General features: G+C 45.1%; 2 protein-coding genes across 2 annotated transcripts; one reads left to right on the top strand and one right to left on the bottom strand.

Annotated features, from left to right (window-relative positions):
- Positions 1 to 6,458: 6,458 nt before the first annotated feature.
- Positions 6,459 to 24,940, top strand: LOC109778912 (protein CTR9 homolog). The gene is made up of 24 exons (XM_020337496.4): positions 6,459 to 6,704; positions 7,273 to 7,339; positions 7,492 to 7,683; positions 8,535 to 8,635; positions 9,748 to 9,834; positions 9,913 to 10,029; positions 10,120 to 10,183; positions 10,264 to 10,478; positions 10,624 to 10,708; positions 12,939 to 13,039; positions 13,131 to 13,223; positions 15,260 to 15,328; positions 16,598 to 16,690; positions 16,774 to 17,028; positions 18,095 to 18,175; positions 18,243 to 18,404; positions 18,778 to 18,873; positions 20,200 to 20,301; positions 20,383 to 20,490; positions 20,579 to 20,803; positions 22,917 to 23,183; positions 23,275 to 23,346; positions 24,062 to 24,352; positions 24,559 to 24,940. The coding sequence occupies exons 1-24, from the start codon at positions 6,564 to 6,566 to the stop codon at positions 24,676 to 24,678; spliced, it is 3,204 nt and encodes a 1,067-aa protein (XP_020193085.1). The 5' UTR covers positions 6,459 to 6,563; the 3' UTR covers positions 24,679 to 24,940.
- Positions 24,941 to 27,450: 2,510 nt separating this feature from the next.
- LOC109778902 (uncharacterized) lies at positions 27,451 to 41,258 on the bottom strand. Its single transcript, XM_020337487.4, has 7 exons — positions 40,871 to 41,258; positions 30,967 to 31,119; positions 30,799 to 30,862; positions 30,642 to 30,725; positions 30,420 to 30,541; positions 29,984 to 30,060; positions 27,451 to 29,136 (listed from the first exon to the last, which is right to left on the bottom strand). Exons 1-7 carry the CDS (start codon positions 41,017 to 41,019, stop codon positions 27,830 to 27,832), a joined length of 1,956 nt encoding a protein of 651 aa, XP_020193076.1. The 5' UTR covers positions 41,020 to 41,258; the 3' UTR covers positions 27,451 to 27,829.
- Positions 41,259 to 60,948: the final 19,690 nt, after the last annotated feature.

The raw sequence follows: 60,948 nt of genomic DNA, 5'->3' as shown, positions 1-60,948 counted from the left end.
CATCATCTTGTGCCTTTGATCTCCAGCTCCAAAGTACCGTCATGATGTCCATCCTCACCGGCATGACACCATGATCTCCATCATCTTGATCTCTATCAACGTGTCGTCACATGGTCGTCTCGCCAACTATTGCTTTTTGAAACTATTGCTATCACATAGCGATAAAGTAAAGCAATTACATGGCACTTGCATCTTATGCAATAAAGAGACAACCATAAGGCTCCTGCCAGTTGCCGATAACTTTACAAAACATGATCATCTCATATAACAATTTATATCTCATCACGTCTTGACCATATCACATCACAACATGCCCTACAAAAACAAGTTAGACGTCCTCTACTTTGTTGTTGCAAGTTTTACGTGGCTACTACGGGCTTCTAGCAAGAACCGTTATTACCTACACATCAAAACCACAACAATTTTTCGTCAAGTGTGCTGTTTTAACCTTCAACAAGGACCGGGCGTAGTCAAACTCGATTCAACTAAAGTTGGAGAAACAGACACCCGCGAGCCACCTGTGTGCAAAGCACGTCGGTAGAACCAATCTCATGAACGTGGTCATGTAATGTCGGTCCGGGCTGCTTCATCCAACAATACCGCCGAATCAAAGTAAGAGGTTGCTGGTAAGCAGTATGACTATTATCAGCCACAACTCTTTGTGTTCTACTCGTGCATATAACATCTACGCAAAGACCTGGCTCTGATACCACTACTGGGGAACGTAGTATTTCAAAAAAGTTCCTACGATCACGCAAGATCTCTCTAGAAGAAGCATAGCAACGAGCGGGGAGAGTGTGTCCACGTACCCTCGTAGACCGAAAGCGGAAGCGTTTAGTAACGCGGTTGATGTAGTCGAACGTCTTCGCGGTCCAACCGATCCAAGCACCGAACGTACGACACCTTCGCGTTCAGCACACGTTCAGCTCGATGACGTCCCTCGAGCTCTTGATCCAGTTGAGGCCGAGGGAGAGTTTCGTCAGCACGACGGCGTGGCGACGGTGATGATGAAGTTACCAGCACAGGGCTTCGCCTAAGCACTACGACGATATGACTGAGGTGTGTAACTGTGGAGGGGGGCACCGCACACGGCTAAGAGATTGTCTGTTGTGCTATTGGGGTGCCCCCTGGCCACATATATAAAGGAGGGAGGGAGAGAGGAGGCCAGCCAGGTTGGGCGCGCCAAGGGGGGAGTCCTACTTGGACTCCTAGTCCAAGTAGGATTCGCCCCCTCCCTTTTCCTTTCTTCCACCGGAGGGAAAGGGAAGGGAGAGAGAGGGGGGAGGAAAGAGGGGGGACGGCCCCTTCCCCTAGTCCAATTCGGTTTGGGCAAGGGGAGGGTGCGCCCCTCTCTTGTGGCCCTTTCTCCTCTCCTCCAATAAGGCCCACTAGGCCCAATACTTCTCCCGGGGGGTTCCGGTAACCTCCCGGTACTCCGGAAAAATGCCCGAACCACTCGGAACCATTCTGATATCCAAATGCAACCTTCAATATATGAATCTTTATGTCTCGACCATTTCGACACTCCTCGTCATGTCCGCGATCTCATCCGGGACTCCGAACAAACTTCGGTCATCAAATCACATAACTCATAATACAAATCGTCATCGAACGTTAAGCGTGCGGACCCTACGGGTTTGAGAACTATGTAGACATGACCGAGACACCTCTCCGGTAAATAACCAATAGCGGAACCTGGATGCTCATATTGGCTCCCACATATTCTACGAAGATCTTTATCGGTCAAACCGCATAACAACATACGTTGTTCCCTTTGTCATCGGTATGTTACTTGCCCGAGATTCGATCGTCGGACCATACCTAGTTCAATCTCGTTACCGGCAAGTCTCTTTACTCGTTCCGTAATGCATCATCCCGCAACTAACTCATTAGTCACATTGCTTGCAAGGCTTATAGTGATGTGCATTACCGAGAGGGCCCGGAGATACCTCTCTGATACTCGGAGTGACAAATCCCAATCTCGATCTATGCCAACCCAACAAACACCTTCAGAGACACCTGTAGAGCATCTTTATAATCACCCAGTTACGTTGTGACGTTTGATAGCACACAAGGTGTTCCTCCGGTATCCGGGAGTTGCATAATCTCATAGTCAGAGGAACATGTATAAGTCATGAAGAAAGCAATAACAATAAAACTCAACGATCATAATGCTAAGCTAACGGATGGGTCTTGTCCATCACATCATTCTCTAATGATGTGATCCCGTTCATCAAATGACAACACATGTCTATGGTCAGGAAACTTAACAATCTTTGATTAACGAGCTAGTCTAGTAGAGGCATACTAGGGACACTTTGTTTTGTCTATGTATTCACACATGTATCAAGTTTCCGGTTAATACAATTCTAGCATGAATAATAAACATTTATCATGATATAAGGAAATATAAATAACAACTTTATTATTGCCTCTAGGGCATATTTCCTTCATGACCACTACACTCAAAAACACACGTGAAGAACACAAATGCTCCCTCTCTCTTGCTTCCCCACGAAATCCTAGATCCCGAGTTGATCTTTGTGAGTTTGAGAGAGTTGTTCCAATCAAAAGGAAGATCCACTCCCTCTCCTTCTCGTGACCGAAGCAAAACATGATTTGAGCAAGTCTTGAGCTTTTCCCCTTGGATCTTGTTACTCTTGGAGGTTGGAGACTCCTAGGCGGTAGGAGTACTTCGGCGAGGAATCGTTCATTGTGATTACCCCCGAAAAGTTTGTGAGGGTTTGGAGACCACCCCAAGGTCTACCACTAGTGGTTGAGAATCGCCTTCATGGTGATATCTCAAAGAGAGAATATGGTGAGCCTTCGTGGCGTTGGTGTGCCTTCGTGGTAACATCCACCTCTCTAAACGGTGACATAGCTTCCCTCCAAGGAAGTGAACATCAGCATACATCCTCGTCTCTTGAAGTTGTGGTTATTCCTAACCCTAGCTCCCTACTTGTGGTTACTTGTCTCTTAGCTTGTACTTACATTATATTGTGCTTGCTTGTTTAAATACTTGTTGTTTTCACACTCTTGTCTAGCATTAGTATCACCTTTGCAATTGTTAGGCTCACTCTCATATTCCGCATTATTGCCTAAAATTGCTAAGCAACAACTAAAATTCGGAATTATACCTATTCACCCCCTTCTAGGTCCATCTCGATGCTTGCAATGGTTCTCCCCGCCTAGCCCCCGTTCCGGTGGTGCATCTAGCATCGTCGGTGGGCGTGTGGAGGTGTGTCTCCAGTGGATCTGCTTCTGGTGGATTTGCTCAGATCTGTTCGTCGTTCATCTACGTTTTTGTCTTCAGGTTGGATCCTTCCGATCTACGTTATTCATCGGGGGCGGTTGCTGTTCTAGTGCGCTGGTCCTATGTGGCCTTAGCACGACGACTTACCGACTGTCTACTACAACAAGTTTTGCTCGACTCTGGTGAGGGAGGGGCGATGACGGCGGCGCGCCTTCGGCTCGCTTCAGTGTTTGTAGTCGTCGCCAGGTGGTCTATGAATCTGGATGTAATTTTTATTATTTCTGGTGTTCGTTGTACTACCATGATTGAAGATGAATAGATTGGATGTTTTCCCGCAAAAAAACCCAGACCTTCAATTAATTGGGGATGAATAAGGTCTCCATTTGAGGATGAACTCCACTTCTGTCTTTCTTTTTCATCTGGACTTGAGTTGGATCCATTAACCTGCCGAGTGAAATTCATTCGAGGAGTGTTGTTGACTCAGGCATTGACAAGACGCAGACGGTTGAGATGCTACAACCTTTATTTGTAATTACCAACTAAAAACTAAATGCACACGGCAATCTTTGCTCTCTCTCGAATGACCTATCATGTACTTTTCATGTTGATTCAATTCTTCCTCTATAATCCATTTTCTTAAAGTGTAATCATGTCTTTTAGGAACTCATGGATTATAAGTTGCTAAGTTGTATGTTGTTGTTGGTTTATAAGATTAACAAAATCAAAAAGAGGACGTGACAGGCTAGACATGGCAACCTGTCCAAACTTTTATCTTTTTTCTATGCTATCTTCTAAATACTTAATTTCATGATTACTAGCTCACTATGCTTGGACCAGAGAAATAAGTAAGCTGGTGTCACTTGCTTTGAAAACCTCTCTTATAGAGTCGTCTAAGTATTGGGGTCATTGTAATCTTTATAAGTGAGAGTATAGTTTGGCATTTTGATAGCTTATTAACCACTCCTTCCGTCTTAAAATAAGTGTCTCAACCTTAATACAACTTTGTAAAGTTAGTACAACGTTAAGACAATTTTTGGATAGAGGAGTATTTGGTTTACCGCGATGGTAAAAGACCATGACATTCCTCATTAGATGGTTTTATAGGAAGTCACTAATTTAGCAGGTGTGAATAAACAGATTATATGTGTTGGGGGAAAATAAATAGGCGAACGATAGGCGCCGGCGGACCGGCCGAAATTTGGGCCGGTCCCGCGCATGCGTTGGATTAGATCAATAATACCCGTCAGATCTTATCCCCACATTATCCTCTAAGCAAAAAACGCTTCATCCTCGTGCCTCCTTCCACGTCTCACGCGCCCGTTGACCAGTAGCTCGCGGCCATGGCGAAGACTGCGCTCGCCGCCGCCCGCGCCTGCCGGCCATCGGTGACATCCGCGCTTGTCCCCTCCGCCGCCCGCGCTCGCTGGCCGTCCGCGCTTGTCTCGCCGCCATCGTCGACGCTTGAATGGTTCCAGCAAAGACAGATGCTGGTCGTAGCAATTTTTGCAGTGGATGCAGCTCCGCCTCGCCATTGTTGCCGACGCTTGATTGGTTCGAGCAAAAAAACACATGTTCTTCGTAGCAAAAATTTGTTGTGGATGCAGCTCCGCGTCGTTGTTGTCGCCGGCGCTCGACTGGTTCCAGCAAAAAGACATGCCGGTCCTCGTCGCCGGTCCCCACCCTGGCCGGCCGTCCTCGTCGTTGGTTCCCACCCTCGCCGGTCGTCCTCCTCGCTGCCTCGACCCATGCATGCAACAGCTGCACCTACGGTTTTCAGCTCTCAGCGGCTCCGGTTGTAGCTCCGCCGCCCCTCGCCGTTGATGCTCGCTGAACGGAATTGCGTCGACGACTCCCACCAGCCAATCACGCCGTTGAATGGATGTAGCAAAAAACTTCGCCGGTCGTAGCAAAACCCGACTACGGTTGCAGCAAAATCGCCGTCGCCGACGTCGGGAGGTCGCAACTCTGCCTTGATGGATGTAGCAAAAAATTTCGCTGGTAGTACCAACAGCCAATTACGGTTGCAACAAAATTTGATGTCATCGCACGTCGCAGCTAAGCTGTGAAGCATGTAGCAAACAATGATGTCGGTAGTTGCAAAAACCGACAACGGTTGCAGCTAATGTCGTTGCCGCCGACCCGGGTCGCAGCTAATCCGTACATGGTTGTAGCAAAAAACTCGCCGGTGGTAGCTTTTTTCATAGCCGGTTGCAGTAAAAAAATGTTGTCGCCACCGCCGGGGTTGCGGCATCATCGTGAAGGATGTAGCAAATGACGTTGCCGGTGGTAACAATTGTAGACATCAGTAGTAGCAAAAACTGATGACGGTTGCATCAAAAACTATGTCGTCGCCGTCCTGGGTCATGCCCTCGCCGTATTTGGTTGTAGCAAATTCTGCCACGGGTCGAAGCTCCTTCGTCACCTGGTTCCGGCATCTCACATCAACGGTCGCAACAACCCCCCTCGCGATGCTAGTTTAATCAGTTTCACTCCAGCCGCGCACCATAGCCGCCTGAGCTCATCGTTGTAGCGACCATGGCTGCACACAGCGTTTTCCTGCCCAGCATCGGCAACGAATGGAGCAGGGATGCACAAGGGCTCGTGTGCCTGGGATGGAGCAACTTTGGTGAGGGTCCTCTAGGGTGGGCGGAGCTTGGGCCGGCGAGGGCCATGGCGGAGGAGCAGGAGTTGCTTGCGGGAGAGCGCGAGGAAGACAAAGAAAAGTGACTGGATGGATAAGGATTTGGTTATGGGCCCTAAAAAAAGGGTTGGTTGGGCCTATGCGCAAGAGTGGGCGACACATGATCCTGAGGATCGCCAGGCTGGCGTGAGGCCGGCCGAGCGCTTTGGCCGGTGCACCGGTTTTAAACGTTTTCCAATAAATAAACAATCCTACATGGCTAATCAACAAAGTATGAGGCGGTCAACAAAAGTCTTTTTTTTTAACCTCGGTCAACAAAAGTCCAACTCCGTGAACAAGGGTCAATCCTTTTTCAAATTTCAAGAACATTTTCTAAAACAGTACATGTTCCTTTTGGTTTTCCGTAAGATTATTTGTCGTTTTTATTTAAAACTAATTAATAATACTCTTAAATCCGAAATAAAAAGGTTAATTTAACCGATGATGAAAAATCGGGATTTGGGCCGGGCCATTACATCGCACCGCTATTCCCGTAAAAAAAAACGCGCGGCAGTAAATGGGCCGCTGCCCAACCTCCCGTGGGCGTTTGCTCCTCCTCTCCTGTCATATACGATTTTCTCTCCCCTGGGCGGCGGCGAAGGGAAGGGAAGAGAGGGGAGCGACGGCGGGATGGCGAGCGTGTACATACCGGTGCAGGGGACGGAGGAGGAGGTGCGGGTGGCGCTGGACCACCTCCCCGCCGACGCCTCCGACATCCTCGACATCCTCAAGGCCGAGCAAGCTCCGCTCCACCTCTGGCTCATCATCGCGGTAGGTCCCCTCCGCTCTCAGGAGCCCAAGCTTCCCTCGCAACCTCACTTAGGTCTAGGTCTAGGTCTTCGGCGGCGCGGATAGAGCAACTTCTACGGCTAGGGTTCTGGCGGAGTCTCGCTCCCGCTGAGGCGACCCTTTTCAGCTTCAAGGCGGGCTTTCTGAGGGTTTGACCGATTTTGGTAGAATTTCTCCAAATGCAAGTGCGCGTGCGCGCGCGCCTGTCATTCCGTCCTCTGCTTTGCCCTGGTTGTTCGGCCGGAACTATTTCGGCTAGGGGTGATGCTGGTGACGTTTTGGTACTGAGGATACCTTCCTGATACGTTCGGACGGATAATTTGAGTGGAAGATCTGAAGAAGAGCTTCTTGCTGAGCCAGAGTTTCATGCTCGAAATCTCGGTCCTTACACACGTGACTTGCGTTTAATCCAAGCTCTAGTTTCATGGTGAAACTTGTTATGCTTGCAGATACCCTGTCTCGTAATTTTATAGGTAGTTTTCTTGTGAAATCGAACTATCCGGATTGGTACCTGTTTTTTCTAATTTACTTCTGAAAATTATTGTCACAGAGAGAATACTTCAAGCAAGGGAAGCTCGAACAGTTCCGGCAGATTTTAGAGGAAGGATCTGGCCCAGGTTATTTTTTTTATAGTTCTTTTCCTGTACTGTAATTTATTATCTGAACAATAATATCACCTTTGATTATACCACACCAGTTCAATTTCTCATTGTTACTTTAAATTTCTGCATAAGTCCGCTGTTGTTGAACCATTCCCTCTCCTCTGCAGAAATCGATGATTATTATGCTGATGTGAAGTATGAGCGGATAGCCATCCTTAATGCTTTGGGTGCTTTTCATACTTTCTTGGGAAAGGCTGAGAAAGCACCACAGAAGGAAGTGCATTTCAAAGATGCGACTCAGTACTACAATAGGGCGTCGAGGATAGATGAAACTGAACCTTCTACATGGATTGGAAGAGGTTATACCACTTCAGAACATTTCAGGGCTCTCAGATATGTTGTGGTTTATAGTTTCATGACTCTTATGTGCATCTCTTTATAGCACACTTTCATCTTTGGTTATGGTTGCGTAGCACTTCATTAACTTAAGTGTAGCATCATCTTAGATGAAGTGACCGTTTGAATTTTTGTTGTTGATAGTTTGATATTTCTGTTTAATGTTGAATGATTTGTTGTATCTGTTTGTAGCTTCTCTATCATAGAAACTCAACTTCAGAATCAGAGACATGCTACAAGACATTATATAGCTCTGCCTATCTAGTTTGTGATAAACAGAAAGAATGAGTGTTTTTGTGTTCATTAGTTCACCAGAACATTGTAAATTTGAATAACACAAGATCAGCAATGTGTTTGTGAATTTTTTATAGAATATACCTAAACTGTGATGCCATGGGCCCAGTGAGGCCTGGTAGTGTTGCGGCTAGTCCCAAGTGGCTAGTTGAATTTCTGTTACAAATAGCTTGTAATGCTCAGGAATGATCCAAACCCACATGGTTAACCTCTTCAGATGAAGCATGGATGAAAGCCTAAGTGCTGCTTGGTTGGATGTTCTTTGGGTGTTATAGTCATGCAGTTTTGTTCATTTTTACATCCTTGGTTTTATTTGTTGCACCTGCTATGTATTATGTAAGTGTTGTTTTCTCATACTGGTTTATTAGACTTAGACAAGATCATGCAACTGCTCTCTAGAACCTAGGAGTACTGGACTAAAGGGGGGCACTTTATCTACCAGCAAAGTGCTCTGTCATGTTGCTGTTCTGACTAGAGGAGTATGGTTTTTAACATTTTAATTGTTGACGTTGCTGTCTAGGTCAACTCTGCGTGGCCAAGGGTGAGTTGCAAATGGCATCTGACTCATTCAAGATTGTTTTGGATGAGGATGGGGATAATTTCCCAGCCCTTCTTGGTCAGGTAATTTTCTTCAGGTTTCTGTAATGCTTGTTTCAAACATAAGTATATAATGTGTACTTCTGCATGACCGCAGTTTGCTTTTAGTATTAAAATACCAGATTGTAAGGGCCCGTTTGGATTCTCTCTATTAAAATACTAGATTGTAAGGGCCTGTTCGGATTCTCTCCAGCTCTGCGCTCCGTTGACTCCATGGGTGAAGCCGGACAGAACGGCCCAGCTCCACGGAGCCGAGATCTAGGATCTGAGCTGACCCCTAGTACGAAACAGTGGAGCTGCTATTTTCTGGATCCTTAGAGCGCGTTCAGTGGAATTGCAGGAAATTACAAAAGTTTGCCACCACTAAGTGAAAAATACCGATTCATTTTAAGCCTCTCCTCATCCGGGTTCTCCACGACCTTCTCGCTGCCCAATTCTCACCTGCAGAGTCTGCCGCTCATGGACAGTAATGACACGGAGCTCGCACACAGGGGATAGCTGTAGACGATGATTCGTTTTATGCTTCTCTCCTCGAGTTCCTCAATGACCTTCTTGCCGTCCCACTCTCGCCTGCCCTGTTCGACGAGCCATTCAATGCACAGGCTTCTAGCATCTCATCGTCTCCATACAGTTCATTTGCCTTCCACTATGAGTGTGCTCGCGTGTGTGGGAGAGAAGAGAGGGACCACATGTGAGAAGAAGAGGCCTACCAAGGGTGTTTATGCAAAATGTTCTTTCATTCAGCTATTTCGGATGGGACCTGTGTCAAGGTGGTGGAGGTTAACGTGCCACGTCAGCAGGTCAAACATGGTCTGAGCTGTTAGGATCTGTGATGAACAACATACAGATTTTTGGGATCTGAATCTGCACTTTTGAAGTTGTAGGACTAACTTGACACCCCTCAAATAGTTATAGGATCTCTCATGTATATTATACTAATGAAACTGCAACCTTCATATGCTTGCTCTTTTACTAGAACAACTTAATCTTATGCTTTGATGCTTATCATATGATCGATAAAGATGTAATAATTTATCTTAGGGACTAACTAAAAGAAGCCTGTGTTAATCATTATTTTTTTGACATATTTCCTATCAGTTGTTCTAATCTTCAAGTCGCAAATATTGTCAGTGCAGGCTTCTGTTTATTTCCTGATGGGTGACACGGAACAACAACACAAGAAAGCTTTGGAATGTTATAAGAACTCACTAGAACTCTATAAGGTTGGAGACAGCTCAAGTTCTTTTGACAATTCCATGATATTTTGCAGTATATGTTATAAATTTCAATCATCTTTCTAGAGAGCTCTGCGGGGATATGCAGATTGTCCTGCTGCTGTAAGGCTTGGTATAGCTTTTTGTCGATACAAACTTGGTCAGCTAGACAGGGCCCGACAAGCTTTTGATCGAGTCTTACAGGCAAGATTTTTTATCTGTCTCTTGTTTCATGTAGAATAATTGTCCCTTAAGTTGAATTCATGCTTTTATTCACTTACAATTACTTCACAGTTGGACCCTGAAAACTTTGATGCGCTAGTAGCACTCGCGATCATGGATTTGCAAACAAATGAAGGTAAATGCTCTTTACAGACAAGAAATTTCCTTCTCACCTTTTTTTCTCATTATTTTCTAAGTATTGCAACTTTGCCATAGCTGGTGAAATTCGCAGTGGGATGGAGAAAATGAGAAGAGCCTTTGAAATTTATCCTTATTGCACTTTGGCACTCAACCACCTGGCCAACCATTATTTCTTTACTGGCCAGCATTTTGTGGTTGAGCAACTGAGTGAGACTGCTCTGTCTTCAAGCAGTCATGGACTACTGAAATCACAATCCTACTATAACTTAGCCAGATCATACCATAGTAAGGTGATGTACCCCATTCGTATACCCATTGAATTAGTTGGGTATTATTTCACTTGTTCTCTGTGCTGACACTTTGGATTTCCGTGTTGAGAGTCTAGTTTACAACCCTGAACATGTGATGTATTTTTGACAATTTATCTGAATTCAGGGTGATTTTGAGACTGCTGGACGGTATTATATGGCATCTGTCAAAGAAGTCAATAAACCGCAAGACTTTGTGTTGCCATTTGTTGGTGAGTTTCTTGTTCTCATTCACTTTTTTCTTTTTTATTTATTTCATGACATTGTTCTGGTATGCAGTTTTTAGCATTTATGTACCTCCATGTTTCAAGTAGATGAAGTAGTAGTTAAATACTCGCACAATGCTATGGTCAGAAATCACCCAAATCCCTGCAAGTTAACTCCGCTGTTGTTGGGCTAATAATTTAGGGATATTTTTAATAAGGTGGAAGGGAAGGGGGAGGTGGAGAGGGAGAGGTGTATAGTAAGTAGATTGCTCCAGCAAAAAATGCTGATATTCTGGTAAAAGCCACTTAAAATATCGAAATGTTGTTTCTTAAAGATAGTACAAATGGTGAGTCAGGACAGTTTATATTTTTAGTGTGACTCATAATCAGCAGTAGCACTGCATTTCTCATCAACAAGCATACCTAATTAATCTCTAATGTCTAAGGCCACACTGATTTGCTAGTTCTGTCTTCTGGTGTACTCCCTCCGTTCCTAAATATAAGTCTTTTTTAGAGATTTCAATATGCACTATATACAGATGTATATAGACGTAGTTTAGAGTGTAGATTGACTCATTTTGCTTTGTATGTAGTGCATATTGGAATCTCTAAAAAGACTTATATTTAGGAACGGAGGGAGTATATGCTAATGTGCTTAGTGTCTTGCAATTAGTTCTCTGTTAGAGCACATATCGTAGTTTTTAAGACCGAACCACATAGCATAGTTATTAAGAGTAAGGGAGGCAGGGAGGGAGTGAGAGGGGGGAGGGCTTTGCATCGTCTTCTCTCTTTCATTATGCAGTTCTTTTCTGTGTGTTTCAAAGATGTTATACTCTGTACTAGGTTAGGTTCTGTGCTTTGGTTTAATCTGCTAGTGGCTGTAAGTTATTATGCTGTCATACTAAGTAAGTGTTGTGATTGAATTTGGTGTTATCTTAAGTTAGGGTCGTATCTATGAAGTCACCTCGCCATATGCTTTAAGAAGTGTTATAAATTTATGTAGGGGGTCGGTTGCCATAAAATGCATTATGCGTAAAAACTATACCACATAGATATTTAGCTTAAAAAGGTCAGTTGCTGCTTGTGTGGTTTGTCCCTCTATTGTTGCCAGTTATCAGTGCATAGGCGTGCATCCAGCATCAACTGATAAACTACGTGCTTTGTTTCCTAAAGATAGTACAAATGGTACAACCGTAAACTGCCTAGGGGCAGGAATGTAAATGCACATTGCCGCTGTAAGTAGGGAGGCGCCCCTCATTTGTGCTTGGACTCTTGCAAGAAAGATCAATATATTATCTGCACTTGCTATTCTGTCTGCAACGAGCGTCGAGATTATTGCACATGCTGGTGTCATACGCATATCATAGTCTCGATCTCTTGATCCGCTCCCCATGCACTCTGTTTGGTGATGTAGCCGAACCAAGGTGCCACAAGTTCGTTGTTCGGTGAGTATTCACCATAGTCGCTGCATATCACGGGAACTGAACGAGAAGTGATGTCGTGAGCAACATCCGATGTCACTGACAATCGTCCGAGCACATGCCTTCATTATTGTCCGACAGTCGGCCTTGTGTGTGTATGAGAACATCAAGTTGAGAGCCATGCCGCCTAAAGGAAAGGAATACAACAAGAAGTTTATTGCTCCAATATATGTACGACAAGTGAGATAAGCATCTCTGCCTGAGGCATCAAACTACTTAGTGATTGAACGGAATATGCAATCACTGATTGGGGAGTGGGTAAATCGGAGATGTAGAATGGATCACATCCCACATTGATGGGACTTATGTTTGTGATTCGAAGGAGAATCTAATATATGTGAGGTCTCTTAAACTCGTTAGTTGTGAGCCATCTCTCCAAGATGAACTCATCAGTTACTTGCGAAGGGCAAACAATCATGGATAGCATAGTAACTATGGTGGTTATGAATTGATAGAATCGTCAAGGTAAAGCAAGCAGTGTGAGGTCTGATAAAAATTCTGGCAAGTTGGCCAGAGGAAACCCATGTCATTTATAGTAGGTACTCATATCTCATCATCAGTTATGTGCCTGTTGTCTTCCTATTGATTTGCTAGTTATAAATGAAATAGTGCCATCTATTTAAAATACATGATATACTTGTCTCTTAATCGATATTTCAGGTGATACTTGGGCATATCCGTATTTTTTAATTCCATTTTAGAATATTTTATTGTGTATTTTGTTGCTGTTTTGTGACACTCGTGATCTGAACCAGGCCTTGGTCAAATACAATTAAAATTCGGTGACTTCAAACGTTCCTTAGCTAGCTTCGAGAAAGTGCTGGAGGTACACCCCGAAAATTGTGAAAGTTTGAAGGTAAGACGTGTTTCTAATCAAATGCTTCTATTCATTGTTCCAAAGCATTCCATTTGATTATGAATGAAATGATTTATGTTGCTTGTGCTAGGCTATTGGGAACATCTATGCAAACTTGGGTGAGAATGACAAAGCCATAGAAACCTTTAAGAAGGTTACACGGATTGATCCAAAAGATCACCAGGTAGTCATTCGTCTCTTTCTCCTTTTTAGTGAATAATTTGTAAACCACAAATTCATCGATTTTGTACAAATTGTATCACTGTCGCCTGTTACAAAAACACTACACTAACTGAACTTGTATTCACTTGGATGTTGCGATATTGATGATTAAGGATCAGGAATGCCAATCTTGGATGCATGTGTGAACTAGGATGTCTGGACCTAGGAAACTTCATTGATAGTTGGGCACGCTAAATTATAGATTCCACACACACACACACCTTTTATTGCAGCTCTAGAAGAGTGTACAACAATTCCTCTAAAGATGTCCTGTTGTTCGATGATTAGATGAAAATATGGAATTTATTATAGCAGCAGTTATTACCAGGTCATGCAAATTTGTAGATATTGTTTCATTGATGTTGAGGAATACTGCAAGAGTCACACTTTTTATTTGCTGTAGAAAAGGGGTATACATTCATTCTATTTGGTTTCCAAACATAAAATGTACAATATTTGTACATCAGTTACTCCCTTGTTTCACTGTATCTCTTCATGGCCTTAGGATTCTCTGTTTCAAGTGAGCGAATCAAGAGTGTAGTTACGGCAATTTTTTCCAGTCTCTGCCCTACTTATGTGCTCTAGAAGAGTGTACAACAATGATGTATTTCTTCAAGCACTGGCTTGAAATGCCTATAAAAAAATGGAAATTGCAAGGTTGTCCTGTCCCTGGTACTGATACATGTGTGGATTGAATCGTAAGTTCGTAACCACGTCTTTGACGAAAGAAACCTGTTAGAACCATAATTCCCTCTGTTTTTCTTCCCCTTGTTGAGAAGTAAAAGGTGCGATTAGTGTGAAGAAATTATTTGCACTGTATTAGGATATTAAGCAGAAATAGAAGTTTGTCTCTTTCTGTCTAGTGCTTGTTTGCAAGAAATTCACGCGTCTTCTTGCACTCAGATTCCAATGTATCGCATGAAACAGATGCATGCTCATGCTGAGTTTCTGGTTATAACCATCACAAACAAAACCCTCACTTGATATTCACTTGAGATCCCCGTTGTACTTGCCAGACAAGAACATAACTGATGGACTCAACAAATTTAACATCGCAGCTACTAATGGTGATCTTACAGCACAATATCAATGTACAACTGGAGTGTGGTATATGGTGTTTGGTTAGGCTTATTGGAGGTGGCTTTTTTGGCTTATAAGCCAAAAGCCAAACTGCCACTTATTTATGTGCTTTTAGCTTATACTATCATGCGACAATATTGAATCAAATGCCATAATTAGCCAGTCTAACAACCAGTTTGCCGAACGACCTACAATATTCCCACAACAGACAGGCCACAGCCGCTTTTCCACAACAGACAGCCCACAACCATAAGCTGGTTTCCCACAGCCTAACCAAACACCCCCATAATGCATCACATGAGCAACATCTAACACAAATTCTTGTTTTTCGGTTTATTACGACAACAAAACATGCATCACAGGATCAGCAGCAGATATATAACAGCACACAGCGATCATATACATAACATAGCAGCAGCCAGCGATGCACACAATAGCAAAAAAACGGGGAGGAGCTCGGCCGCGCGGCGGTGGGACGAGGAACCCTAGCTTTTCGAGTTCTTTCTGTGTCCAAGTTCAGTTAATGCAATAGAGCAGAGAGAGATGGAGAGGCACTGTGTGCAGTGGCATCTGTGCTGTAAATAAGCCAAATATTAGTGGCAAAGACATAACGCTTCGTTTTTAAGTGAAGAAGCTCGGGAAGGCCAGCTTTTTTCAACGGAAACCCCCTACGAAGCTGAAACAAACACAGCCTAAAGCATCGCACGAAAGGTTAACTGGAGTCAAGTGATCTAAACTTCTGCTCCTTTTTGATATTTGACCATGTACTTATGTGAAGTTTGGACGCTTATTTAATAATCCCATCTTCCTGTACTACCTCTGTTGCATTATTCAATACATGGTTTGGTCATATATCTGATATTGTAGTTCCAATGTTTGTTTTTTGCATATAATCTTGTTGATTAATCCACTATGCAGGCATTTGTTGAACTCGGTGAATTGTTGGTAGAATCTGATTGGGCTGCTGCCATGGAATACTTAAAGACAGTAAGGCTCTTCAACTAGCTATATGTTTATTGTGTTGACCAATGCCACGTTGGAGTTCTTAAAATGCTGTTTTCCCCCTTCTATCAAACTTGTGTAGTGTTTCCGAATTAGGATTAATCACTGAACTTTGTTTCTTAGAATCTTATAATCCACAAATGTATGATTAATATAAAAAACAAACGTTAACACTACAGAAGGTGGATTCATTTAATTATAGGCTTCATCACTCTATCAGCTTAGGTTCTTCTTCCTCTAGATTACCAGTGTATTGGCTGTGATAAAACCGGTTTTCTCCTACAAGTTGAGTTGTTCTATTGTGCTGCATCACCTGCTCTCTAGGGTGGATTCTGGCAGGATTGGCACATGAAGTTATATGTGCTTCTCTTCGAACTTTGAAATTGGTTTGCAGCATGAAAAACCATATACTTGGTTGTGTGGGCTGGTGATTATAGGTTATCTAAAGTGGATTATTTGACCATGATTTGCATATTGGTGATGCTAGGTTAGCTAAGGCTGGCATTCTGGCTATGATCTTATTGGCGTGGCAAATGTTTGCTGCATTATTGCTGCATGTTAACTACTTTGTTGATCAAATGCATGCGTATTTTACCTGATTATTAAAAGGAAAGCATATTTTACTCCCCAGAAGCATTGGGTTTGTCTACTTAGCTTCCTAAACTCCTTTTGGACTCACATAATCCCCTGAACTCCTAATACTGGGCCACTTCATCTGGCATATCCTAGTTTTGCTACCGTCCACCACAAATGGATGCTGCTATCATATTCTACATATCCTCCCGCCGTCTTCCTTTTACATGGCTCGGGTGGAGAGGGGGTAGGAAGAAGACGTGGAGATTTGATGATGTCAGTATTCATTTTGTGCTTAAAAGTGGCGGAACCAGGTGTTATGGCAGCCCATGTGGCAATATCACCGTCCACACTATCAATCCGGCTAAGCAAAACCAGGTTTGACTGGTAATTGAACTGGTACTGAAACATGGGCTTGTCAATTTGATCAATAGAAAGTTTGGCAGATTAAAGACGATTAAACTTGACACCATTTGATACTTCAAGGGAGCTCATAATCTACTTTTTATAAGATGTAATCTTATCTAGCATTTCCCAGGCACATCCAAGTTTGACAGGTTACTGAATGGGTACTAAAACACGAGGGTGTTAAGTCGATCAATAGAAAGCTTAGGGGATTAATACTATTAAATGGACTGGATGTTCTCCTTGTAATACATAATCTTATCTAGCATTTCTCAGGCATGTACTCTCCTAAGGAAGGCAGGAGAGAAAATACCGGTTGAATTGCTCAATGGAATTGGACTTCTTTATTTTGAGAAGGCAGAGTTTGAGGTTTGTTTACTGTTATACATATAACATTGTATTTACATTTTCATGTATACACCTGACAGTACCTCTTTTGTTCATGCTTTCAGTTGGCTGAGCAAAGTTTTAAGGAAGCTCTAGGAGACGGTATCTGGGTTTCAATTATGGATGGGACTGCTGGTAGTTCCATAGCAAACTGGAGTGTGCAGTACAGGGATCAGAGTTTTTTTCACCAACTTGAAGAAAACGTATCTCTTGAATTACCCTGCGATAAAGTCACCACATTGTTTAACTATGCAAGATTATTGGAAGAGCTTCATGATACTGTGAAAGCCAGCCTCCTTTACCGTCTCATTATTTTCAAGGTACTGTGGTGTCATCCCCAAAACCCTTCCTGAGTGTCCGCTCTCTCTGTCTCTCATTTACTTATTTTACAGTATAAATGTAACTGGGGATGAAAGCATGCTTTGAAAGAACATGAAAACAGTGAAATTGTAACCTTCACTTTTTCTTACTTAGTGTTCCTGGTGTTTATTGCAGCTGCAATCTGCACACAATTTTGTCTGTCATTTTCTGATGTTTAGAGTCATTTGCCTGCGCGCACATGCCTTCATGTGTGACTTTGTTTTTGCAGCTTCTCTAAAACTTGCAGTCAGTTACCTTTAGTTTCATTTGTATTGGTCTTCTCTTGATATAGTTGAGATACCATTGCCATGTTTACCCCGTCCACCACAGATGTATTAGTTACATTGTTTTGCCAGTCATTTTGTGAGAATTTAATCTTTTCTATCAGGATATTATGCATATATTCCTCAGTCAGTAACCACGATTCTTTTTTGTGTAGTTCCCATTCTTTTTTCAGTTAATACTATGTTCTTACTTCTGTTTGCCCTTAGTGTCAAAGCTTGTCGAGGGCCTTACGAACATTTTTTGTTTGATGTTGTTTACATTGTCTAGAAAAAGTTCATCTTCAAAAGCTGTCTTGCGCAATTTGTTTAAAAAAATCTGTCGTCCACATCACGTCATATCGATGCTTTCTTCTTCTAAGACAAAATGACATGCAGTCAGGTGCGTGCTCAAGGAAAAATAGATGAAGTCTACATGAAAGAAAAGCTCTTAATATTATGTTTTTGATAGAAGTTGGCCCCCAAATAACTATCACAAGTACAGACCCTGAGGAAGTGAAGTTCCTGATCTGTATAAGTATCATTATGGGAAAACTTCCCTACTAAATGTTGAAGTGACAAGTATTGGTGATTTATTTTGGAGTTGCTGTATTGGTTATTGGTTTCCTATAGACTTCTAAAATAGATCTCTGTAGCATTATTCTGTGATGCAGGATTCTCTGTGCAACAATGAAGACACTCTTTTGTATTTGTACTACACTTGTATTATATTCTAATTCCCTGTTTTCTTTAATAATAATAACAGTACCCAGACTACATTGATGCCTATCTGAGGTTAGGGTCTATTGCAAAAGAAAAAAACAATATTCAACTGAGCATTGAGCTGGTAAGTACTGATGCTTACATTTGTTGTTCTTCTTAACTGAGAATAATAATGGTTTATTTGTTTCTAGATAGGTGATGCTCTAAAGATAAATAGTAAGTATCCAAATGCACTGTCTATGCTTGGAAGTCTTGAACTTCAGAGTGATGAAACCTGGCTCACTGCGAAGGAACATTTCCGTGATGCTAAAGATGCTACTGACGGAAAAGACCCATACTCATGGCTTCAGCTGGTATGTGAGCCTACTTCACTCTAGTAGTTTTTTGAATGGCCGTGGTAGAATTTAATAAGTAAATCCCTTCCATCCTGAGTTATCTGTTTACAGTTTACAATTACTGTTGAATTAATATAGCTTGTAATGACAGTGCGTCATATTTTCCTTTTATGAATTGGCTGCTGCCTGCTGGCAGGATAAAATGCGTCAAGTAATTTAGACCATTAGTGTATCACCAAATTTAGTGATACGTTAGGCTTACATATATAACTCGTCCCCTTGTATTTCCAACAGTTCTACAATAGCTGGTCATTGTAATACAGAATTTTCACTGTAAATGACTGTTACTTAATTCTTCTCCGACTGATCAATTGCATATGTGTTGTTACAGGGCAACTGGAACTACTTTGCTGCCAATCGCCCTGAGAAAAAGGCCCCGAAATTCGAGGCCACTCATCGGGAGAAAGCAAAGGAACTTTTTTTGAATGTATGATATGTTACACCAGCTATTATTCCCAGTTATCTTCTCAAATTCATCAGGTCTTTGGAGGTTTTCATGCAATAGATTCTGTTCCTTCATATTTGTTACTCCCTCCGTCCCATAATATAAGACCATATTACATCTGATTTGTGAGCAAATCGGATGTAATAAGGTCTTATACTATGGGACAGAGGGAGTACAGAAATATACCCCACAAACTGTTCTTCAGCAGCTGTCTTTTGTTTCGGTAATTGTGTGTAGGCATGTATTATACATGTACATTTATATTCACCATTTATGTTGATGCTCAGAATGGCTTGTCTTGATTGGATATCTCAGGAACATCTTCCGTAATTTATGTTCCCTGAAGTTCATCTGTGATCATTGCTTATTGTTTAAGATAGAACCGACTATTCTTGGGCCTGATGTCAGCTTGTAGTTTCTACTGTTGATAAGCTTTTTGTTTGTTTGTTTAGTAGTATTTCAGGCTAACAAAGAGTTAGCAGGCAAATTGTTCTGTGATCCTCTGCACAAGAATCAAAAGCTACATTTAATCTATTTTAAACTTCAGTAATTATATTTCTAGCACGATTTCTCATGTTCTTTATTACATTAATGCCATCTTTTTAAAAGTGTAGCAAATGCTTAGTTTTTTATTTCTGTTAGTTTTCTAGTAAAACAATTGTCTAGTTTTAACTCCTGTCTCCATATTTAATGTATTTTGGAGATTAAATCACTGAATTAGGCAATCATATTTGTTTTAAAGAGTAAACAACTCTCCGGTTGGGACGAAACACTTTGTACATGATCATTGATCAAGTCATGATATTTACTGCGTAAAGTCAAAAGCTTAGGAATTTGAATGCCATAATTTGTAGTGCGAGTGATATTTGTAGTAGGACATCAGGACATCTAGCAAGCTCTTTATTGATTTGCAATGTTACACTTTCGTCATGTTTGCCTCAAATCTCACAGTTGTATTTCTACAGAAATATAATGGCATGATATTTAATAAGTCAAGTTGAAAACTTAGGAAGTTGGTTGGTACATTTGTGAGTTTGAGTTCCAGAGTCATACTCGAGCAAGCCATCCAGCGAGATGTGATGAATGATGATACATTTTCTTTTCTGGAGAATTGTAAATAAACAGGCAACTGAATTGGATGCACTTTGATTAAATTTCTTTTACATGAGAGCATTAATTTCTTGGAACCACAAAGCAAATGTGTGGTTGAAAGCAAAATATGTACTGCAGTGCTTTGAGGGATTGGTGATGGTATGGTCTCTTTAAGTGCCGGTTTGCTCATTGTTGGGATCTCAATCTCTGATTCAGGTACTAAAGCAGAACCATGGTAATATGTTTGCTGCAAATGGTCTTGGAATCTTACATGCTGAGAAAGCCCAATGGGATATTGCGAAGGAGTTATTTACACAGGTTAGAAAGGGAAAACAATATTCATTATTCTATATGACAAACTGTGAACTTTAATAAAGTGCATCACCAATTTGATATTAGGTACATGAAGCTGCATCAGGAAGTATATTTGTTCAGGTACCTGATGTATGGATCAATTTGGCCCACATATATTTTGCTCAAGGCCTTTTCCAACAAGCAGTTAAAATGGTACTCTCCCTCTCTCTCTCTCCCTCTCTCTCTCTCTCTCTCTCTCTCTCTCTCGGATGAATGAAGTTCCTAATTCCTTTTCTTGCAGTACCAAAACTGTGCACGGAAGTTCTTCTACAACACAGATGCAACTACACTCTTATACCTTTCCCGAACACATTATGAAGCTGAGCAATGGCAAGACTGCCGGAAATCTTTGCTGAGAGCTATACATTTGGCTCCATCAAATTATTTATTACGGTTTAATGTTGGCGTTTCAATGCAGAAGTTTTCTGCTTCTACCCTACAGAAGACAAAACGAACAGTTGATGAGGTCAGTACTGATACTTCTCTTTGCCTGGTTTCTGATTCTTTGATTTATGAAGTAAGAGAAAAAAAGGTAATACCACCCAAATCTCTCTGGTTTTGGTATATACCATGTGGCTCATTTCTATATCCTCCAAACTCCACATTTCTCTCCATTATCCAGCTTTTTGAGGTGATCCGTCATCCCTGTGTTTTTTTAGGGAGAAGTCATTTTTGGTTTGAAGGCTGACGGTGACACTGCTTTTTTTTGGGGTGATTATTGGACTGATCAACTTTTGTGGAGAAGAATCCTTTGGCTGCATTCTCTTGCCCTTGATAATCTGGTCTCGGTCCATGATGTGCTTACCACCCAAGACCCTTTGGATCTATTCCACCCCCCTTTCCAGCCAGGCTTTTGTTGAATTCCATGAGTTCAGACATTTCCTGGTCAGCTTGCATCTTTTCCCGTATGCTGCCGATTCTTGGTCCTTCTCATGGGGGTTAACTTTCTCATCTTCAGAAATCTACAAGGCTCATTTTCAGCATCTCCAAGCTCCATCCTTCACCTCTTGCCATGGAATTCCAAGTGCTCTCCTAAGCTCGAAGGCTTTGCCTGGCTCCTGAATGAGAAACTTAACACCAAGACATGCTTCAACTTCGCCAGTTTAATTCCCCTGGGGCTCCATTTGCTCTCTCTGCCAATCGAACTCCTTCGGAACTCGCGATCACCTCTTCTGGCTTAGCTTCAGCTCCTCATGCTGGCAGTGTCTCAGACTTCGCTTTGATATCCACATTTCATCCATGGAGGAGATTGTTTCCCAGGCGAAACTTATGATCAGCAAGCCTTTCTTCCTTGAGGTTCTTGTGTTTGCGGCGTGGAATATCTGGAAGCAGAGAAATGCTAAAGTATCTGTTGTTTAACTTCAAGAGGGGTCTCTTCTTTCTTACAGAATGAAGGATTAGCTTTCCGCCTCTCTCAGGCTCAGGCTGGATTGGCTTTTTTCTAGCCCTAGCCCTTCTTCCTAGTTTCCCCTTTGTACAACCCCCTCCCCCCTCTCTACTTCTGCTATTATTAATAAAATTTACTGTCGGGGCCTCCCCTACCGTTTCCGCTAAAAAAAGGCTCATGGTTACAGATGCCGCCACTACCAAAACCTATATGAATCATCCTTGCATCTCCCTGTATTTGGTTGGGTGGGACTGTGGGAGGCTTTTCCACCCTGGACAAGCTCACTAAACTTGGAAGGAATGTCCCCGAGAAATGTTTGACAGGCCCATTCACCCATTTGACCAAATAAGCTCATCCATGCACAACTAATCATGAGCGTTGGCAATAGTTGGTGATAATTACTTCAAGATTGGGATTGATAAGTGATCTAGTTATTCACACTTATGCTTAGTTTCCGGTTGTTGAACCATGTTGTCAACTTGTGATGAATTTATTCCTCAGTAATCTGTTGTGAAAAAATAGGCACATAAATAGGAAAATGCTGGTTAGCCAACCATAAAAATATATATAGAAGCTGATTACATAAACATGATGATCGTAATCCACCGAAATGCCAAATGCAGCTTAGTGTTAGCATCTGCTGATTAGTGCATGATAACTATTATTAATGAAAGTTAATGGCATAATTTAATTAATTAATAGCGTCCATCCATCCCAAACAAAATGCTGCAGAGTCTCATCCATCAAAGATGGAGTGTTTGTATTCCATCCTGAATTTTCAGGTTGTCCTATCCCATTCAACCCGACCCTATCCAAACACTACCTTGTGTGAACCACATGATCCTGGTGTTGCATACAAGTCCCCTGTTAAGATCTATACCAAACTTTTCCGTGCTGCAAGCTACAGCAGACAAAACTACTGCAATGTTCTGGCAATATAAATTGGGTAATCCCATCTACAGACTTATTGGAACATAGATCTGACCCTGATATGCTGAAAGATGGTATTATGAATTACAGGCCTACAGCTCTCATAGGGAATAAAAGCCTCATGACAGTTTTTTCTTCACTAAATAGATCGCTTCTTTTAGAGGCCATTGCCCACCTTGTTTAAGATATGACAATCTATCATCTTGTATGTACTCTTTACTAACCACAGAACTAATTTTTGCTGCATGCTTTCTTTTTCTAGGTTCGTGCAACAGTCTCTGAGCTTCAGAACGCCATTAGAGTGTTCAGTCTGTTGTCTGTTGCATCAACGTACCATTCCCATGGTTTTGATGAGAGGAAAATAGAAACCCATGTCGAGTATTGCAGACATTTGCTTGATGCTGCTAAGGTTCATCGTGATGCCGCTGAACAAGCTGAGAAGCAAACCAAGCAAAAATTGGAAGTTACCCGTCAAATTGCTTTAGCTGATGAAGCTCGCCGGCGGGCTGAAGAACAGAGGAAATTCCAGGTCCTGCTCTTGCTGCATGTATTTCATCATAAATGTCTGTTTGTGTTTGAAAAATATTATATGTTTATGGCTAATGTGGTGCTGGTAACAGTTAGAAAGAAGGAAGCAAGAGGATGAATTAAAGCAAGTAATGCAACAGGAGCAGCACTTTGAGCGTGTCAAGGTATTTTTATATATTACCATGTGTGTTTCAATGAGAGCTATAGATGTCAATGATTCGTTCATAAGTGTTAAAGAACGATTCAAATCTACCCGTGAAAATCGGCCTATACAAAGTTTTGAGCTAGAGCTACTCGACTTGCCTGCACATACCAAAAATGAACTAGCACCCTTCCATCGGTTTTGGTCGGGTTGATTACAACCTGAGATTGAACACAGCTGTTCTTTGTTCGCCAAGGAGGACCAGCTGTGGTATGCCACTCCATTATTGAGATATGTTTGTTGGTATTGGCCCCAGGCTATTTGTGCCTACAGAAGACATAGTTTCTTTATACTGTCTGATGTGACACATTTTTATGGTTGCTTATGTGGAAAAGACTATTCAATCACAAATAAGTTGCAATGTTTCCTCATGCTATTTGGAACCCTTTGGGAACAATTTTCTCTACAGTTATCTGTATTCTCATCTTGCACTATCGCATCACTGAATAATAGGCACTTTATTGGGAAATCAGTCAATAGTCTTCCAAGAATTTGTTATGTATAGCAATGGTGACAGACAATATTTTTCTTGTCCATTGTGTGAAAATCTGCTTTTGATCATGCAACTTAAGTACCTAACCCAGGATTAGTTTCTCCAAAGCTGTAATGTCACAAGCACATTTGGATTCTGCCTGACAGCTTACAGCATGATTTGACAATGTACTGTTTCTCATTAGGAACAATGGAAAACATCCAACAACACCCCTGGTAAGAGAAAAGATAGGTCCAGGAATGAAGATGAAGATGGGGACAGTGGGAAGAAGAGGAGGAAGGGTGGCAAGAGAAGGAAGGATCAGAAGACAAAGATGCAATACGAAGATGATGAAGAAGATCAATACAGAAATGAACCAGACGAAGATGATTATGCAAACATGTCAAGGGATCCTGGCGGTGACAAACCAGAGAAAGCCCCAGATCACCTTCTTGCGGCTGCTGGTCTTGAGGATTCTGACGCCGAAGATGAAACGGTTAGGGTTCCTGTTTCTTTCCCAGAAAAGTCAAAATACATTTATTTCTGCATCCAAGTTTGTTTGTTTTTCCTTTGGGGAGCTTTGATATCTGTTTCCTGCTATGCAACGGAAGTTATTTTGCTCCATACATATGTGGTTTAAACCGTTCATGCTCATAAGTGCTTTGCTGCAAAGTTGCATTCATCTACTCTTTTGTATTGTAGGGTCATCCTCAATCCGTGATAGAGCGGAAGAGACGAGCATGGTCAGAATCTGACGACGAGGAACCAGTGCAGCGATCAGTGCAACCTACTAGCCCAGGCCCGAATGATCTGAGTGAATGAAATAAGTAGAAGGACAAAGCTCGCTCTTGACAGTGATGATACATTAGGTTATGATGTTGTTGTAGAAGTCCCAACAGTTTAATTTACTTTTGGGCTGTAACAAAATAATTTCTGTAGTAGTTCTTTTTTTGAGGGAATTCGCAGTAGTTCTAGAGCTAAGAAAAGATAAACCTTAAGGGCCATGTTTGCCCCATACTAACCGAAGCACTGTATCCAATTCATGATACGTTTCTACGTTATCCTGTAGTATGTTTTATGACTATCCTGTCTTTTCTGGTCTGGGCTTGTCTTGTGGTTTTTGCGGGGTGCTCCGTGTTAAGGGTTGAAATGCAAAAGCTAGCAACTTTTTGCAATAAAACTACGTTCCAGGTATGGGTGGAGCCACTTCATACCCTCACCTGCCTCCTTGAGCTTACCCATCACCCTTGCCCATATTTACCAACGACAGGATAGATATACCTGCGGGTAAACTTACCTATGTTTGCAAAACATTAATTTAAACAACTCACAGTCATGAAAAGTAATAATATATAATCACAATTTATAAACAACAATACATTAACAACACATACTTATAAACAACACATTTAATAAACAACATCATTTCCTGTAAACAACAACACGTCAAAGCAACAGCACATAGTCATATTTTTTATGGGTATGGGTATACCCATTTCACCCCATGGGTTTCAGATTTCCCTATATACCCATGGATAACTTTTTGTCTCATGCACTTACTCTAATAGGATTTTTACCCGCAAGGTAGATGGGTAATAGGTGCCCATTGCCATTTCTAGCTGCATAATTGTGCTTCCTGAGGTGGGGCATATTAAAACCGGAAAGGGAAAACGGGAAAGTCAGTACAATCCTCTCTCCTTTCATGTCTCGAACGCGGGGCGCACCAGAGATCAGCCTTGTTGTGACCCCCACAAGGCTTGCCTCTTATCCATCAGACTAGTCCTACGCCATTGAATAGTGATTTGGGCAGTCCTACGTGAAGCACACAAAACTATGCTTCCCAAAAAATGAAAGCACGGTTGTGCTTCCACTTGAAGCATGAAATGTGCTTACTGAAAAGTGAAAAACGGAGTTGTGCTTGCGAAAAGTGAAAAGCAGAGTTCTGCACTGCGTGAAGCACAATTGTGCTTCCGTGTGAAAATCCCCCTGTGCTTTTAGAAAAGTGATCTTTGCAAGAGGTGTTCCTTAATTAGTAATTTTGTTTAGAGATTGTATTTGAGACCACATATAAAGGGGGCCAAACATCCATGCAGAGAACCAACTAAGCCCCAAACATGCATGTACGAAGCCTTGGTGATCGACCATGTTTGGGTTTGTTTTGAACAAGGAACGAGGCAGCAATACAACATGACATAAAGTGGAAGTCCCGAACTAAACTCTCTTGTTGGGATATCCTCGTCATGTGGGCTGTGAGGAGATGACCATTTGAGGCCTTTTAGGCAGCCCAAAGAGGTGCAGAAGCCCACTACCCATTAGGGTTATGACCTAGGGTCATTTTGGACTTTGCACATGAGTGGATGGGGGTTCTTTACCCTCCATCCAGCAGCCACCACCAAGTGTGACGAAAATTAGTTCATCCTCCAAGAGAGAAGAAGAGAGAAAAACCAAGAGAGCAAGGGAAGAAGAGGAAGATTGAAGGAAGAAGCAAAGGGAGCTCCCCCCCCAAGGTTGTGAGGGTCCAGATCCACTACCTTGCCTCCTTCAAGCTTCGGTTCCACCATCTTTGGTGAGATTGTTCCAATCCCTAGTTCTTGAGCCCCAAATCTTGTTGTGTTCATCCAACATTCAGAAATCTTGATGTATGAGATCCTCTAGTGCTGTCTAGAGAAGAACTTGTTGTATCCCACATTTGATAATAGTGGAAGAGGATTTGGGTGGCTTCGGCCCGTGGTTTTTCCCCTCAAGTTGAGGGGTTTTACACGTAAATCTGGTGTCTCTTTGTTGATGCTTGGTGCTATCCAGAAACTTACTCCTACCACAAGACACTAGGCTGAGGAGTGTCTTGCCTGCTGCTTAACATTTTCTGCCTCCATATATGCTGCTGCATATGTTTCCTTCCGTGCTAAGCAACGATCTTGAGTTAGTACATGATGTGGTGCTGAGATTACTTTGTTTCCGCTGCAGTTATCAGTTAACCACAAATGCATTTGTGTGCTAATTCCCAACACCTCTTTTAGGGCTTGTTCGGTTAATCCTCTCCCAAAAGGGTTGGAGAGGATTGGCAAGGATTGGAACGTATTTTGGCTTACAAGGGGCTTAAATCCCCCTCAAACCCCTTCAATCCTTTCGGATCCAAACTCAACCGAACAAGGCCTTAAGGAAATAGGATCATACCGTCTTTTAAAAGATTCCGGCAATCCTCATTTTACTAGCCACTGTTTGGGGGTTTCTACGGCCTCTAGCGCTCGTGTGCAATGCGGAGAATTTAACACGGAATGAAGTGAGAACAAGTGAAGAATATCAGTCGATGGGAATCGTCTTCCAGAAAAGAGAATCCTTCAGTCTCCCAGCCAAAAGCACTAACCAAACTGCAACTTGGATGCGAGTGTTTGGTCAGCTTATTATCGCTGCACAAATGTAAGGTAGTAGCTTCCAGAGCTTCCATGGTCATATCAAGATAATTTCGTCGAGCAAATGGCATGCTCACAAAAACACCATGGCAAGGCAAGATCAACGAAAAGATACGCAAAACTTTTGTGTACTCGCGGTAGAAAAAAAAGAGAGTAGCAATGACCAGTAACACCGCCCGCAGAAGGATACGCGAGATGGCTCGAATGATCTAGCGAGCGCAAAAAAGTCTCAACTTTCCCATATGATACACGCATGTTTCGACGTTACAATGCAGCTAGCTTCATGCTTCAGTTCACCATGCCCCTAAGCCGGTGTCTCGGAAAATATTACAGAAAGAGAGTCGTAGCGCGCGCCAAGCGCCATTTCACAGGATGTTAATTTCGCCGTTCAGGTCAGAGCTCTATGCCTCCACAGCAAATCAGTCATACATCGCTTGACGATGCTAAGATTAAACACTGGTTCGACGCTTAAACGACAGTGATAACTACTAGCTACCTATAGTAAGCACTGACCGGGAATCTAATCCAGAATAAGCAGAGCATTAGGGTGATGGAAAAGGAGTTCAGTCACCATCATCGTCAGAGATGTCTATCACGGCAGGCCAACTTCTTGGATTTGGAGGAGTTAAACCAGGCGGGTCAGCCGAACGAGGTGGAACTGGAACCACCTGATCAGCGGCGATGGAGCACGGAGCTCGTGGCTGTGACTGATCTACAGTGGCCTGAGTCATCACCTGGCCAGCAGGAGCAGCAGCAGCAGCAATGTTCATGCTTGTAGACCGATCAGATCGGCCTCCATGGTCCGCAGGAGGGACGACGATGTCCATGGATGGAGCTGGTGGCTGGGACAGACCTCCAGCTCCAGGGGCTTCAGCCACCACCTGATCAGCGGGAGGGGCAAGAACATCGTCCATGGACGGAGCTTCAGCCATCACCTCGTCATCGATAGCAATGACCTCCAACTGCAAAGCCGGTGGCTCGGTTTGTCCAGACGAGACCTCCTCATCCGGCCGGGCCTCGATGGAGCGTGAACGTGCTCTCTGAACCAAGCGTTCCCTCTCCCTTCTCCTCCGCACCGTTCTCTTGTTCACGAGCGGCTCGGCCGATCCACTGGAGCACTCCGATTCATAGAAGTTCAGCCACAGGCTGAAGCAAACGTACTCTTTCTCCTCGGCAGAGCCCCAGGCTTCGCTTCTCGCCGCCTGCCTCTCCGGCGCAGCACGGTTCGACTGCTTCCGTTTGCTCCGAGTCTGAGGGACGGCAGGCTGAACGGCTGTTTTCTGAAACTCTTCAGGCTGATGCTGCTTCCTTGCCTTCATCGAGGAGCTGGATTTGGCCGGCTGCTTGAGCGTGCTTTGAGTGGCAGCAGGCCGGGAAACGTGTTTCTCCAATGCGACCAGGCCTTGCCCTAGCTTCGGTTTCTTCTGAGATACACAAGGCTGCACACTGGATCTCTGAACTTCCTTCCTGGAGGTGTTGCTTCGCGGTGAGTTTGCATTGTTGCAACTCCTCCCTGGAGAGACAAACCCGTGCTCCTCTGATGCAACAGATGCTTGCTTCCGTTTCGGCCGTCTGCTCCGAGGGGCAGCAGAGAGAACAATTGCCTTCTGAGAGTCATCTGCCTTCTTTGAGGGGCTGCTGCCCGGTGATTTTGCATTGCTGCTGAGCAAATGCTCGCGCTTCGCCCATGCGAGAAGCTCTTGCTTCGGCTTTCTCCGAGGGGCAGCGGACAAAACAATTGCTTTCTGAAAGTCTTCAGGTATATTTCTCTTGCGTGCCTTCTTCAAAGAGCTATTCTCCTGCACTTCATCTGAATATGGATATGATTGTTGCACAGCTCCTTGTTGTGACTTGGACATTTTGGTTGTACCTGAAGAAGTCATGTTGTAAGTTGATATGGTAAAAAGTTACTTATAGCAAATAATTGACTTTAATTTGGGGACTACTGTGAAGTCTACGTGCTTGTTGGCGAACAATATTTTGCACTGATGCTGGAAGTACCAAAGTTCACATAATGAATGATTAAGCAAAAAAAAAATCACTACAGCAACACGTTTACATGACCCACCAAGTTACGCGCAAAAAGAGTTACCATACAGTGGACTTGATCTTTCATTTGTGAGGGAATAGCTGATCTATTTTTTGTTAGATATCATGGTTTCAGTTTCAGTGCCACTCCTGACATAAACACATTGTTTTTCACTTAATCATAGCATAAGCAAAAGAATCTATAATAGATAAACACCTACAGCATCAGCCAAGAATTTTATAATACATGGTAGCTATCTTGATTCCTGAATATTTAGGGACTACAGCTGATCTATTTTTTGTTAGATATCATGGTTTCAGTTTCAGTGCCACTGCTGACACAAGCACCTTATTTTTTTCACTTAATTGTATAGCATCAACAAAAGAATCTATAATAGGTAGCTCACACCTACAACGTCAGCCAAGAATTTTATAACACATGGTAGCTATCTTGATTCTTGAATGTATCAAGCTACAGAATAAAAAACAAAATGTGGACACAAAAAGTTGCATGCATGCTGACAATTTAAGATACAAGAATGTAAGAGTGACCGTAAACCGGACAAATTTTAGGTGAATCGTGTAGTGGTAAAACTGAAGCAGAGAGCCAGGTTTGACCTCTATTCTCGTTATGGTTAGTTTGGAGCTCATAACCGATAGCGTATTAGATAATTGATTCTGACATTTACCTTTTGGAGCCATCTTTTGTCCTGGTGTCACTGCTGGTTTGGTCACCACGTATTTACCATGACAATCCTTCTTGTGGCTGCAGAAAATAGCATCAGTCAATACACCTTTGAAGTTTTCTCGAACACATACACCTTCGAAGTTCACCATGCAAACATTAGTTGAAAGTAAATATTATCTAGAAAAACATTCAGAAGTCTCCTAGAGTACTAAAAATAACAAACAAATGGTATACGAGTTTGAGACGTCATTCTGCATCTAAATGATTCAGAGGCAAATTTCAAAGAAACGAACCACCCAGTGTTAAAGCGTTCAACAGCATATCTTGTCGACTTTGTGCGAGAAAACAGCAATTAAGAATGTGAGGCACAATTTTACAACTCATCGTATAAACATGATGAGTTATATGTCAGGGTAAATTTATGCAGTCTTACTTACTTGTGCCAGTGGCAAAGCATGTTGTCGCAGGTTGCAGGTTGGCTAACATTCTCGATACAGCAGAAATCAGATGGAGGTCCCAGGTTCTTGGCCCTCATAAGTGTATCGCCACACGATTCACACTGAAATTTAAAACATTGAACATGCCAGTAAGAGGTAAACTTTAAAGAAATTTAACATCGAAAAGGAAAACACTAAACAGAGAACTATGGAAAGTAGTACCTTCCACAGAAAACCCTGCATGTTGCAGGATTTTTCCTGACTGAAATCATGGGTGGTGGTGATACAGTAGCCACCTTTTGGTCTCTGGGCAAGCAAAAATCGAAATCATCAATGAACTGTGTAATGGTTAAAAACATATCTGGCAGAAAATACTAACCGCGTAATCGTCGATGGGGCTAGTGTTGATAGCATCCATCCAATCACGGAAAGCAGGACCATGGCTGCATGAATGCACAGGAAAACTTAAGCAGCAGGCAGGCAGGCATGCTAGGAGAGGACTAAGATTGGAACACACAATCTGAGTTGAAAGGATACAAGTATTTACCCGAGGCTCGTCAGACCACGCTTTACAAATACGATTCCGTGAATCATGAGATGCAACAGGGCGTTCTTCAGATCGGCATTTGTGCGATATCGTGGCATTGGCTTGTAGAGTGTTATTTTGCTCAGGTCTCCAAGGGAACAGTATCCGAAAGAACTGCTTGTGTACAATCGAATCAGTGTTTTCTTTATATTATTTTTCATAATAAACCAAGTCAACTTAATAATTGAAAAAAACACTTATATTACTAGATAACACACTGACGTTTTATAGCCCAGAATCAACATACAGTAAGGAAATGCTCTGCTAAAGTCTACTCCCTCCGTTCCCAAATATAAGTCTTTGTAGAGATTCCAACTAGTGACTACATCCGGAGCAAAATGAGTGAATCTACACTCTAAAATATGTCTACATACATCCGTATGTTGTAGTCCATTTAAAATGTCTAAAAAGACTTATATTTAGGAACGGAGGGAGTATATATCTAGGTAATGTGATAATGAGTTCATTAAGGAAGTGCTGCGACCTATAAAAATGAGAGCTCCTTTACAGTACCCCTAAATGAATATGAGCCCTCCATTTCTCTTGATCCAACGATGGATGACAGTTGGTACTCCAACGTGTGTATGAAAGAGTAGCAACTAAAAAAAGCAGGGAGTACCTCGTACGTGCTTGGAGACACGGGCTGGCCGCGCATGACAATCACAAATCAAACACGAAATTATTAAAGCTATCAGATCGAGCGACCACCTGGCCAACTACGCGTCCAGTGATCGCCGGCGGGTCGGCGGGAGGTTTTGGGCTCTCGCCGACTCAGACGAAGAAGACGTGGACGACGATGGGGATTCTCCGGCGGATCCCCTGCCCTCACCGACTCCTTCAGATCTCATTTGCGAATTTTTTCATTCAGGTTATACTGAAGATGAGGTGGCTACGACGATTGATCGCGTTCTGCCATCGGAAGATCCGGCGCGAATCGGTCTTCGCGCGGACGAGAAGAAAGAGATGATTCGACGTGTAGTGCATCGGAGGACGGCGGCATCCGCGATTCGACCTTGGAAGGGTCCCATACCTAAGGTGAGTCTTCCGAATCTTACGCTTTTCGACATGATTAGGCCGGAGTCGTGGATTACTGTTAAGAAGAGGAAGAATGCGAGGCGGATCGGCGGTCGTCAGGCACCGGCGGCGCCGGTCTTGGCTGCGCCGGCGATGGGGATCTCGGAGGCGAGAGCGCGGCGTTTGAACAGCTTGTTGGGCTCCGTTGGGCCGGCTCGGAGGGAGTCGAGTCCACGAGGAGTTGGGCCTAGGTCGGATGGGTATGAGGCCCATGCTGAACCGGACCATACTCCATCCCGCAACGCAATCACATGCACGTACGAGGGGGATCGGTCTCCTTCCTGTCGTGCGCCGTCGTCTGTCGCTGTTAGGGTTCGCAGGCGCGGGACCAGGGGATTCCCCACGTGTGGTGCTCGTCGGGCGAGAAGGATTCGACCTCTCCTGGACATGGCCGGTCGCGGGGCTGCGCCGCCGCCATCGAAGAGACTAGCCTCGTCCGCTCCAGCTGGGCGGGGTGGGGAGGAGCCGCCACCGGCGGCGGGGGCCGGGCGTGGAGCCCTCGTGCCGCCAGGCCAGAGGCAGCCGGCAGGCGGGGGCGTTCCACCGGGACCGGGCCGCGGTAACGCTAACTCGGGCGTGAGGCTGCCGGCGCCCGTTGCTCAGCCGGTAGCAGGTCGAGGTGGGACTAGGCCTCCAGCGCCGGGGGTGTCCTTGCAACCGGCGGCTGGAAAGGGCGGGCTCAGGCCTCCGGCGCCCGTCGCTCCGCCGACAGCGGGTCGAGGCGGGCCTAGGCCCCCAGCGCTGGGCGCGGCTGGTGTAGCTGGTACTGGCAGAGGTGGTGCTACTCCTGGGATCGTGCCGTCACCTGTGGGCGGTCAGTCTCATGCCGCGCCTCCGCCTCACTTCGTCGCGCGGCCGGCTCAAAACCGGTCGGGACCATCTCAGACGAGGCAGAATTCAAGTTCTAAAGAGTCCCGTGCTCCGCCCCGAGGCCAATGGGGGGACGATGGGTTAGATGTGTATGGCGATGGACAGCACCGTGGTTCCTCCTCCACGGGAGGGGGGCGTGGTTATGCCTGGCAGAGTGATGGGTCTGCTGAGAGACCGTTTCTCGGCCCTCCAGGAGGTTTTGTTGAGGGTGCCTCCGGTCCGAATCACCGCCAGAGAGGGGGTCACCGTGGACATCGTGGTGGTCGGGGCGGTGGCCGCGGGAGGTATCATCGCAGACCGCCTCCGCCTTCGGCAGTTGTGGACCAAGCGGCGTCAGTAGTGGAGACCGATCGCGCTTCCACGGAGCTCCCTCCCCAGGCGATGGAGGTGGTAGCGGCTCTAGCCAATGTTGAGGTTCCTGCGACTGGGAGTGTGACTGAGGTTACCGACAGGTCTGATGCTGAGAGGGCGTCCAAGTGGGCGCGTAAGAAGGAAAGGATGCTTTGCTACCGTTGTGGTGAGAAGGGCCACTTCATTGCTGAATGCGTGGCAGAGCTGTGTGAGTCCTGTGGTAAGCCGGCACATGCCTCGGGGGATTGCCCGTTGTTGCGTGACCAGGCTCCGTCTTTGACAATGTATGGAGTTTATTGTGCTGAGCTTATGTTCTTTGAGTCCCCGGCCGCGAGAGAGATTTCGGAGGAGACTTTGAGCTTGACCACCGGGGTTGTCAAAGCTACTCAGGGTGAGGTTTCGGAGGCTCAGATTGTGCAGAGGCTTCAGGAACTGGCACCGGGGGACTTCCATTGGGAGCTCGTTACTCTCGAGGCCAATGTTTTTAAGGTGGAGTTTCCTTCTGTGGATGATCTGCAGAGACTGTTGAGTTTTGGTTTATGTAGAGTTCCTGGCACTAGGTGCATTCTGGAGTTCCATGAGTGGCAGCAGGTGGAGCCTAAAGGAAAGCCGCTTACGCAGGTCTGGTTGAGGTTTTCGGGGGCTCCATCTAAGCCTTTGCAGGATGTTCGAGTTGTGGCCAGTATGGGCATTATGGTTGGCAAGACGGAGAAAGTGGATATGGCCTTTACTCGTGCACATGGAGTGGCCCGCATCTTAGTGAGCGTTTTGGATATTGAGTTCGTGCCTGATGTGGTCAACTGGACTTATAGGGGAGAGGTGTTTCCTCTTGAGATCGAGTTTGAGGACGCCACCCTGTTTGCTGAGGCAATGATTGGGAATGATGTTGATATGCACGAGGGGGACGACAGTGCGGGAGCTGAGGGGGCACCAACTGACGAGTCGACTCGTGAGGGGACTAACGGCTCTCGTCCTGTGGCTCAGTCCGGGGATGGGACCGGGGTTGAGCCGGCACCCTCACCATCGGTGCCTATGACTTCGTTGCGGTTTGGGTCCTTTGAGCCAGCCTCTGCCCCTCCCAGACTTTGGAGTGACCGGGTAGATTCTGATGATGCGTTTGAGCAGTCACTACCTTTGTTGGAGTTCGAGGATGCCGGTGGTGCACTGGCTGGATGCTTGGTGCGGACATCGTCGGTGAGGACTTTGGTTGGCTCCGGGGACGGGGAGTCAGTGGTTGATCCACCTGAGGTCGAGGTTCCGGAGATAACGGCTGCGGCTAAGGTGGGGCGTGGGGGAGGGGGGTCGGGGCAGGTGGCTTCGACTTCCCTCTTCACTATCCCGACGTCGGCATCGCTGGTCATGGCGGGATCGGCGGGTGCTGGGAGAGGAGGCCCGAGGCAGGCGGCCTCGGCTCTCTCTCCTTCGGGCGTGGCGGCGGCGGCCGCGCCTTCTGTGGCGTTGGGGGAGGGGGGTTTGGGGCAGGCGGCCCTGACTCCTCCTTCCTCGCCGGCGGTCAGGAGGACCGCATCTCCTTCGGTCGTGGCGGCGTCCGCGCCTTCTGAGACGTCGGGGGAGGGGGGTTTGGGGCAGGTGCCCCTGACTCCTCCTTCCTCGTCGGCGGTCAGGAGGACCGAGTCTCCTCCGGTCGTGGAGACGGCACCTGCGCTTGCTGAGACGCTGGGGGTGGGGGGTTTGGGGCAGGTGGCCCTGGCTCCTCCTCCCTTTTCGGCGGTCAGGAGGACCGCGTCTCCTGCGACGATGACGACCCATTCTTCGCCGAAGGGTGGGGCGGGAGGAGGGCTCGGGCAGGCGGCCCCCGCCATCCTCCCTCCCAGCGTACCCGTTGCTATGGGTCTCGGCTTGGGGCACTTGTCCGAGGGGTATGGGAGCCCGCAGCCGCCTCATCCGGTAACCTTGGTTGACCCTTCGCGGGTTTCAGCGCGAGGAGTTACTAGGGAGGAGGTCGTTGCTTTTGGCGGGATCCCGGACCCGGCCTCGACGGGGAGGCGAATGAGTGCTCGCATTCAGGAGCTTCCGGAGGTTGATGACATGCAGCAGAGGTGCGCTATGAGGGCGGCCAAGCTTCATGATGCTGAGATCTCTACTGGTATGTCCGTCAACATATCTAATTCTTTATTGCATTTTTCTAATGAGGAAATTATAAATAATGCAAACCAATTAGGAGTTTCACTCGGGGCTACAGATAGTGAGATTTCCAATTCGGTGAATGATTTGTTAGATTTGGAGGCGGAGCGTGCCTTAGAGACTATTCGTAATCTTGCAGCGGTTAAACCCATGAATGACAATGAGATTGATGCATTAGGGGTTAGAGTGCTCGATAATATGTGTGTGGATCTAGCACCATCCAATCATGAGTCTGAGGACAATGATATGCCCATAGATAATGCAGTTGTTTATTCCGCTGAGCCCGGTTATGAGGATCGGGAGTCAGGACCTAGTAAACCAAAGCGTAAGTGGAAACGGAAAATTTATCCCGATTCTGCAGTTCGTAGGAGTGCTAGGATTCGGACTACTAAAATTTTTCATGATGAGTGATGAAAGGAATCTTTTGGAATAGCAGAGGTCTGAAAGACTTGGCTAAAAGAAGGTTTCTTGCTGAGGCATCTCTGGAGCATCGTTTAGATTTTATTGCTCTATCGGAAACTAGTAGAGACAACTTTGCGCCCCAGTTCCTTTCCTCTCTTGCGGGTGGTGTTGATTTTGATTGGCATTGCCTCCCTCCGCGAGGAAGATCGGGTGGTATCTTGCTGGGTGTGAGATGCGATTCGCTTGAAGTCCATAGTGTAGTGATGGGCGACTTCGCGGTTAAGTTTCGAGTCAGGTCTAAGGTTGATGGTTTCAACTGGGCGTTGGTGGCGGTTTATGGTGCCGCACAGCCCGAGCTTAAACCGGAATTTTTGGCGGATCTTGTTCGGATTTGTGGGTCCGAGCAGCTTCCAATCTTAGTTGGGGGTGATTTCAACATCATTAGGAGGAGAGGAGAAGAATAATGATAACTTTGACGGCAGGTGGTCGTTCATGTTCAATACTATTATTGAAAGCTTGGATCTGAGGGAGATAGAGCTTTCTGGTAGAAAGTTTACCTGGGCTAACTCTTTGCCCAACCCGACTTACGAAAAGCTTGATCGAGTTCTTGCAAGTGTGGAGTGGGAACAGAAGTTCCCGCTTGTGACGGTTCAAGCTCTTTCGCGGGGTTTTTCCGATCACACACCCTTGTTCGTTGACTCAGGGGAGCCGAACCACGTGGGAAACAAAAACACCTTTTCTTTTGAGATGGCCTGGTTCGAACGCGAAGGGTTCTTAGACCTGATCGCTAGGGAATGGGCGAAGGGTGTAGGAGGTAGGACTGCGGTTGAGCGTTGGCAAAATAAGATTAGGAGTTTGAGAAGCTTCTTACGGGGTTGGGCTAAGCACCTTAGTGGGGTGTATAAGATTGAGAAGGACAGGCTCCTCTCTCTTATACAGACTCTGGACATTAAGGCCGAATCCACGATTTTGATGCCTGCTGAGCTCCAGGTTAAAAATGAGGCAGAGAAGAGGTTGAAAGAACTTCTCCGCGAAGAAGAATTGAAGTGGGCTTTGCGGGCTAAGGTCCGCAAAGTGGTCCAAGGGGACGCGAATACTCAATTCTTTCATCTGATTGCTAATGGTAAGCACAGAAAGAAGAGAATATTCCAACTTGAACAAGATGAGGGCACTATTTTAGGACAGGATAACCTAAAAACATATATAACCGAGTATTATAGGCAGTTATTTGGACCTCCGGAGGATAATTGTGTATCCCTCGATGAGTCCAGAACTGAGGATGTGCCTCAACTTTCGGCTGCTGAAAATGATATTCGGGTTGCCCCGTTCTCGGAGAAGGAGGTGTTTGATGCTATAGCACAGTTGAAAAATAATAAGGCTCCCGGACCGGATGGATTTCCGGTGGAGTTCTACAAGAAGTGCTGGCATATTATTAAGGGGGATTTGCTACCTATGTTTCATGATCTGTTCTCTGGACAGCTTCAATTATTTCACTTGAATTTTGGAACTATCACACTGCTTCCTAAGAAGACGGATGCTGTGAGAATTGAGCAGTTCAGGCCGATCTGCCTTCTCAATGTTAGTTTTAAAATCTTCACCAAGGTCGGGACTAATAGGCTCACACAGATTGCGCATTCTGTGGTGCAGCACTCCCAAACTGCCTTCATGCCGGACAGAAACATCCTTGAAGGGGTGGTCGTCCTTCATGAAACGCTCCATGAAATCCATTCCAAGAAATTAGATGATGTAATTTTTAAGGTGGATTTCGAGAAAGCGTACGATAAGGTCAAATGGCCATTTCTCCAACAGGCATTGCGTATGAAAGGTTTTGATGAAGCCTGGCGCCGCCAGGTTGAATCGTTTACGCAAAAAGGGAGTGTGGGAATTAAAGTGAATGACGATATTGGTCATTACTTCCAGACACATAAAGGCCTAAGACAGGAGATCCGATGTCCCCTATCCTGTTTAACATTGTGGTTGATATGTTAGCCATCTTGATAGGAAGGGCTAAGGAGAATGGTCAAGTAGGTGGCTTGGTACCTCATCTGGTTGATGGAGGTGTATCCATCCTTCAGTACGCTGATGATACAATCATCTTTATGGAGCATGACCTGGCCAAGGCGAGAAATATGAAGTTGGTGTTATGCCTTTTCGAACAATTGACCGGGTTAAAGATTAACTTTCATAAGAGCGAGTTGTTCTGCTTTGGTAGAGCCAAAGACGAACAGGAGGCTTATAGGCAATTGTTTGGGTGCGACTTGGGGGATTTACCTTTCTCTTACCTAGGTATTCCAATCCACCATCGAAAGCTGACTAATAGAGAATGGAAGTGCATCAAAGACCGGTTTGAGAAGAAACTGAGTTGCTGGAAGGGCAAGCTCATGTCATACGGAGGCCGATTAATTCTGATTAATTCGGTGCTCACGAGTATGCCTATGTTTCTCTTATCGTTCTTTCAAGTCCCAGTTGGTGTTAGGAAAAGACTGGACTTTTATCGATCGCGTTTCTTTTGGCAGGGTGATGATCTAAAAAGAAAATACAAACTTGCAAAATGGGATATCATCTGTAGACCGAAAGACCAAGGGGGTCTTGGTATTGAAAATCTTGAAGTTAAGAACAGATGCCTTCTTAGCAAGTGGCTGTGGAAGCTTTCTTTTGAGACTGATGCCATGTGGGCCCAAATCCTTCGCAGCAAGTACCTACAGACAAAATCCTTGTCCCAGGTCACAGTCAGGCCAACTGACTCGCCTTTCTGGAAAGGACTGATGAAAGTCAAACAATCTCTGTTTAATAGGACAAAGGTTGTTATTGGCAACGGCGCTAGTACACGCTTCTGGGAGGATACTTGGCTCGGCGAGACACCCTTGGCCATTCAATATCCGTCTTTATATCGCATTGTTCAACGACGTGAGGTGTTCGTTGCTACGGTGTTTCAATCCATCCCCCTTAATATTCAGTTCAGACGGTCGTTAGTGGGCAATCGTTGAGAAGATTGGCTCCTTCTAGTTCGGAGACTAATGGATGTACATCTTTCTCAACAACCCGATGAATTACGCTGGAAACTGACTAGGTCTGGAGTATTCACGGTTAAATCAATGTATATTGATGTAATTAATCCGAGCTCCATTCCTACCTCCAAGCATGTTTGAGCTGTCAAAGTTCCTTTGAAAATAAAAGTGTTTATGTGGTTTTTCCATAAACATGTTATTTTAACCAAGGATAACTTGATTAAGCGTAATTGGACAGGACCTACGAGGTGTAGCTTCTGTGATCGGGACGAGACAATCAAACATCTCTTTCTTGATTGCCCGTTTGCCAGAGTCCTTTGGCGGACGGTTCACATTGCTTTTAATATTACTCCACCGAATTCTGTCACTACGTTATTTGGGACATGGCTCACTGGGATTGAGCCTGACTTAGCGAGACATATTCATGTTGGAGTTTGCGCTTTGTTGTGGACTATCTGGACTTGCAGAAATGATTTGGTTTTTAACAGAACATCACGTATTCACTTTTTGCAGGTTATTTTCCGAGCCACGGCCGTGATCCGTTCATGGTCGCTACTCACTCCGATGGAGGCCAGGGAGCATTTGGTTACTGGATCTATCCGCTGAGAGATGGTAGCTCGAGATATCTTCAACCGGTTTGGATGGCGGTCATGTAATAGGATAGGCAATTAGTTTACCTATCTATCTTTAGCCAGCCGGTTGTGGCGTCTTATCTTGGCTAGTCTGTGTTTCTAGCCTCTTTAGCTCTGTGTGAGCTGTCTTTTTAATACTTTTCAGTCGGAGCCTTTGGAACCTTGTTGGAACCTTTTATTTCGTTAATAAGATGGCCGTATGCATCACTCTGATGCAGAGGCCGGGGAGATCCCCTTTTCGAAAAAAAAAATGATTTGCCCGCTTACAGGAGACAGACGGCCATAGGGCCACGGACTTGCTGGAATAGCATCTACTGGGAATGGTCGCCAAACAGGGCACCGCGAGCGCGTTTGCTTCCTCGCCAAAACTCGACCACACTGAAGCAGGATGACTAGGGCGAGGCGGGATCATCAGGCTGGCCGGAGATCTATCACGTCGGCACTGCAGTTGTACAAGTGTTCAGTTGATCTGACCGACTGGGTTCATTATGGATTATGGAAGGACGGGTAGCGGCTGCTTTGATTACACTATCGGGCTGCTGACGAACTATCTTGCGAGCCTGATGTCGCGCGCGTGTATTCCACAGCAATACTTATATTATATATGTGTTTCAATTTCTTTTGTACATGTTACAAAATTTGTGTGGTTTTCGAGAAGTTATAGCCAAATTCTGTTTGATCTATAACTTCCAGCGCAAAGAAAACATGTCCATCCACTCGCTCTTATCGGTGCATGTGAAAAAGAGCAGATGTCAGGCAGCAATGGCGTTGTCGTCATGGAGACGTATATAATTGCTATAGTAATGGCGGCTGCGTTGGTCATAGGACGGATGATCTGATTAGAAATCAGAAACCGACCTAATTAAGAGGAGAAAAGACTAAACTACCCTTCTAAGTGGAGGGTCAGATTTAAGTGGCACTCCATGTCTACTTGAGGGAATACCAAGGTACCGTAAAAAAGGTAAAAAATGAATGCTGAGCTGAGCTCAAGCAAGCAGCCAGTGGGGAAAATGCTATATTTGGAAAGAAAAAGAAAAATCAAGATCTGAAGCGTCATTGCACCGTTTGGACAAATAAATCGACCCAGACCGAATTGGGAATCAAAATCTTGTATGACACTCGAAGTGTCAAATGGTACACAATGAAACATCTTTTGAGGCGATTAGGAAGAATCTATAGCATTTCGCAAAAAAAAAATATATATATCTACAGCACCACGATCCTAGGCAGGACTGTCGTTGAAAGACGGCGAAATAAATTGGGTGAGCAAGCCATCTCCTAACGGGGACTCCAACATTAATCCTGGCACCCACCCAAACCCCTACCCCCCACCCCCACCCCAAAAAAAAATCAAAGGAATGGGAGTGCAAGAGGCGGACTTACGTGATCGTCTTGGTGCGCGGGGCGGCCCGCTCGACGGAGAAGCCGGCGTCGGCGAGCGCGCCGCGGAAGTAGAGGTCGTCGTAGTGCCGGAACAGCTCCTGCAAGCCCGGGGTCCCGTCGTCGGCGTCCGGATTCGGCCCCGCCCCCATGGCCTGCCCCGCCTCTCACAAGCCCACGCCTCAGGCGAGCGGCGGCAGCTTCGCGGGCAAGGATGAAGCGGCAGCAGCAGCAAGATCTCTCCCTCCCTCTCTCCTCTCCTCAGGCGAGCGGCGGCGGCAAGGAGAACCGCCGTGAGGGGAGGGGAGGTGGGGGGATTGGGGTTTTCGAAGAGGCCGCCGCTGCCCGGTGCATGAAAAAATGGCGAGTGAGAGAGAGAGAGAGGGTAGATTAGGAGCCTAGGAGAGGCGCGTCGTGGGAGTGTCAGTGATGCTGACGCGCGGGCCCGCGTGGGTGCTGCTGTATGGCAGTAGCATTCGTGTGTGTGTGTGGGGAAGAGAGGGGCGCAGGGGGAGGCTCTGGAGGTGCGTGCGGTGTGGGCGGACGGCTGGGATGCCGCGACGCTTGGCGTGGGCGCGGCCTGAGCCGCCGGATTGAAAAGGAAACGTCACGCGTGGACTTGACCTCTGGTTCGCGCATGTGGGTGGGTGGGCCCGCGCCCAGCGGGAGCTAGCTACAGGAGTAGGACTCGACTTGGGAATGAAAAGGGGCAAAGGCGCTTCCGCAGAAAGGACCGGAAGCGCATACCAGAAGTGTGCAACTTCTTTTTTACTGTGCCAATCCTGTTTAACTTTTGTTTCTACCGCGTACCCGTTGAAAGCAAAACGTTTATTTTTACTGCGCTCACGCTTGGATTTGATGGATTTTACTGGATTTTCGCAGGGAGCTCGGTTCCCTAGGGATGGTTTTATCTGGCCCGCTTGGAGCGGAGGGGAAAAAGTACCGATGGAATTTATTCCGAGCACTGTTTCTACCCCACGGTTCCGCAGGGAACCGGAAAAATTCACCCGAACCTGTGCCGCGCTGCGTACGGGGAAGGGGAAGGAGATGCTCAGGCCGACTCGAGCTCGGCCGAAAAAAATGTTTCTTTCTTCCATGTGGTCTTTTTCAAGATTAAGTTTGTGTCATTCTCACGTTTAATCATCATGAACCGGTGCGAATATGATCACCTTTGACACTGAAATTTTGCACTGTAAGCGAATATGATCACCTTTGACATACAAATGAAGACAAGAGGAGGTATCACATGACTAACTAAGAATGTTGCTACATGCACGGCACTAGTTGTGCGGTTTTTTCACAACAACTCAACTCGGCCTTCCATCGTGTGTGTGTTGGAGCATGGTCGTTGGATCGCATGTCCTCTGACAATTAGGTTGAAGGAGTCGTGTGTGAAATAGTTTCACATGATTAAATTGTGCTATTTATGGCGTTCTTGGAGTTTGGTGGCATGGGTTTTGTTTTTTTTGCGGGGATGGTGGCATGGGCTTTACTTGCACATGGATTTTGGATGCACATTTAAACGTGTGAATATTTAAACTTTAATATGGGAATGTGTCCTTGAGTAGTAAATTTATGGGAGGTAGACGCAATTTCAGGAGAGGTTTCATAAAGTTCAAAATTGGCAGTAAAAAGGAGCTTACATGGTTAAATTTGGAGCTCATGTTTTTCTTTTCGAATGGTATTTGACCTTTTGTTGGACTATCGACGTTACAAAGAGCCGAAATGGTATTATGTTCGTTGGCAGCTCAAACAAAAAGGAATGTTCTTAACCCGCTCACTCTACCGTCATTACTGCTTCTAGAGCTAGTTAAAGACCTCGGCATAAACAAAAGACCTTAGCATAAAGCTTTCTTAAATGCTTATGTCAAGATCAAGAATTTAGAGCAAGTATAATAGGTCTTAATCAAGCAGGCTGCAAAATGTTCCATGTAAGCAAAATCCTATGTGCAGGAGTGAGAAAGGAAGAGAGAGAATGAAGCGGGCGCTTCGGCTAGCGCCCGGCTGCAGCACACTAAACTAGAATAAAGCGCCCGCATGCACCCGATTTGAGAGATTTTAGCTGGGGTTTCCCCTCTCTTTCAATCACATGAGTGCCCTATGCTTCTTCACATGCAAACAATTAATGATACAGTAACAGCTAACACACAACCATCTTATTACATGAATTAACTTTTACAGTAGCTATAAGTGACATGGCACGTTCTTAGAGCCAGCAGCAGGCTCTTCTATTAACATGCTCTTATAGTGGTCGTACCTCATGATCATGTGGGGACTAACTCAACTTGTACATCAAGGGTGGCCCGACTCTATTGCACCCTGACCATATATATCCAAGAACTGTGATTGTGAGTTTTGAGATATGCATTGAATTTCCAATTTTCACTCTTTTTCTGAATGTTGATTTGCTTCATCTTGGGTGGAAATGAGACAGGGCGAGACCTTGTGTTTGACAAATAAATAAAAAGAATGGATGACAAACACGGGAGATCATATTGTCGTGTAACGCGTCTAATGTTGAACAATCCCATAAGAGACCTCCTCATTAGCGCATATAGCGCCGAAAATGAGAACTGACATTCATGGGAACGGAAGCGGCCAGGACCCATCTTCGCTTCGCTTCTTTTTTCGCTCGCTCAACTCGGCTTGCATGCGCCCTGTTTTTTTCTTGGTTGTATTGTGATATTCGTTCGGGGAAAAAGATAGGCCACCGTTTTTTGTGATTTTGAATATCTTCATCGATTAAAAAAACAATTCGTGGATTTTTTTAAAAAGCTCCAAGATTTGCAAAAAGTTCATGAATATGAAAAAAATCATGAATTTAAAGAATTTCAAGGATTTTGGAAAAAAAAAATTTGATTTGGAAGAAAATCACGGATTCGAAAAAAAGTGCATGGATTTGAAAAACTTTATGATTGAATTTAAGGAAAAAAGTTCACGAATTTGAAAGAAAATCATAAATTTGGGAAAATTTCACGAATTTGCAAAGTAAAAGAAATCATAAAATATAGAAATGGAAAAAACGAAAAAGTAATAAATGAATAAAATATAAAACGAAAAGTTGACCATAATTCAGTCTAAAAACAGACAAAAACAAAACTGAAAAAAGAACAGGCCAGAAAAAAGGCGAGAAGATCCAAACTATCACTATATAGTGCTAAACGGGCCAGCTTATTTCGATCGGGGGTTGTGCCGGATTCGGGATCGCATACCCCCCCCCCCCCCCCCCCCTCCAGCGCTTTATGGCTATATGGGTCGGCCTAGTGCGTGCCCTTTTTATTCCTTCTTCACCGGTTTTGGGAAAGTTCTAGAACAGCCCTTTGATCACTTTTCTTTTTATGTGTTTTTTTATGTTTTCTGCTGATTTTATTTTATTGTTTTTATTTTCCTATTTTCCATTTTTAAATCCATAAGCGTTTCTGAAACCCAGAAAAAAATTTGGTGAACATTTATTAAACTCGGGTACAATTTTCTAATGAATAAATATTTGTTAAAATTCAGGATTTTTTTGAATTGACAAAAAATCAAATCCATGAACATATTTTCAATTTGTATATTTTTTATTCATATTCTTTTTTGATTTTTTGTATTTTTCTAAAATTCATAAACTTTTTTTAATCAATAAAAAAAATTAATGTACAAATATTCTTGAAAATTCTAAATTATTTTTAATAAAAGATCAAACGAGATATATAGAAGCCGGATGAAAGAACCATTCGAAAAAGAAAACCGTAAAGTCTAGCACATGTTGTACCGATCCATTTAACGTTCGCACGGTTAGACAGACACCTACATGTTTGGTCGTTTTACATCGCGTTAAGAACACAATAAGAGCTTCCCCAAAAATCAATAGGGCACCGCTGCAGAGGTCATCGCGTGTTGCTTTCCAGCATGACAAGTGACGTGACTTTGTGTTGCAAGGGTCTTCTCTACTCTGCTCCATGCTCGACACGTGGTGCAAGAAGAGGCGGGCACGTCTATTTTCACTTTTCGAGACTTTGTGTTTCCCATTATATTTTTAGGCGGTGTTATTTTATGGGGCAAAAATGGGTGGGTTTCCTTAGCTTTCAATTCTATCAAATGATACCTTCAACCCAGTCAAACCTCAACGTATTGAATATATATATATATATATAGGCCTTTTTGTTGTAGGCCAAGTGGCCCTTGCCCTTGGTGATGTTGCTCCTGATCAATTCACTATGGTGCTGGATGATCAGTGCCCGAGAGGCGTGTGGTACGTGCATAATTTCTGGCATTGAATTTGTTGGTGCCTCCGCTCCGGTTAGTAGTTTAGGTTAGGGGTTTTTAGTCCCCGTAGGTGCGACACTTAGACAGATGACGTCTCTTCTTTGAGTTTGTCTTCTGGGCTTTGATCCTCCTCGAATTCTTCCATTTGGACATAGTCGTCGGAGCTTCGACGTAGATTCCCATTGTATCCTTAGGGCAGTGAGGTTAGGGTTTCTCGTCATATGTGGCGAGATTTGGTGTAAGGTGCTTCAGATGTAGGCAAGGGTTCAACGATGACGCTGCGGCTCCAGGGCGCTAGTACTTAGGGGCAAGTGTACGAATATTTCCCAACTGTAATCCACAAGATCAAGCTGGCTCCAGTAGGGAGTGGCGACAGCGACACGACGGTGGCTCTTTCTAGCGGCAGTAGTGCTCATTCGATGGTCTTGGGATCTCGATGTAATTTTTTACTATGTCTGCTTTGCATTTTTTATGTACTTTTATACTCCCTCAATAATTGATTTTATCTTTCCAAGAAAAAGTACAAGGTACAACTGTATGAAGGATAAACCCAATCACCTAAGCCCAGACTTCCAGTGCGTCAGCGTCATCCAAAACAAACTAAGAGCGTCTACAACCGGGCTCCTCAAACCCCCCTCAAACGACTGGGCGGACGGCCGGTCAGTGACCGGTAAAAAAAACCAAACGGGCGCCTCAAACCAGCCTCAAACACCCAGACTGCCCGGCACCCCTCATATCCCGTCCAAATATGGGGTGGATATGAGGCGGCCCTGCTGCGTCCGCCACGTCGGAACTTACGGCCCGACCCCAACAAAAAGTGACCAAATCCCACTTCGACCTACCCCTTTTCATTTGTTCCTCCGCACCAGACGTCTGCTACCTCCACCGTCACCCTTGCACCGAACCTTGCCCTCCATCGTCGGACTGCACACTACACTTATGAAGCAAAAGAGCCAGGAAGCCATCAATCCTCCTTTTGTGAGGGATATTGATAATGTTTATATAAGCAGAGAAGATTCATAATGTCACTCAATATTTAATAACCTTCATAAAGGGTGCAATGATGACTGATACTTATCAATTTTGGATGATCCTCGTGCGGTGAGGTGGGACTAAACCCCAATCCCATCGGGCCAACACGGATGTCATCTACACTAGAAATCTAAGTACGAACAACCCTGCCGGCTCAACATGGACCGTCAGTTAGGGTCGTCTACACTGAAATTGGCATTCAAATTAAAATTATTGACATGCATGTGTTTACATGTATGCAGTGTTTTGAAATACCATTTGTGGATGCAAATGGCAAAATTTATGACTTGTCCGATCATTGTCCGCGGGCGTGTCTGCGGACATTTGAGGGACCAAATTAGCTATGTCTACCCGTAGATGCTCTAACCGCCCCACCATCCAAAGCCGCATCAGCAGGCACGCTCGCCTCATCAACGTCGAACCTGGCGAGCCGTGTGAAGGAAATATGCCCTAGAGGCAAAAATAAAGTTATTATTTATATTTCCTTATATCATGATAAATGTTTATTATTCATGCTAGAATTGTATTAACCAGAAACTTAGTACATGTGTGAATACATACACAAACAGAGTGTCACTAGTATGCCTCTACTTGACTAGCTCGTTAATCAAAGATGGTTAAGTTTCCTAGCCATAGACATGAGTTGTCATTTGATGAACGGGATCACATCATTAGAGAATGATGTGATTGACAAGACCCATCCATTAGCTTAGCACTATGATCGTTTAGTTTATTGCTATTGCTTTCTTCATGACTTATACATGTTCCTATGACTATGAGATTATGCAACTCCCGAATACCGGAGGAACACTTAGTGTGCTATCAAGCGTCACAACGTAACTGGGTGATTATAAAGATGCTCTACAGGTGTGTCTGATGGTGTTTGTTGAGTTGGCATAGATCGAGATTAGGATTTGTCACTCCGATTGTCGGAGAGGTATCTTTGGGCCCTCTCGGTAATGCACATCACTATAAGCCTTGCAAGCAATGTGACTAATGAGTTAGTTGAGGGATGATGCATTACAGAACGAGTAAAGAGACTTGCCGGTAACGAGATTGAACTAGGTATGATGATACCGACGATCGAATCTCGGGCAAGTAACATACCGATGACAAAGGGAACAACTTATGTTGTTATGCGGTTTGACCGATAAAGATCTTCGTAGAATATGTAGGAGCCAATATGAGCATCCAGGTTCTGCTATTGGTTATTGACCGGAGAGGTGTCTCGGTCATGTCTACATAGTTCTCGAACCCGTAGGGTCCGCACGCTTAATGTTCGATGACGATTGTATTATGAGTTATGTGATTTGATGTACCGAAGGTTGTTCGGAGTCCTAGATGAGATCATGGACCTTACGATGAGTCTCGAAATGGTCGAGACATAAAGATTGATGTATTGGAAGGTTATATTCGGACACCGGAATGGTTCCGAAGTGTATCAGGTATTTTCCGGAGTACTGGGAGGTTACCGAACCCCCCGGGAAGTTATTGGGCCTTATGGGCCTAGTGGTGGAAGAGAGGGGGCAGGCCAAGGAGTGGCGCGCGCTGTGACGCCCGGATAATTAGACTACGGCAATTCCTTGCTAATGATGCCACGTCACCTCTGTCACTGTAGTTAATCTCGGGTTAGTTCAAAACCGATTCAAATTTAAAATTGAATTAAAGTCAAATGGTAAAGATTTTCAAATATTAAAACTAAAATGTTGGGGTGTTGCCAAATAATGCATAGGTAATTATTGTGGAGAAACCACACTTTTATAAAATGTTTAAAGGCTCTAAAGTAATTAAAACAGCAGCTATGACAATTAATTAAATGCCTTTTAAAATTAATAATAATGCAAACTATTTTAATTAGGTGTCAAACTTTTTGGGGCAGTAGAATAAATTATAACATTAATTTAGGAGTTGTATTTATATTTTATAAAACAGAAATTAAAAGAATAAAATAGAAAAGAAAATAGATAAAGAAAGGAAAACAGAAAAGAAACAAAAAAAAAGAAATAAAGGAACCCCCCACTGGGCCAACCGGCCCAGCTGGCAGCCAGCCCAGCCGACTGACCACCGTCGCAGGCCCACTCCCCGCCCCCCCTTTGTCGTCTTCTTTCCCCGTGCGCTGTTCCCCCGACCGCGCCTAAACAGGGGCACGTCCCCGCCGGACCCCCTCGCCGGCGTCGGGGAGGGGATAAGGTCGCCACACCTGCGCCTCCTCGGGTTCTCCTCCCCACTCGCCCCCCTGCCAGATCTCCCCCTCCCATCAGATCCACCTCACCTCTCCCCTCTCCTCACGCTCGATCCCGACCTCGGTCGCTCGAGCTCGTCGCCGCTGCTCGCCGTTGACGCGGCCACTGGCCCTCCATCACCTCGTAGACGTGCTCAACAGCCCCGCCGTCGTCCCCTACGCCTCCTGCCACCTCGGGCTGGAACTCGAAGCCCCTGCAGCGACCGCGGCGACCTCGTCCCCCTCCTCTGCTCCGTTGTCGCCATCGCCGGAATCCACGCCGCCCCGAGCACATCGAGTCTTCCCCGGGCCGTCTCTGCAACGGCCGTGAGCCCCTGAACCTCCTCCTCCTCCCCTCCTAGCTCACCGCATCCCGTAGCTCGCTCCCCCGTCGCGCTCACCCTCCCGCCGCCGCGGTCGAGCTCTCCGTCGCGGCCACCGCAAGCGTGGCTCGCGTCCGACCGCGTCGTCGTTCTCAGCACGTCTCCAGGGCCCCAACGCACCTATCCCTGTCCCCGGCTGTGCCTCTCCTCGCCGTAGCCGCCCACGCCCGAGCTCCGGCATCCGCCTCGGTGCTCGCCGCCGTCAGCTTCGGCGAACTCCGGCGACGCCACCGGTCCTAGTAGACGCGGCATCGACTCCCCGTTCGAACGCAACAGCCCGCGTCAATTTTGGTGGCCTGTAGCCAAATCCCGCGGCCTCCCGTGCGCCGCCGCCGCGTTTGTGGCCGCCGGCGGCTAAACGCCGACGCCGCTGACGTGGCTGGCCCTGGGGCCATCCCTGGGTCGCTGCAGGTGGGTCCCGTGGGCCCCGTTGACCATGTTGACTTGGTCAACTGCTGACTGGACCGCCCAGTACCACAGACAGACGGGACCCACCCTTTAATTAGCCAAACCACGTTTTAGAATAATTAATTTAATTACTTTAACCTAATTACCCCGTGACAGGTGGGCCCAGTAGGTTAGTTGGCTAAATTAGATTAGTTCTTAACACTGTGAACCCCCCCACTGTCATTGACAGGTGGGTCCCAGGCGTCAGATTGACCAGTCAAACTGGCTGGTTGACTGTTGATGTCAGGGTGACGTCATGCTGACGCAATAAGCATTTTTCGAATTAAATTAAATCTGTTATTTCTAGAAAATGATTAAATCTTTAGAAAATCATATCTTTTAATCCGTAACTCGGATGGGAAAACTTTGTACATGAAAGTTGCTCAGAACGACGAGACGAATCCGAATACGTAGCCCGTTCGTCCACCACACCTCCCTAACCTATCAAACACGCAACTTTCCCCCTCCGTTTCATCTGTCCAAAAACGCGAAACATCGGGAATACTTCCCGGATGTTCCCCCCCCTTCGCCGGTACCACCTACTGTCGCGTTAGGACACACCTAGCCCCGCTCATTGTCATGTCACGCATCGTCATGCTTATGTTTGCATTGTATTTACTGTTTCTTCCCCCTCTTCTCTCCGGTAGACTATGAGACCGACACTGCTGCTGCCCAGTTCGACTACGGAGTCGACGACCCCTCATACTTGCCAGAGCAACCAGGCAAGCCCCCCCCCTTGATCACCAGATATCGCCTATTCTTCTCTATACTGCTTGCATTAGAGTAGTGTAGCATGTTACTGCTTTCCGTTAATCCTATCCTGATGCATAGCCTGTCATTGTTGCTAAAATTGTTACCCTTACCTGCTATCCTACTGCTTAGTATAGGATGCTAGTGTTCCATCAGTGGCCCTACACTCTTGTCCGTCTGCCACGCTATACTACTGGGCCGTGATCACTTCGGGAGGTGATCACGGGTATATACTATATACATTATATACATGACACATGTGGTGACTAAAGTCGGGTCGGCTCGAGGAGTACCCGCAAGTGATTCTGATGAGGGGGCTGAAAGGACAGGTGGCTCCATCCCGGTAGAGGTGGGCCTGGGTTCCTGACGGCCCCCGACTGTTACTTTATGGCGGAGCGACAGGGCAGGTTGAGACCGCCTAGGAGAGAGGTGGGCCTGGCCCTGGTCGGCGTTCGCGGATACTTAACACGCTTAACGAGATCTTGGTATTTGATCTGAGTCTGGCCATTTGGTCTATACGCACTAACCATCTACGTGGGAGTAGTTATGGGTATCCCGACGTCGTGGTATCAGCCGAAGCTCTTTTGACGTCAACAACTGAGTGGCGCGCGCCGCATTGGACCGTAAGCTCGCGCTTGTATTAAGGGGGCTAGGTCTGCTTCCGGCCGCGTATGCAACGTGCAGGTGTGCATAGGGCGATGGGCCCAGACCCCTGCGCGCATAGGATTAGACCGGCGTGCTGACCTCTCTGTTGAGCCTAGGTGGGGCTGCGACGTGTTGATCTTCCGAGGCCGGGCATGACCCAGAAAAGTGTGTCCGGCCAAATGGGATCGAGCGTGTTGGGTTATGTGGTGCACCCCTGCAGGGAAGTTTATCTATTCGAGTAGCCGTGTCCCTCGGTAAAAGGACGACCCGGAGTTGTACCTTGACCTTATGACAACTAGAACCGGATACTAAATAAAATACACCCTTCTAAGTGCCAGATACAACTCGGTGATCGCTCTCTAACAGGGCGACAAGGAGGGGATCGCCGGGTAGGATTATGCTATGCGATGCTACTTGGAGGACTTCAATCTACTCTCTTCTACATGCTGCAAGATGGAGGCTACCAGAAGCGTAGTCTTCGACAGGATTAGCTATCCCCCTCTTATTCTGGCATTCTGCAGTTCAGTCCACTGATATGGCCCTTTACACATATACCCATGCATATGTAGTGTAGCTCCTTGCTTGCGAGTACTTTGGATGAGTACTCATGGTTGCTTTTCTCCCTCTTCCCCTTTCTATACCTGATTGTCGCAACCAGATGTTGGAGTCCAGGAGCTAGAGATCCCGAGGATGATGCTACATGGAGTTCGGCTTCGAGGAGTAGTTAGGAGGTCCCAGGCAGGAGGCCTTGCCTTTTCGATCGTCGCTACTTTTGTGCTAGCCTTCTTAAGGCAAACTTGTTTAACTTATGTCTGTACTCAGATATTGTTGCTTCCGCTGACTCGTCTGTGATCGAGCACTTGTATTCGAGCCCTCGAGGCCCCTGGCTTGTATTATGATGCTTGTATGACTTATTTAAGTTTTAGAGTTGTGTTGTGATATCTTCCCGTGAGTCCCTGATCTTGATCGTACACATTTGCGTGCATGATTAGTGTACGGTCAAATCGGGGGCGTCACACGCGCCCCCCTAGCCCATACCGAATTGGACTAGGGCTAGGGGGCCGGGCCCCCTTTCCTTCTCTCCTCCTCCTCCTCCTTCCCCCTTCTCCTTGTGGAAGTAGGAAAGGGGGGGGGGGCGAATCCTACTTGGAGTAGGACTCCCCCCCTTGGGCGCGCCTCCTCTTGGCCGGCCTCCTCCTCCCTCCCTCCTTTATATACGTGGGAAGGGGGCACCCCAAAGGCACACCAAAGTTTCTCTTAGCCGTGTGCGGTGCCCCCCCTCCACAGAAACACACCTCGTCATATCGTCGTAGTGCTTAGGCAAAGCTCTGCGCCGGTAACTTCATCATCACCGTCGCCACGCCGTCGTGCTGACAGAACTCTCCCTCGGCCTCAACTGGATCAAGAGTACGAGGGACGTCATCGAGCTGAACGTGTGCTGAACACGGAGGTGCCATACGTTCGGTGCTAGGATCGGTCGGATCGTGAAGATGTACAACTACATCAACCGCGTTGATATAACGCTTTCGGTCTACGAGGGTACATGGACACACTCTCCCGCTCGTTGCTATGCATCACCTAGATAGATCTTGCGTGATCGTAGGAATTTTTTTGAAATTACTGCGTTCCGCAACAGTGGTATCCGAGCCAGGTCTATGCGTAGATGTTATATGCACGAGTAGAACACAAAGAGTTGTGGGCAATAATAGTCATACTGATTACCAGCATGTCATACTTTTATTCGGCGGTATTGTTGGATGAAGCGGCCCAGACCGACATTACATGACCGCGTTCATGAGACTGGTTCTACCGACGTGCTTCGCACACAGGTGGCTAGTGGGTGTCTGTTTCTCCAACTTTAGTTGAATTGAGTGTGACTACACCCGGTCCTTGTTGAAGGTTAAAATAGCACACTTGACGAAAAATCGTTGTGGTTTTTGATGCGTAGCTAAGAACAGTTATTGCTAAGCCCGTAGCAGCCACGTAAAACTTGCAACAACAAAGTAAAGGATGTCTAACTTGTTTTTGCAGGGCATGTTGTGATGTGATATGGTCAAGACGTGATGATATATAAATTGCTGTATGAGATGATCATGTTTTGTAAAAGTTATTGGCAACTGGCAGGAGCCTTATGGTTGTCGCTTTATTGTATGAAATGCAATCGCCATGTAATTGCTTACTTTATCACTAAGCAGTAGCGATAGTCGTAGAAGCAATAGTTGGCGAGACGACAACGATGCTTCGATGGAGATCAAGGTGTCAAGCCGGTGACGATGGTGATCATGATGGTGCTGTGGAGATGGAGATCAAAGACACAAGATGATGATGGCCATACCATATCACTTATATTGAATTGCATGTGATGTTTATCCTTTATGCATCTTATTTTGCTTAGTTCGGCGGTAGCATCATAAGATGATCTCTCACTAAATTTCAAGCTATAAGTGTTCTCTCTGAGTATGCACTGTTGCGACAGTTCGTCGTGCCGAGACACCACGTGATGATCGGGTGTGATAAGCTCTACGTTCACATACAACGGGTGCAAGCCAGTTTTGCACATGCAGAATACTCGGGTTAAACTTGACGAGCCTAGCATATGCAGATATGGCCTCAGAACACTGAGATCGAAAGGTCGAGCGTGAATCATATAGTAGATATGATCAACATAGTGATGTTCACCATTGAAAACTACTCCATCTCATGTGATGATCGGACATGGTTTAGTTGATTTGGATCACGTGATCACTTAGATGATTAGAGGGATGTCTATCTAAGTGGGAGTTCTTAAGTAATATGATTAATTGAACTTTAATTGATCATGAACTTAGTACCTGCTAGTATTTTGCATGTCTATGTTGTTGTAGATCAATGGCCTGTGCTACTGTTCCTTTGAATTTTAATGTGTTCCTAGAGAAAGCTAAGTTGAAAGATGATGGTAGAAACTACACGGACTGGGTTCGTAACTTGAGGATTATCCTCATTGCTGCACAGAAGAATTATGTCCTGGAAGCACCGCTAGGTGTACCACCCGCGCTAGCAATTGTAGACATTGTGAATGCCTGGCAGTCGCGTGTTGATGACTACTCGATAGTTCAGTGTGCCATGCTTTATGGCTTAGAACCGGGACTTCAACGACGTTTTGAACGTCATGGAGCATATAAGATGTTCCAGGAGTTGAAGTTAATATTTCAAGCAAATGCCCTAATTGAGAGATATGAAGTCTCCAATAAGTTCTACAGCTGCAAAATGGAGGAGAATAGTTCTGTCAGTGAACATATACTCAGAATGTCTGGGTACCACAACCACTTGACTCAACTGGGAGTTAATCTTCCTGATGATAGTGTCATTGACAGAGTTCTTCAATCACTGCCACCAAGCTACAAAAGCTTCGTGATGAACTATAATATGCAAGGGATGGATAAGACAATTCCCGAGCTCTTCGCGATGCTAAAGGCTGCGGAGGTAGAAATCAAGAAGGAGCATCAAGTGTTGATGGTCAACAAGACCACTAGTTTCAAGAAAAAGGGAAAAGGGAAGAAGGGGAACTTCAAGAAGAACGACAAGCAAGTTGTTGCTCAAGTGAAGAAACCCAAGTCTGGACCTAAGCCTGAGACTGAGTGCTTCTACTGCAAAGGGACTGGTCACTGGAAGTGGAACTGCCCCAAGTATTTGGCAGATAAGAAGGATGGCAAAGTGAAAGTTATATTTGATATACATGTTATTGATGTGTACCTTACTAATGCTCGCAGTAGTGCCTGGGTATTTGATACTAGTTCTGTTGCTCATATTTGTAACTTGAAACAGGGGCTATGGATTAAGCGAAGATTGGCTAAGGACGAGGTGACGATGCACGTGGGAAATGGTTCCAAAGTCGATGTGATCGCCGTCGGCACGCTACCTCTACATCTATCTTCGGGATTAGTTTTAGACCTGAATAATTGTTATTTGGTGCCAGCGTTAAGCATGAACATTATATCTGGTTCTTGTTTGATGCAAGGCGGTTATTCATTTAAATCAGAGAATAATGGTGGTTCTATTTATATGAGTAATATCTTTTATGGTCATGCACCCTTGATGAGTGGTCAATTTTTGTTGAATCTCGATAGTAGTGACACACATATTCATAGTATTGAAGCCAAAAGATATAAGTTCAATAATGATAGTGCAACTTATTTGTGGCACTGCCATTTAGGTCATATTGGTGTAAAGCGGATGAAGAAACTCCATGCTGATGGGCTTTTGGAATCACTTGATTATGAATCACTTGATACTTGCGAACCATGCCTCATGGGCAAGATGACTAAGACTCCGTTCTCTGGAACAATGGAGCGAGCAACAGACTTATTGGAAATAATACATACCGATGTATGCGGTCCGATGAGTGTTGAGGCTCGCGGTGGGTATCCTTATTTTCTGACCTTCACAGATGATTTGAGCAGATATGGGTATATCTACTTAATGAAACATAAGTCTGAAACATTTGAAAAGTTCAAAGAATTTCAGAGTGAAGTGGAAAATCATCGTAACAAGAAAATAAAGTTTCTACGATTTGATCGTGGAGGAGAATATTTGAGTTACGAGTTTGGTCTTCATTTGAAACAATGCGGAATAGTTTCGCAACTCACGCTACTCGAAACACCACAGCGTAATGGCGTGTCCTAACGTTGTAACCGCACTTTATTAGATATGGTGCGATCTGTGATGTCTCTTACTGAAAGAACATGCGGTGCCCCCATGTTTGGTTTTGGTAATTGATGACAATCTCTATGGACTAATGGTTGCCTTGAGTTATATTTGAAGGATTTGTCCATAGGCATTTCTTGAAGTCCATGTGTTGGTTTCAAGGAGTTTATGTGGTGACCAAGGTGTTATTAAGGAATTATCCAAAGATTGGTCATGTGAGAGTTGAGCTTATTGCAAACATGTCTTGAAGAAGAAGATTGTGTGATCATTCATGTTTACCTTCAAGACATCATCCAAATGAAGAGAGTTGGAAAGATTCAAGGTTGATCAAGACTAAGTCAAGAGTGAATCAAGTTGATCAACACACAAAGCGCACAAGATGTACCGAGGGATCAAGCGATCCCATGGTATGGTAAACATTGTCAATTACGCTTTGTGTACTAACCCATGGTCTTCGTGAGAGTTCTTTGTGGGGTTAGGTTGCGGTGTGCAAGTTCAAGTGAAGCGGGCAAGTTCAAGTAAAGCATCACGAAGAGATCAAATCCTTGAAGCCATTGTGGTGACAATGGACTTGTGAAGATTTGCGGAAGGGTGGCTCACCCATAGTGGAGTATGGGGGAGCAATCAACTAGTCTTCATCGAGCCAACGCAATTAAGAAAGGTGGTCCATCTTGAGGGAGTCAAGATCGTCATCACCTAGCTCAAGTGGACCATGTGCAAGGCAAAGGTTTGCTCTTGATAAGTTTTCTGTTTTACCGGTCTCATGATGGTAGTTGGGAGACCGGGTTATAGGATTGATTGCCGTACTATCAAGGGGGGCTCTCGATGAGTAGCTTGATCGTATCGTTCATAGAGAGCTCAAACCATTGCATCCTTGCATCATCTTTATTGGTTCTTGTTTGGTTCTTCTCTTTGTGAGTTTTGGAGCTTATGGTCATCTTGATGACAAGCTTGAGTTCATCAAAAACGGAGTTCACTCGCATCTTCTATGATGTTTTCGATGTTGGAGGTTATGCCAGTTCTTCTCGGTTGGAGGTTTCACTCCTCTATTTGTTGGCTACCTCCCCTGCCTCTTCTTACTATAACCAGTCGCTGTTTTGATCCTACTCGTCGTCTTGTATCCAACAAGCTTGAGTTTGCTCAATTCGGAGCTCATATGAAGAAGTTTTGGTAGTTCTGTTTTTCTCCCTGCGGTAGTACCGCGGTGGCAGCGGTAGTATCGCTTGTAGCGTCAAGCGGCAGTACCGCTCTACTACCGCCTCGATTTTAGGTTTGCTCTTTTCGTGTCAGGTTCAGCGGTAGTCGCGCAGCAGTAAGGCACGGTAGTACCGCCTATAAGCGGTAGTACCGCTCCGGTCGAGCGGTAGTACCGCTACTACACTACTGCCACCGTTCTTTGCTCTGTCCTGCCACCTTTTGTCCCGTGTTCTGCTCCTCCAGCGGTAGTACCGCTGGGGTGAGCGGTAGTACCGCTTATCGGCGGTACTACTGCCCCAAGGTTCTTGTTTTGTTGCTCCTTTTCACTACTTCTTCCGCCCGAGCGGTAGTACCGCTCGTGGAGCGGTAGTACCGCTCGTGTGCGGGCTGAGCACATAACGGTTGGATTTCCCCCCTCCTATAAAAGGGGGTCTTCTTCCCCAATGAACCTTATCCTTTAAGCTCGTGTTCTTCCCCCATTGTTGACCTTCTTTGAGCTTGCTAACTCTCAATCCCTCCATGGATTCTTGCTAGTTTTTGAGGGAAAAGAGAGAGGAGATCTAGATCCACATTTCCACCAATCACTTTCTCCTCTATGTGAGGGGAACCCCTTGGATCTAGATCTTGGAGTTCTTGGTGTTCTCCTTCTTGTTCTTCCTCTCTTTTTCCTCCCTAGCATTAGTTGCTTTGGTGGGATTTGAGAGAGAAGGACTTGGGAACTCCGTGTGCCCTTGCCATTGCATTTGGTGCATCGGTTTGAGTTCTCCACGGTGATACATGGAAGTTACAAGTTGAGAAGCTTATTACTCTTGGGTGCTTGGTGCCCTTGAGCTTGTTCCTCTTGGGTGCTTGGGCGCCCTAGACAGTTGGTGGTGTTCGGAGCTCAATCATTGTGGTGTAAAGCTCTGGGCAAGCGCCGGGGTCTCCAATTAGGTTGTGGAGATCGCCCCGAGCAATTTGACGGGTATCGGTGACCGCCCCCAAGGGTTGCCAAAGTGTAAGGGTTCGGTGACCGCCCTCAAGGGTCCCTTAGTGGAATCACGGCATCTTGCATTGTGCGAGGGCGTGAGGAGATTACGGTGGCCCTAATGGCTTCTTGGGGAGCATTGTGCCTCCACACCGCTCCAAACGGAGATTAGCATCCGCAAGGGTGTGAACTTCGGGATACATCGTCGTCTCCGCGTGCCTCGGTTATCTCTTACCCGAGCCCCTTTACTTATGCACTTTACTTTGTGATAGCCATAGAGTTCCTTGTTATATATCTTGCTATCACATAGTTGTTTATCTTGCTTAGCATAACTTGTTGGTGCACATAGGTGAGCCTAGTTGTTTTAGGTTTTGTGCTTGACAAATTAACCGTTAGGTTTATTCCGCATTTGTTCAAGCCTAAACCGTAATTATTTTAAAGCACCTATTCACCCCCCTCTAGGCGACATCCACGATCTTTCACTTACTGATTTACCGCTATCGTTTTGGGGTTATGCTTTAGAGACGGCTGCAATCATGTTAAATAGGGCACCATCTAAATCCGCTGAGACGACACCATATGAACTGTGGTTTGGCAAGAAACCCAAGTTGTCGTTTCTTAAAGTTTGGGGCTGCGATGCTTATGTGAAAAAGCTTCAACCTGATAAGCTCGAACCCAAATCGGAGAAATGTATCTTCATAGGATACCCAAAGGAAACTGTTGGGTACACCTTCTATCACAGATCCGAAGGCAAGATATTTGTTGCTAAGAATGGATCCTTTCTAGAGAAGGAGTTTCTCTCAAAAGAAGTGAGTGGGAGGAAAGTAGAACTTGATGAGGTAATTGTACCTACTCCCTTATTGGAAAGTAGTTCATCACAGAAATCAGTTCCAGTGATTCCTACACCAATTAGTGAGGAAGCTAATGATAATGATCATGAAACTTCTGATCAAGTTACTACTGAACCTCGTAGGTCAACCAGAGTAAAATCCGCACCAGAGTGGTACGGTAATCCTGTTCTGGAAGTCATGTTACTAGACCATGACGAACCTACGAACTATGTGGAGCGATGATGAGCCTAGATTTTGCGAAATGGCTTGAGGCCATGAAATCTGAGATGGGATCCATGTATGAGAACAGAGTGTGGACTTTGTTGACTTGCCCGATGGTCGGTAGGCCATAGAGAATAAATGAATCTTCAAGAAGAAGACTGACACTGACGGTAATGTTACTGTCTACAAAGCTCGACTTGTTGCAAAAGGTTTTCGACAAGTTCAAGGAGTTGACTACGATGAGACTTTCTCACCCGTGGCGATTCTTAAGTCCGTCCGAATCATGTTAGCAATTGCCGCATTTTATGATTATGAAATTTGGCAAATGGATGTCAAAACTGCATTCCTGAATGGATTTCTGGAAGAAGAGTTGTATATGATGCAACCCGCAGGTTTTATCGATCCAAAGGATGCTAACAAAGTGTGCAAGCTCCAACGATCCATTTATGGAGTGGTGCAAGCATCTCGGAGTTGGAATAAACGTTTTGATAGTGTTATCAAAGCATATGATTTTATACAGACTTTTGGAGAAGCCTGTATTTACAAGAAAGTGAGTGGGAGCTCTGTAGCATTTCTAATATTATATGTGGATGACATATTGTTGATTGGAAATGATATAGAATTTTAGGACAGTATAAAAGGATACTTGAATAAGAGTTTTTCAATGAAAGATCTCGGTGAAGCTGCTTATATATTGGGCATCAAGATCTATAGAGATAGATCAAGACGCTTAATTGGACTTTCACAAAGCACATACATTGATAAAGTTTTGAAGAAGTTCAAAATCGATCAAGCAAATAAAGGGTTCTTGCCTGTGTTACAAGCTGTGAAGTTGAGTCAGACTCAATGCACGACAACTGCAGAAGATAGAGAGAAAATGAAAGTCATTCCCTATGCTATGCTTCAGCCATAGGTTCTATCATGTATGCAATGTGTAAGTGCATCTAGTGCCCCTTAGTGATTTTGGTGTATTGAAGACTTATAGGTTAAGGGACTAATGTGTTTGTGAGTGTACACAGGTCTATAAGTCTATGAGGAGTTTCATATTTACAGAGAAAGTCGACCCCTAAAAATGAATGTCTTCAACTGAAGACTTTGGCTTTCTGAAGACTTTGAAAGTGAAGAAATTGGTGTGACCGTGAAGACTTGATATTCATACGAGGAACATGAAGCGTGAAGACTTTTGTTTTCGTAGTTTCATTTTCCCTTTCTTGAGTCATAGGAAACACCGTACTGTTAAAGGGGGTCGAGGAAAAACTAAGGAAAAGTTTCCAAGTGATGCTCATCTCAAAATCCTACACCTACCAATCCTTTCGAGTGAAGCCATTGGAAATCTCAATTTCTTCAGTGACAAAGACGAAGTTCTTCTGGTCTCTGGGGAATTTGTTCTGACTGAGGAGTTAGGAATTCGCCAGTGCGGATTGCCTACAAGTGAGGAACATGATAGCCCTGAGGAATTTGAACCTCAAATTTCCGACCGTTGTTGTGCTCTGCGCCAGCTGTCCCAAAATATCGTATCCACCTAACGGTCATATCATTGAAGGGCATTTATGTCTTATCATGTCGAGCTGCTCCCTAGGCTATAAATAGCCACCCCCTTCAACCACTAGCTGATTGGCTGCTCCGAGAGAAACTAACACTTGTCATTGAGAGCATCCCATCCTCCAAGGGCTGAGCAAAAATCACCAAGTGAGGAAAACTAAAATGCAAACCCAAACACCTACAAACCCAAAGTGATTGAGTATCACTGAAGAGATTGTTCCTGTGTGGATCCGACGCTTTTTACCTTTGAAGACTGTGCATCTTCCAGACGGTTAGGCGTCATGGTCTAGAGCATCCAAGAGGAAATTGTGGATTGCCGAGTGACCGAGTTAGTGAAGGTTTGGAAGTCACCTGAAGACTTACCACGAGTGATTGGGCGAGGTCTGTGTGATCTTAGCTCAAGAAGAATACGGTGTGGACTGTGTGTCCGGGACTGTGTGTCCTCAGGTTTAAATACCTAGCCGCTCCAACCAGATGTACGACTGTCACAGCAGTTGGAACTGGTATACCAAATCACTGTCTTCACCGAGCTAACTAGTTCTATTTCCTCAACCCTTCCATCTCCTCATTAATGTGTTGTGTACTTGATCGTTACTGTTTGAAGACTTTGACTGAAGACTTTCTCAATTTCCTCAGTTCAATTTCTTCAGTCAGTTTGACTTCAGCCTGCTTATCCCGTGTTATGCTTTCTGTACTCTATGTTCGCTTTCATTTCATCATGATGTCTATGCATCTGTTCTGTTATGTATGCATCTAAGTACTTACTCCGCTGCTAGTAGTTCTTTGCTTAGAAATTTCCTCACCCTGAAATTCCTCAGTGAAGAATTCATAAAAATCGCCTATTCACCCCCCTCTAGTCGACTTAACGCACTTTCAATTGGTATCAGAGCGAGGTACTCCCTTGTTCTGTGTGT

Source organism: Aegilops tauschii, chromosome 6 (genome assembly GCF_002575655.3).
Source record: "Aegilops tauschii subsp. strangulata cultivar AL8/78 chromosome 6, Aet v6.0, whole genome shotgun sequence".
Taxonomy (NCBI): Eukaryota; Viridiplantae; Streptophyta; class Magnoliopsida; order Poales; family Poaceae; genus Aegilops; species Aegilops tauschii.
Note: the sequence above shows the minus strand (reverse complement) of the source record. Positions and strands in the feature narration are given on the sequence as shown.

Bases quoted from the DNA above. Each gene is read 5' to 3' on its own strand.
- LOC109778912 (XM_020337496.4), top strand. From the start codon at position 6,564: ATGGCGAGCGTGTACATACCGGTGCAGGGGACGGAGGAGGAGGTGCGG. The intron at 20,804-22,916 runs GTCAGTACTGAT...TTCTTTTTCTAG, and splicing joins CAAAACGAACAGTTGATGAG to GTTCGTGCAACAGTCTCTGA. The intron at 23,184-23,274 runs GTCCTGCTCTTG...TGCTGGTAACAG, and splicing joins AAGAACAGAGGAAATTCCAG to TTAGAAAGAAGGAAGCAAGA.
- LOC109778902 (XM_020337487.4), bottom strand. From the start codon at position 41,019: ATGGGGGCGGGGCCGAATCCGGACGCCGACGACGGGACCCCGGGCTTG. The intron at 30,863-30,966 runs GTAAATACTTGT...GCATTCATGCAG, and splicing joins CGTGGTCTGACGAGCCTCGG to CCATGGTCCTGCTTTCCGTG. The intron at 30,061-30,419 runs GTAAGTAAGACT...TATTTTCTGCAG, and splicing joins ATGCTTTGCCACTGGCACAA to CCACAAGAAGGATTGTCATG.